The sequence below is a fragment of the Triticum urartu genome, chromosome 1 (genome assembly GCF_003073215.2).
Source record: "Triticum urartu cultivar G1812 chromosome 1, Tu2.1, whole genome shotgun sequence".
Taxonomy (NCBI): Eukaryota; Viridiplantae; Streptophyta; class Magnoliopsida; order Poales; family Poaceae; genus Triticum; species Triticum urartu.
Window position 1 is genome coordinate 563,190,070 of NC_053022.1, and position 71,248 is coordinate 563,261,317.

Below are 71,248 nucleotides of genomic sequence, written 5' to 3' on the forward strand. Positions count from 1 at the left end.
TGTACAGTTGTTCAGTGATGATTGTAGGAAAAGTTAAGGACTTGGTATAGAGTTGACCACACGCATTTCGGGATGAGATCGTGAGTGAGCCGACTGGAGCGGACTGCCTGGTGCATGTTTCCTTTTTCTTTTCTCATGCCGCATGTCTGCTGAGCTACCGACCAGACGAGCGGGGAGCGGCCGCATCTGAGGCGCATCGGATCCATTTTAATCACCGGATCACCTATGTGATTACCTGAAATATTTCAGTATATTGAATTTTTTTTGACACTGCTACGCGTCTGCCGGGTGATAAATCGATTAGATCAACCACCTCGACATCCATCGGATGTCACCTGAAACAGCTGTCCGATCCACCGTCCTAGCTAACTGAGGACCTTTGCAACAACTAGCTTGTTGCAATCAGGGCCTGCAAAGGTCCACCGAGACAGCACCGCCACCCCGCCATGGCCTGAGCGCCTCGGCCATGGAGCACCGCTGGCTGCCGGAGTTGCCGTGCCTCCTCCGACCCAGCACCCCGAGCAGCTGCCCCTACTCCAGCACGACGACGACGAGCTCACACTGGGCACTCCTCTGGCGATTTCTGCAACTAGAGCTATGTTTCTAAAACATGCATCGTGTTGCAATGCTTCACCCCGTATGCTCAAATACCAGGCCCTCCTTCGACGCTTTCTACAACTGGGGATATGGTTTTGAAACAAGAGCCCAGTTGTAGAAGAAAAAATCTTCACCGTAGAACCGGTTTTTTCTCTCTGAAACAAGACATCTGTTGCAGAAACTTTCTGAAATTAGATCCTGTTATTGATAAAAACTTCACCATCATCTTTTTTTTTCTGAAACAAAACCTCTGTTGCAGAAACCATCTGAAATAATATGCTTGTTGCAAAAAAAAATAGCTACATGAGATTGATAGTCAGCATGAGCGCTCGATCAAAGTCGATCTAACGGCTACGCGGGCGACAGACATTGCGCACGCATCATCCGGCTGAAGAATAGCGTTTTTCTTTTTTTAAAACTGTATATTGGATTTACTTATAGTAATTCATTTTCCAACTTTTGTTGGGATTTTTTGCGGGAAAGATGTTTCACCTAAGTGTTTTTTTTATATATAGTGGCATCTCCAACGCCCTTGTATGGGACGCAGGGATTACATATACAAAGAAGACCTTCTTTTCGAGCTCCTTCCCCGCTCCCTCGCGTCGCCCTCTCTAGGGCGACTCGGGGGCGACCAACCTCCCCGTCTGCCTCCCCCCTCCCTCTCGATCCCTTCCCTCGCCGCCGTCGGAGATGGGCGCCGGGTCCCCCGCGCGGCCGCCGATGAGGGTGGCGGCGAGGCCCTCGGTCGCGACTCTGCTCGGGCTCGGGCCTAGGGTTTGAGGCGACGGCCTCTGCTGGTGAAGGCGGCGTCGTCCTGGCGGCGGGTGGCGCTCGCCGGTGTTGTTGGCCGCCTCTTCTCGGCCGCGTGGGCGGCCAGTCGAGTCGGCGGTGGATGCGGTCGCCGCGTGGAGGGATCCCCTGCTGCTCTCCTTCGCCAGATCTGAAGACGGCGCCCCCATGCCGCTGCTTCCTCCTTGTCAGTCCGGCCGGATCTGGTGACTGACTGCGCGGATGTGGGGTTGGGAGCTCTGGATCGGAGTAATTTCTTGGCCGGCTGCGGCGGCCACAACGTCGGCGCGGCGCTCCAGGCGTTGTTTCCTTCTTGAAGGCGGCTTCGAGATCCAGCTTCCTCCCCCTCGTCCTCCCCCTGCACCTAGGTGAAAACCCACAACTTTGGTTGGGCGGCGGTGGTGCCCGGATCCGTCACCTTCTTGAAGGCACCGCTTTGGGTCCGCGGGGAGGTGGGACAGCTGCAGTGCGTTCTTGGCGTTCTTGATGGTGGCGGTTCTCTCTTCAGTGGTGTCGCTTCGCCATGGTCGGTCGGCCTCCTCTTCAAGACATCGTGCCCTCCTCGCCGCATTGTCCGGTTTGTCTGGCGGGTCGACGCCCTCGGCCTGGGGCGAGAGGGGATAGTGGTCCCCTCTACGGCGACTTGGACGCGTCGGCGGCTGAGGGATGGTGTCCTTGGCAAGGTCCGGCTCTCGTGGTGACTGCGGTGCTCAACTCTTCGCCGTGTCTTCCTGGGGCGCTCCCGTTCAGAGGCTAGTGTCTTCGGCGTGCTTCTTGCTGTAGGCTGCGGCTTGTGTTTCCGGTAGCTTGCTTGGACTGGTGGTCGCGCTCGGTGCCTCTTTCTTCTTGCTTGCTCTAGAGGGAGCAAGCCCCGTTTGCTGTGGCGCGACCCCATCAAGCCCTCTGTTAGGCCCCCAAGTTGTAGCCTTTCTTCTTTGGCCGTAGCATTTTAGTCTTCCTTCTGCGACATGTATCTGCTGCTTTGTTTATGTTTGTTGTACCTTGTTGTAATCCTAGCCGATTAATGGCTTTGTTAATTCAAAGCCGGGCAAGGTTCAAGCCTTTTCTCAGGCTCGGCCATTACCTTTCCTCTAAAAAAACATATACAAAGAAAAAAGAACTAGGGAACTAATATATTGAAACTCGACTAAAATAGAAGAGAAATCGACGTCGATAATCATGAAGTTATCCGGGAGACAAATGCGAACAATCACATCAGCACAAGGCAAAACTACGGAAACACAAATAGCTAGACCAACGGTACGTACTCCCTCCGTTCCGGATGCATCTAATACTAAAACGTGATTTGATACATCCATATTTAGACAAATTTAAGACAAGAATTTTGGAACGGAGGGAGTACTTAATTATGTGTACCGACTCTTTCCAACACGTTAACCCAAAAATCAAATAGATGAGAAAAATGTGCTCCTCCAATCTTCCAACGTCGTTCAAAGTCAATGGAATGCCTTGTGAAACCGAGCCTGACAGCTCACTTAAACTACTCCATTGTAGATGCGTTTTAGACAAATTCAAGTCAAAACGGGACGGCCATGTGAACTTGAGCCTAGAGCCGCGTGTACAGTTGTGTGCATGATACTCTACTTGGCTACTTGCTATGATACTACGACTTGGATACTACGAGGATCTCTAACCTTCTTCTCAAATTTCCCGGCTCTCAAAAAACTGGAAATATAGAGTTAGGGATACCCTTCTCAAAATACTTAACTCCTTCTACCTTGAGGAGACGGCCCCAAAAACTTGTCTCTTTACATGAACATCTGGCTTAAAGGCATGTGAGATTTAGGAATCTGCAAAAAACACTATAAGAACATCTCTAGCAAATAACAAAAAACTCCCTCTTTAAGTGGTTATTGGGGCTTTCCCTAGATTTTTTAAAATATTGTGTGGATTGCTTTTGTAGTTTCCCAATATACATCATACATGTGAAGTTTACATGTCGTTGGGTCATCTTTTATTTCTTTTCATTTTTCCTCCCACATCTCCCTCCCCCCTCATCTCTCTTCGATTGGGGCAGAGCAGTGGCGGTGGGGTTCGAGGCGGGTGGTAGGAGGTTGAGGCCAACCGGCGACACCCGACCTCAGTTGGGGGAGGAGCTCTGGGGACGGTGCGCAGCATCTTGAGATTTTATGAAGTCAACATAGATGCCTTGCAGTCGGCTGGAACGTCTCCATCCACTAAACGAACATCGCCGAAAGTCTGAAATAAATACAGTAATAATGCATGCACAAATGCAAGTTTAGAAGTTGAACTCTGGTAGGCTTAAGATACCACAATCGTTCTAACAATCCAACCACAAGTTGGTTTGATCGGAGTTGTTTTTTCTAATAATATCATAAAAGAAAGTTATTGGAAAAAGAATCGCTGGACCCTACAAAACACATGTCTCTACAAACAAACCAACGCGGAGCAGCATACCAAAAAGACCACAAATCACTCGCGCGAGCACGTCTATCTCAATTCTCAACGCGTCCCCATCCCCCTTTTCCCTCCGGTACAGCCTCCAAAATCGCCGCCTCCGACCGCCGAAATTTGGCCGCTCCGCCGCCAATTAACGCCGGGAACCAACCTTCCCGTCCACCGCCTGCGCGTGTGTCGGGTCGGCGGAGCTGCAAGTGGCTTGACGGTCGTGTGGTCCACGCTATCCGGTGACGGTGCCGCCCTGCCGTGATGGTTCTCGCGTGTGGCCGCCGGTGCCGCCAAGGATCGTCGGGCGAGATCCATTAGGACACGGCGTTCAGCGTGCCGACCACTCCTCCTCTTCTCCGGCGAGGAGACTGGCCTGGGCGCCTGGTTGCCGCGCAAGTCGTGGTCACCGCCTCCTTCCTGGATCTAGTGGCTGCAATTAGCGGTACTGTCCACGGCCATCGCGGTCGCGGCACCCAGCGACCAAGCACCGAAGCACGCTTGGCAACACCCGCGTATCTTCGTCGCCGTCGAGCGGCATCCAGGTACGGCGACGTCCTGCTTGTCTGCTTTTGCCGATGTTCATTTTTTGTTACAGTGTGCGTGGTGACATCGTGAGCTGGAGGCGTTGACGTGCAAGCTAGTCCTCTGCTTCTCTGTTCCCTTTGGTATTGATGAAGCGGATTTAATTCTATTTTGACTTGCTTGCAAAAATACACAGGAGCTATATGCCTATATGGTTGTTTCTCCATTTCAGAAACCCCATTCTGTTTTGTGGAGTATGGACCTATGTGTGAGCCAATTATTAAGCGGTTCCTCTCCCAAAGTCAGCATACCCAGCCGAAAGTATTCTTGAGCCTTAACTACGAATATAATATTTTAATTACAAATGATAAGGAGATCTCAGATCTGTCTCAACCGATCGCTGCTGATAATTGGTTTGGTGCTACTGTACAAGATGTCTAGTTCAGCGCAGTAGAAGACAATTGGTATTTTGTTGCATAGTGGAACACATGCAAGTGCTAACCCATAGAGATTCAAAGCTTTTTTTGATTTTGTTTTTATTTTTTGCAGTGGTCAGATTCAGAGTTGTTGTCTGTGTTATATACTCCCTGATGGGATTTGCGATTCAACTACTGATGGATTGATGATTCAAAGTCATTATTCTTTTACATTGTACAACTGCTTTTACATGCTGCTGGACTAGTTTTAAGAGAGTAGTAGTTGGTCCAGATTGTTTGTTTGGAGCCACACTAAATGAGGTGCTACTAGTACCTCTCTGTACAAATGTTATGCTTTGCAAATGGATAAAAACTTGCTTCAAATATACTTTTATCACAAGTTGCCATAATATTTACCATAGGAGTTTGTAGTTTTTTCGGTAACTGGCATCCAATAATAACCTATGTAATTAGCCTTGCTGGTAGAATGGAGCCGCCATTAGTCAACCTTGGTCCTTTTCCAGTGACTTGTGTAATTACAGGATTTATCTATTGACTCTTATATTACTTGGTGTCCACAAACTTATACAATTAGCCTTACGTAGGAAGTGGAAAATTAACCTGAGCATCTTTGATTCTGCAAAGTTGTAGACTATTTTGAAGTGCAAAATATTGTCAGCTTGCCTGCTTACAGGCTTTCCATTCTCTTCTACATTTTTTGTTTTTGTATTTGCTAAAGGTAGGTAAACTTTTATATTGTTTCAACCGAGTAGAGCTAACCCACTTCTGTTCCATGCAGGATCTGCGGAACTCCCAGGAGACAGAGAGCCAGAAGAGGACAGAAAGATAGAAGAGAAAGAAATCTCTGCCGGTCCCACTCCTGACCGGTTGCTTTTCTACTCTCCTTTTCTCCTGTCTCCCGGTGCTCACACTAGTATACAAGAAGAAAACAAACTCTAGAGACCTTCAGAGAACATACAATGTCCAACTTTGCGCTTGGGTTGACCAAGACGGCAGTGGAGGGGACATTGAGCAGGGTCCAGTTAGCGATCGATGAAGAGAACAAGCTGAGGGAGACGGCAAAGCAAGACCTGCGGTATATCACAGCTGAATTTCAGATGATGCAATCCTTTCTAAAGGTTGCTAACAAGGAGCGTGCTAGTAATGAAGTGGTGAAGACCTGGGTGAAGCAGCTCCGAGACCTTGCTTTTGATGTCGAAGACTGCGTTGAGTTTGTTGTTAACTGTGCTGTCTATTGTCTTGTAGTTTTGTTACTTGTGCTGATGCTTTCCACTCAAACCAATATACTGTTGTGTCATGACACAGAAACGGTATTGAAACAGATCGACATAAAATGTATCATGAAGATACGAGTATAGAAACCTTTCGTGTTTACCGGCAGCCTGGGCGGTTGCGGCGAGCGCAGGACTCCCCGATCGTTACAAGCATGGAATGGGGCATCTCCCTCTTTAGATTGTGGACCTGACGGAAAATGCCTTTATTCCGTCCGAGAGGAGCTATTGAACACGAAAGATGGAACAGAATCAAGGATGGTGACAAGATTTATCATCCACCTCTCACCCTTAGTCTTTAATTAGTGATGCAGCTGAGATGAAGACTTTCCATGAAAGCAACCACCTCTGTCTTTAGTCTTTATTCCTTAATTAGTGGAGGGAAAGAGCATCTATGATGGAAGAGGATAACTAGCATGGAACCGGGTACCTCTGTCTTTAATTTGTGGACCTGATGGAAAATGCATGGTTCCATCGGTGAAAGAAGGCTAGCCACCACGGAAGAAGTTCCCTCAGGTGGATGCAGCTTTGTTTCCTGTTGTGTTGAACACGAAAGATGGAAAAGAATCATGAATGAGGACTAGCCGCTTAGCAACCGCCTCCCCCTTTATTCTTTGCTTAGTGATGCAGCTGAAAATGTGCTGGACCTTAATACATCATCAGTTTTAATGACACACTGGACAAACCTCTCAGAGCTCTTGTGCGCCTTGATGGTACCACATGGCCATTAGCAACTCAGGATTGAAGAATAGAATTGTATAACCTCATGAGAACAAGAGACATGGACAAGGATCAAAAGGTAGAAGAGCTATACTTCCTTCAGTAGTGAGTTTCTATTAAACTCAAAGAAAAAAAAGTAGCTATAGCAAAAAGAGCATCTTGTATAAGTTTGTACCACATAATTTTGAATATCTATAAAGAGCAATTGAAAAACGAATATGAACAAAATTAAGTATTGAAAATATAAATATTGTGTAATACATCTAGCCGTGAAAGTGCGTGAGCCACCCCACTAGTTTCTTTCTCTTGTGATGGTTGCTCCTTCGCCACGAAAGTTGATGGTTGCAGATCTGTACCATAGAGGTAAGGCATCAAGCAAAGGTGATCTAATGCAGATGGTTATCAGCTTTGCAGCGCACCGGATACTATCCAAAATATCCGGCTTGCTCAACGAATAGATGCTTTCTCTGGATATGGTTTTCTTCCGTCTTCTCTCCCTCTTTATAAACCATCTGCATATTAGCAGGTCACCTGCGCTGCCTTGTACCCATACTAGTACACAAGAAGGGAACAAACTCCAGAGACCTTGAGAGAACAAACAATGGCGGACTTCGCGCTTGGGTTGACCAAGACGGCGGTGGAGGGGACGCTGAGCAGAGTCCAGTTGGCGATCGATGAAGAGAACAAGCTGAGGGTGACGGCAAAGCAAGACCTACGGTACATCACAGGCGAGTTCCAGATGATGCAGTCCTTCCTTAAGGTCGCCAACAAGGAGCGCGCCAATAATGAAGTGGTGAAGACCTGGGTGAGGCAGCTCCGAGACCTTGCCTTTGATGTCGAAGACTCTGTTGAGTTTGTTGTCCACCTGGACAACAACTCGGCCTTGATCTGGTTGTGGCGCCTGGTCCCGTCCTGCATGGCACCGTCTCGGACTCGGGACCTCGACAGGGCGGTTGCTGAGTTAAAGCAACTGAAGGCGAGGGTTGAGGAGGTAAGCCAGAGGAACACACGCTACAACCTCATCAGTGACTCTGGCTCCCATGCCAAGACCGCCACACCGACCAAGCAGCTGGCTGCCCTTACCACCACCAACCCATCAGCATTCCACATGCTAACTGAGGTCTGGGAGGCTGCTGGGAGGCGACGCGGCATGAGCGACCTACAGAAGTTGATCCTAGGTGAAGGCAGTGACCTTCAAATGATCTCCGTATGGGAAAGTACGGCAGCTGATCTTGGGACAACATCCATTTTCAGCATGCTGTATAGTGTCCCAGATATTTGCCGAGCATTCAGAAGACGTGCATGGGTGAAGTTGATGCATCCTTTTAAACCTGACGAGTTCCTCAAGAGTTTGCTGACTCAGTTCTACGTGAGATCTCACCAAGAAAACATAGATGTAGATCATCTCACGAAGGCTGAGCTCATGCAACAAGTGAAGGTGCACAGGTATCTCATCATTCTAGAAGTATCTGATGTGGTTGACTGGGATGCCGTCCGAGAGTACCTGCCGGACAATGAGAATGGCAGCCGAATCATCGTGTCCACAAAGCAATTAAGGAATGCACTCTTGTGCACAGGGGGCGGGGAGTACCAAGTTTCAGAGCTCAGGAGATTCTCTGATGATCAATCTCTTTGTGCCTTCTCCAAGAAGGTAATTAACCCAGAACAACATCTTCTACTTCCAAACTATACTCCATTCCAAGTACTTGAAGATTTTGACTTTTCAAGGACTCCACTGTGTATTTTGACCTTTAGTTTCTATACAAATATGTAACAAATTAATACAAAAAGTGATAAATCTGATGGCACTATTTTCATCTAATCAATCACAGCAATTACATACTTTCTAAAACATAAATCATAATTATATAAAATAGTTGGCAAAGATAAAGAAAATTTATACCATACTTTGTGAAGTGCTAAATATCTTAGAACAGATGGGGTACTAGGCTAATCATAGGTTTGTGGTCTATTTCTTACTCGGTATCTCCATCAACGACGCTGTAAAGTTAGGTTCTCATCTTCTCAAAAGGAATACCAAACAATGGATGTAACTTAATTGACCATTGTTAGTTGGCTGTAGACATAATAGCTAGTACTCCTATATTGTTTGCAGCATTTATACAAATCATGTTGTTTTAGGTTTTGGCACATTGTTCCATGCACAGATATTCTATGTACCTTAATATAAGACGTTTTTTTGAACTGCAAAAACGTCTTATATTAAGGTACAGAAGGTAGTATATATAATTGTGATACTATGAATCTACTTTTGATGGCAAATATATGGTACCATTTCCATTGAATCAACCTAAATATCTTGTTATGTATATGAATGGTCAGACTAGAGAAGTTCACCCGCTCATTGTAGGAAATCTTCTTTCCAAAGGGATGGATTATTAATATCTATGGTTTATTCTTTGTCCATCCGTTTCCAAAGCATCCAGAGTTCTAAATATCTGGATGTCGAAATGGTTAAAATACATATGTAACAAATACATGTGGTTTATTATTTAAAAATGATGCATTCTAATTGGCTTGGACTTCGTACTCACAACGAACTAACAGCACATCGTATTTGGATTTAAGTGGTTGATTTCCATTATATTAAATGTACTATACTGAATCCAAAAGAAATATAGGCTATATTGGTAGATTATTGCAAATTTGATATACTTATAATTATCTATATGTATCTTATGTTTATCTGGCTGTCGTTTTTATCATCTGATGGTGTTGTGTGAAATGTGGGACATCTTAAAAAAAATTCTAGAAAACAATCAAAACACTTGCACTAGTAGGAAATAGGATTTCTTACCACCATTCAGTTTTTAAAATAAAATCCAATGTAATTTTCCTAAAGAATCAAGAAGTAGACTAGGTTTAAATAATGACCTCGATATATAATCAAATTGAATTTGGTCACGTACTAATTCCTAGTCAAACCCAGGTGCACCCTGACACAGGTACTGAATAGTAGTAAAACAGAATGCATGAAGACTAACTGCTGCAATACGGGGTATCTAGTTTCAGAATTTGGTAGGATAAGTTAATCCTAGTAATAATAGGTAGAATATGTTAACTACATTATTATCAAAACTGTAATAATCCTGTAAGAACCCCCACCCCCACCCCCCCTCACCCACCAACCCACACACCAAGAAAGTCCCAACCCTGAACCAAGAAAAGCGTGTACTTTGTGCAAGGGGGAAAAAGAGCACTTCAAGTAGAAGCTTATAATTGAATGCGCAGTTGGATTAATGGGAATTTGAAGCTTAAAGTCCTGCCCTTCTAGTTTAACAGTTATGGCCCTTACTTGCAGGCAGGGCGTCACAGTGGTATGCACGATCTTATTTGGCAAATAAGGTGCCGTGGTGTGATTTCACTATGGGGGATTAGCTATGCCAAATCATCACTCATCAATAAAATTTACACCAGCATAGTGTATAAGAGTAAACAATTCGACGTTGTTGAATTTCAACGACACAGCTGGGTCGATGTACCTGTTCCTTTCAATTTGGAGGTCTTCTCTAGGTGCTTACTTGTAAGCTTTCGTTCAGAAGATCTCCAAGCCGAAGAAATTGCAGTAGTTGGTATGATGGGAGGGCCAGGCTTAACTCAAGAGTGTTGCAAGTTTCTGCGTGAAAACGATTGCCTCGTTGTTATTAATGATCTGCAGTCCACACATGACTGGGACTTGATAAAAACTGCCTTCTTGTCCGAGCCTGTTAAAGGATGTATTCTTATCATTACAAATGAATCAAGTGTTGCCACACATTGCGTAGAGGAGGAAGATGGGGTTCTCAACATCGAAGATTTGAAAGCCCACACTATGCTTCACCCCTTGATAAAGGTACGCATGCTTCCAAATCTCAACCTAAATTGAGCCCAATTCTCTTTGTCATTGACCATCTCATTGATGGGCAAAAATCATATTGATGGAGGTCGATCGGACCACCGGAGGGTCTTCCCAGCAGCATGTCGAACTCTTGCACCTATCGTTTTAATTATTATGTATCTTTACTTGTAGGATTGTCAAAACTATGGAATTAGAGGGAAGGAGGCTACTCACAGGGGTCGCCTTTTCTCCATCAGATTGGGGGAGACGCGTGAATGGTTCACAAAATTTGGACACATGTATCGGGAAGAAGTGAGGGACCTTTGGTTTCTTTTAGACAATCCTGGTGTGAGCTCGTTGTGGGGACCTGCTGGTGCTGGGTTATCAACTCTTGTTAGAATCTTGTACTACAAGGTAATGCTTAGGTCTGATGCTTCTTGGGAGTGGGAATATCAAGAGAGGCCAGTTAACTGGGAAGAGAAAATTACAATGTTTAGCTGGGTTGATGTGCCCCATCCTTTCAATTTAAAAGACTTCTGTTGGCGCTTGTTACTGGATTTTCGTTCAGATGATCTTCGAGCCAAGAAAATTGCTGCAGTTGGTATAATGGAAGGCCAAGACCCAATTCAACAGTGTTCTAAGATTCTGCGTGAAGACGAATGTGTCGTCGTTATTGATGGTCTACGGTCCACCGATGATTGGGATTTGATAAAATCTGCCATATTACCTGACCCAATTACCAGCCATATTATTGTCATTGCAAATGCTGCAAGTGTTGCCACACATTGCGTAGATAAGGAAGATCGAGTGATCAAGATAAATTGTCTAGAAGCTGATATGGCCATTGGTCCCCCGATAAAGGTGTGTTAATTTCCTATAAATAGAGCTAATTCTCTACTGTGCCAATAATCTATGGATTAATTTCCTTCACATATCTATATATTTAGAAGAACTTCCATTTTATGGTGCAAATGGAGTCTGGGACTTTACTCTCCAAATTTAGTGCCTAAACTTTCTAAACCTACTCATTTAGATCGTATATATGCTTGATGATCACTTATTCAAACTAGAAATCAGAACAATGGATTATTTTTCCCGTAATGTTTGCCTAAAATTCCTACAGATCGGGGGCAACGTCGCTACTCACACTCCAGGAAAGAATAAAACAGAACACCCGCCGCCACTCCAAGCGAGCCCCTGCGCCGCCCATCCCTCACTCGCCGTCGCCGGAGGAAGGCTAAGGGCAAAGCCCGACGGCTGACGGCAGCGGCGAGGACACGCACGGCCCATGCCCACGCCTCTCCTCGATCCCTTTCATTCCTCCCCAGCCAGATCTAGATCCACTCCCGCCGCGGCCCTGAGCGCCGTGCCTCTCCCGCTCATCACCAACCTCCGGTCGGCTCCCGAGTGCGTCCCATGACCCTTCCTCGCCTCGCTGGGCTCGCTCCCTTCCCTGGCTGCACGGGACGGCTCAAGCTTGCTCCCTCCTCGTCGCAACATCCAGCTCCTCGAGAAATTGGATCTTTTGCCCCACTTTACTTCTCCATTTGATCATTTGCGCCCCTCCCCCCACCACACACACACCCTGAGAGGCTGCCGGGTGGGGTGCTAGAAGACTCAGAGCTCAGCAATGTCCACGGGCGGAGCATTGACAGCGAGCAGGTCCAAGGGCGGAGGAGCTGGGTGGGGGGGGTAAGGAGCTGGACATTGCCGAGCTCTGGGTCTGCTACCACCCCACCCACTCCCCTCAGATCCAATTTCTCAAGTGCCCCACTACCTTTGCTCCTGATCTGTCGGCTGCGCATTCGTCGTTTTGCTCCTGCTGCTTCGCTGTCTGCTGGTCGGTGGGAGTGGGGTCATTCGGTAGGTGTGGAGGCCGGAGAAATCCTTGCCGGTGGTCGCCAGCCGACAACGTTGATGTCTGCGGGCGCCGCATCCACCTTGGTGGCGTTGTCTTGCCTCCATCACACATACGTTTGGCCTGGAGACTGAATCCCTGCCGGCTCCTCTGCTCTGCCTCCCATCGTCCTGCCTCCTGCTCCCTTCGTGTTGATGTGTCCTTCTCGGCAAGCCCGCAATCTCCACTTCTCACCGTGAGAGCTTCCTGCAACACTATGTCCGGCCATTGCTTGGATCCTTTGTTCTCATCAACTGGTGGTCGTGTGTGTGTCCTCCATCTACCCTCCGCCATGCACCATCTGCCTTGGTTGAGATATTTTCTTTTGAGGCCTCTCTGTGAGCTTCGTTGAGATATCCCTTCCGGTGGTGAATTTAACGCTCTCTCGGTGCATGCTCGCTGAGCCGGCATCTCCCCCTCCATCCTCACCTCTCTGGGCACCCCCACCTTAATGTTGGGTGTGCGATGGCTAGGGGTTGGCAATGGTGCTGCTCCCTGGTGGTGGAACCCTGCGTTATCTTAGGTCTGTGGTTTTGATGTTGCTGTTGCTCATGTGCTCTTGCGGCGACCTCCGAGCTTGCCGCCTTGTTGTCTTGCTAGTGCTACCTCGTAAATGGTTCGGCATAATCTGAGCTGCTTCTCCCAACCACCTATCTCTTCTGGTAGCTAGTTGGCCTTTGTGTTGTGTTGTATCTATGTATGGGGTGTTTTGTGTTTATCTGTTCTTTTGCCCCTCTGGCTGTATGTTTTTTGGGTCCGGTTTTCCTTATAAACTAGATCAATGTTTTTGATCCGGTCTTTCTCATAAACTGGGTCACGGTTTTCGACTTGGTTTCCCTTATAAACCGGTTCATTTTCTTTGAATAGAGATCATATTCAGGTAAGGATCCCCCCCCCCCCCCCCCCCCCCCCCCCCCCCGCGGTGACATGTTCAAAAAAAATCCTATATAGATGATGATTTCCAAATATTTCAGCCTATTTTGGCTGTTGTAGCGAATAAATCTTTTTTAGTTTGAAATACAGCAATTTGAATTTCAGACGAAATTTCTTGAGTTATTTTTCCAATCAATCATACACTCTTTAATTGACCTGGATTAGATAGATGACAAGGTCTCGAATTCAGGTTACAGTTAATGTTCTCGTTTGTAAAGGACTCACCATACCCGTTAGTTTAAAATAAAGTATTATTTTTCCATAAATTTTTTGTATGAAACACACAAACTGTTTTGTTGTGCTAGTGTTATTTTCACTTCTCTTGTATGTCCATTTAAGCAAATACTTTGTACCACCTGTTCATGAGTTCGTTTTGATTCCCTGTCATTTTAACTTAAATTTATGCGCATGGCACATCTATTATGGAGAATTATTACATACTGGGGGTTTTCAAGGACTTCCGGATGGGCAAAATTCCTTATCTTATTCAGATATAATAGAGAGAAAACTTTTGTGTGACTCCAGCCAAGCGATCTTATGTTCGTATGAAAAAAGTGGAAAATAGCTAAAAGTATTTGTCAGTTGACCCAAGAAGAAAAGTAAATTTTGTATGCATCTATGTGGTCTATGCGTAGCTTGAACGGCTACAAATACAATGTCTATCTATTTGTTCTGATTGAAGATGCACTACCTCCATTCCCTTATACAAGACCACTATGAAAAATACATTTTGCATCTAAACAAGGCCACTACAGTAATTGAGATAGAATTTAATGATGTTTTCTCATACTTGCAACTTGTTTAATACTTGCATGCATGTAGTCGTAATGACACTGTGCTACTTCCTTCCCATTCCTTCCTAAACCACAACCGGCGGGCATGGCTTGTGCTAATTTAACAGTTCTGCATGTAACTTGCAGGGTTGTGCTTCTCGTGTATTCTCCAACAGGAGAGCAGAGGCACGTGCCTTGCTCAACACATTTACACTTCTTGGGCATCAGAATCGATCAGCTGCTATGCTTCGCCGCAGTTTAGATTCCTCGGGTCCTAGTGTGTCCTCGTTGTGGGGAATTGCTGGTGTGGGGAAGTCAGCCGTGGTCAGAAGTCTGTACAGCCACCTGTTGCTTGGACTGGATCAATATTTCAAGTTTGGCAGCGGACACAACCTCACTGATCCCCGAACGGAATTTACAATGTGCAGTTGGGCAGACGTGCGTCATCCATTTAATTTGACTGACTTGGCTTGGCATTTGCTCCTGGATTTTCATTCAGATGATTTTCAAGCTAAGGAAAAGGCAGCAATTGGTATCATTGAAGGGCAAGATCCGGTTCAAGAGTGTCGTAGAATTCTGTCTGAGTACAGAAGTCTCGTTGTTATCGATGGCTTACGGTCTAGAGAGGATTGGGACTTGATAAAAGCCGCCTTCGTACCCGATTCTACGAATGCATGTATCATTGTAATTACAAATGAAGCAAGCGTCGCTACACATTGTGTAGATAAGGAAGATCGAGCGATCAATGTCAAAGGTCTTGAAGCTGACATGGCGCTCGTTCTCTTCAAACAGGTGTGTGTGCTCTCAACCATTTATTTATTAATCTTCATTGAATCAAGGTATACAAAGTTTAAAATCCCATACCGGGATAGGCATAGCGCAATGCGAATAAGTGGGCAGCATCATTGAAAAAGCACCCATGCTTTTGAGATTATTGTGTATATTTAAAACATCAACAACGAAAATGATTTGATTTAACATGGTCCCTCCCTCATACCTACTCTTTTTACATGAGAGAAAAGAGTACATAATAGATCTGAACCGTTGATCTTATTAATTAGTGATCGATTAAGTTTTATCTTTTTATCTCACATGTAAAAAGAGGAGATAAGAGGGAGCGTGCTAAAATTTGCCATGAAAAGAAGAAAATCTTGTTGACCTAGCGAAGGAATGATGTTGTAGTGGACCTGTAGAGGCAGAGCAGCTCGTGGCGGACCAGTATAGTGGCCACACTGCAGTCCACAGAGCACAACAGTGGGAAAGTAACTGGTATACTCCGCTGGTAGCGACAGCGTGAGTAGGACTTTTGCTTCTTGTTCACACTCTAGTACTAGTTCGTAATGCACATACTATGCAGTCCATAGTCGGTTCATTTGTCATATAAAAGGATTTGTAATCTCTCCTTTATAATCAAGCCATTCCTCGAGAGAAAACTTTCAGCTTCAAATCTTAGTACTACTTGTGCAAGTGTACCTGTGTGTGAGTGAATATACTCAGCTTTGGGCACCCCTAGCACTCATAGAATATGACCCTACCGTACCACTCATAGTGTAGGACCCCTAGCACTCACAAAACAGGCCCTAACACTCCAAATCAGGACTCCTACCACTCGTAAGGTAGAACCCCTAGCACCTATAGTACACACCTTCCATAGTAGTTTGGGCTAACAATTGGCATAAGAGATTCGTTCAAGTGGCCATGTCAGGTGACACAAAGAAGCCCTCCGCCTCGGGTGGTTCCAAGATGCTGCTAGAGACGCAACTGCGGACCGCGAGCGGGCGGCTCCAAGTCACCGCCTCCACAAGGGGAGCGCCATTGCTCGGTGAGTTGAGGCTGCAGTCTGGTACGGCGTGGCAACCGCAGTGACATCGTGGTAAGGGAGATTGTGTGCGAGATCATTGGAGGTTGTAGCGGCACGAATATCTCCTTCCTGATGCTCACTCGCTCGAACTACAACGAGTGGGCGCTGATCATGGAGTGCAAACTATAGGCGGCAAACTTATGGTTCCCCATGGAGGACGACACCGTCTCCAGGAGGGAGGACATGCATATGGTGGCTGCGCTGATCAGCTCTACCCCAGAGGAGATAAATGGCATGCTCGCGACGAAGACGAGCGCCAAGGAGGCATGGACGTCCATCAGGACCCAGCGCCTCAGCAATTACCGCATGCACGAGGCGAGCATGCAGAGGCTGCGGGTGTACTCCGAGAACATCATCTTCAAGGATGGAGAGCGTGTCGATGACTTCTTTATGTGGATCGACAACCTCGCGACACAGCTCCGCTTGCTCGGTGACACTGTCGACGATGAGAGAATTGTGTAGAAGTTCCTGCAAATTGTCCCCTCTCGCTTTGCTTAGGTAGCAACTGCTATCGATACTCTGCTTGACCTATGCACGCTCTCCATCGAGGAGCTCACGGTCTGGTTGAGAGTGGCCGAGGACCACCTCGATGGTTGTCGCGAGAATTCTGGTGACAGACGACTCCTTCACACATAAAGGGAATGGGAGGTGAAGAAGCGGCAGGGTGGCGGCGGTGGCGCCTCAGGAAGCCAGGGTAACCCCGGTAGAGGCGGAGGCCGGGCTCAACGTGTCGGTGAAAGCCAGGGTAGCCCCAACAACAGAGTAGGCTAGCACGCGGTCCTGGCAACAATGACCACCAGGACAAGTCCCGGTACTGCGGCATAAAGGGCCACTGGGTCCGCGATTGCTGCAAGAGGATAACTGACGAGGCTATCACGGCCGTGGCGAACCTCATCCAATTTGATGTAGACGGTGGGCCAAAAAGGATGTTGGCTTGCGCCCAAACCGTGCAGGAGGGCACAACGCCTCCCACGAGCACGGTCTCAGCAATTGTCGAGTCCGTGCATGCGACACGGAGCCCATCAGCAGACTCCATCCCTATAGTGTTGGGAACTTACCCGACACCATCATTCTCGGGGCCTATTGACTGGGAGGCGATGAAGGCACATGCATGGGAAAGCCACACCCCAACAACCAATTCCCCAGCGACGCTGGTTCTTGTCTCGGCAACCACGGCCCATACAACGTCGGGTCCTGCAAAGTCCGTGCAAGAGTGCACGACGACTCAGGTCACGGCTCGACCATGATGTTGACGACCATCAAGTCTGTGCAGGAGTGCACGATGACTCGGGTCGGCCATACCTTGACAACCAAGTGTCGGGTTCCACCACGTTGGTAGGAGATGGCACCCCAAAAACTGAGGTGTGTGTGGCTACATCGTCCTCAACGAGGAGAGAGCTGTGACCACACCCGTGCTTGTTGGAGACAAGCGCTACGAGGTTTGGTTCCTCGATACCGACGCCATGAACCACATGACTGTTACGGTCGACGTGTTCGCGGAGCTGGACCGCTCGATCACTAGGAAGGTGCGGTTCATGGACGGCTCGATGGACGACATCCACAGGCATGGGACCATCATCTTCGCCAACAAATGGGGTGACCATAGGGCGTCCATGGATGCCTTCTTCATCAAGGCACTCAAGAGTAGCGTCGTGAGCATCGGCCAGTTCGACGAGAGGTGGTACGACATCACCATCCACCGCAGAGTGCTCTCCGTGCAAGACGAGCGCAGGCGGTTGCTCATCGAGGAAACCAAGGATCAAATCTCCTATACAAGTTTTTCATTCACCCCGTGCATCTTGTGTGCCTCACCGTGGGCCATGTTTCCGACGCTAGGCGTTGGCATGCTTAGCTCGGATACCAGCACTTTGACAGATTGCAAGATGGCTCGTGGCGGCCTTGTGCATGGGCTGCCGCACATCATGCACATCAACGAGCTGTGTGATGCATGTCTTGTCGGGAAGCGCCGGCGTCTGCCTTTCCCAAGAAGGCAAGGTACCGGGCAAAGAAGCCCCTAGAATTGGTCCACGGGGAGCTTTGTGGCCTGATCACCCAGCAAAGCCAGGCGGGTGTCGCTACATCATGTTGCTCATTGATGACTACAACAGGTGCATGTGGACGATACTTCCTCGCCTCCAAGGATGAGGCGGAGCAAGCCATCGTAAAGCACCAAGCTGCTGCAGAACTGGAGTACAACCACAAGCTGCGAGTGCTGCGTACGGTTCGTGGCGGCGAGTTCACATCGGCCAGCTTCTACAAACACTGCGATGACAAAGGGGTACAACGACATCTCACGGCCCTATACTTCCGCAGCAGAACGACATCGTCGAGCGAAGGAAGCAGACGATGCTCAGGATGGCACGCCGCAGGTTCAAGGTAAAGTAGGTGCCAAGCACGTACTGGGAGGAGACCATGCTCACGTTTGTCTTCATCCTCAACCGCTCCTTCGGGAGGCTTGGTACGGGAGGGAGCCGGACGTCTGCTTCCTCTGCACTTTCGGATGCGTTGGGCACTTGACGCCCACAACTGAAGAAGCTTGATGACAGGAGCACTTCAATGGTGTTCATAGGCTAGGAGACAAGGTCCAATTAAGGCGTGCAATATGCATGACCCAGTCGTGAAGCATGTACACGTCTTCCGGGATGTTGTCTTTGCTAGGACACATACTGGTGCTGGGAGGCACCGGGGGAGACTGCAGCAAGAAACTCCTTCACCATTGAGTTGAGTACCCGGTGTACTTCGGCTCCTGGGGAAGGAGTGTCCCGGGAAGGGCAATGTCAGGCAGAGTGATCCTGGGAACTGCAACCCCGGGAGTTGGGAGCCCGGGAAGTGTTTTGTTGGGAACGCAGACCCCGAGAACATTGTCCCTGGGTACAACAACTCAAGGTGGATCCGGGGAAATTTGTGTCCCCAACGACAAGGTCGGACATGTTCGACGCCAACGACAACGTCGCCGCTCCAGATAGGTAGTGCCTTATCGGGGATCTTCTCGAGGAGACTGCGGGACAACAGTACCTTTCTGAGAATGAGGATGATGACGACGATGATGGCGTTCTGCATCTGATGGCCAACGAGGTGCCGACCTCGTTCGTGGAGGTCAAGCAAGAAGATTGTTGGCGCCGAGCAATGTTGGACGAGCTATTGTCAATCAACAACTCCACTTGGACATTCACCATGCTGCCTGCAGGGCATCGAGCTATCGGGCTCAACTGGGTGTTCAAGGTGAAGAAGGACGAGCACGGCGCCATTGTCAATCATAAGGCACACCTCGTCGCAAAAGGTAACACACATCGCGTAGGAGTGAACTTCGAGTAAGTCTTCGCACCTGTGGCAAGGCTCGAGTCTGTTCGGCTGATCCTTGCCATGTCGGCACATCGAGGCTGGTCCGTACCCCACTTGGACGTCAAGTTGGCATTCCTTAACGGTGATCTCGAGGAGGACGTCTACATCTCCCAGCCACCGGGCTTCATCGCCGAAGGACACGAGCAGGGCGTGTAAATGCTACACAAGACCTTGTGCAGTCTCCGACAAGCCCCGAGGGCGTGGAACGCCAAGTTGGATGTGAGACTCGCATCACTTGGGTTCTCCCACAGCGCTTCTGAGCATGGCATGTACCCGCGTGGCACCGTGAACATGCTGCTCATTGTCGGCATCTACGTCGATGACATGGTCATCGCCAGGGTAGAGCCCGACATGGTCCAATGCTTCAAGGGAGAGATGCAACGTCTCTTCAGCATGAGCGACCTCGGGTTGCTCCAATACTTCCTCGGGTTGGAGGTAAACTAGGAGCGTGGTTGCATGATGATCACGCAGGTGACCTACGCCGCCAAGATGCTGGAGCGAGCCAGCATGTCTGATGCCACACCATGCAAGCTCTGATGGAGGCACGACTCAAGCTTAGCAAGGAGAGCCCCGAAAAGCCGGTGGACGCAACGTTCTACCGCAGCATTATCGGGAGCCTCAGGTATCCCGTGCATACCCGATCGGACATTTCGTTCGCTGTCAATTTCCTGAGCAGGTTCATGGAAGCCCCGAGAAGCTATCATCTCGCTACCGTCAAATACTTGCTATGGTACATCTCAGGCACGATCATGCACGAATGCGTGTATCAACGTGGCGATGGCGAGAACCAGGTCGGCTACAGCAACTCCGACCATGTTGGTGACCTGGACTCTAGGAAGAGCACCTCTGGCATACTTTTCTTCGTCGGAAGCAGTCCGGTCAGCTGGCAATCAATGAGGCAGAAGGTTGTCGCAACTTCTTCATGCGAGGCAGAGTAATCGCGACAGCTACAAGGCATGTTAGGGAATCTGGTTGGCTCGCCTTCGCAGCGAAATGCTAAATCCAGACACTGCCCATGCGCTCATCTTCGTCGACAACAATGAGCGCACTATCAAATCAATCCTTAGGAATTTTTCATAAGGATTCCATTCGTGTGAATCAAATGCCCTATGTAGGAAGAATCCAAATCCTCCAAATATTATATCAATTCCATTGAATCAAACCACTCGTGAATCTAGAACCCTGACAAGCTGATCTCCAACAATTCCAGTTGTCTTTAACACTACTAGCTAATATGCCAATAGACTCAAGTCCCAGCCGGCATATAACACCACTTGAAACCATAGTGCACAACATTAGTGTTGCCTATTTTCCTGCAAAAAAAAGGTTTAGTGTTGCTATTTGATAGTGAATCTGGATTTTTATTTTTTGATATTGAGGAAAATTAGGTTCGGTCATGTAAGGCATAGAAAATAAATGCAATATTTGATTTTATTTTTCAATGTTTAATTTAAAAACTATTACTTATTTGATAGGAAAATCTGTATTTTTTTTATGTTGGTACTGAATAACTTATGGTAACTACTATTTGCAAAATAGAGATTTTACACTATTTTTAGAAGCTAATGTATTTCTGGATTATAGATCACAAAGGATGGGATAGAATTGACTCCTGACGAGATGGAGCTCTCCAAAGTTACCGTAGGCAGATGTGGTGGGATTCCTAAAGTTATTGCTACTATAGGCCAACTCTTCACCAAAGAGAATGCCGCTAGAAGGCACTGGTCTGTATCGGCCACAGATTTGTTGAAGGAGATAAATGATGACTTTATGCACAAGTTGGAGACCGATCAAGAATTTCACAGTTTAAGGGATCTATTCACTTGGATGCAGTCCTACTTTGATGGTTGCTCAGATTCCCTCAAGCCATGTATCTTCTATCTGTCAATCTTCCCTCGAGAGCACAAGTTTAGGCAGAGACATTTGTTGAGACGATGGATTGCTGAGGGTTATTGCAGGGACACACATAGTGCTACTGCAGAGGAGAATGGGAAGATGTTGTTCATGGAACTCGTCAGATTGAGCATAATCCAACAATGTCAGAAGGCAGGGAAGTACCTATACCAAGTCAATGGTTTCTTTCATGAATACATCATTTCACGGCGAATGGAAGACAACCTCGTCTTTGCACTAGAGGGGAATTGCAGCCCGAACTCGCAACATGCAGGTCAACACCTCACCATAAGGGAGGACTGGGACAGGGACATCACAGTGTTTAAGACCATTGATTTCTCACGTCTACGGTCCTTGACTGTGTTTGGGAAGTGGATCTCATTCTTCCTCTCCTCTGACATGAGTCTACTTCGGGTGTTAGATATGGCGGACACATCAGGTATACTAGATGCTGACCTTGAGCAGATCGTGAAGGTGCTACCTCGTCTTAAGTTTCTCTCTCTGCGAGGATGCAAAGAGATAAGCCATCTACCAGAATCATTTGGTGGCCTGAGGCAGCTGGAAACTTTGGATGTCAGAGACACCTCAATTGCCATGCTACCATCGTGTGTCATCAAGCTACAGAAGTTGCAATACATTCGTGGTGGCACCATCATATCATCAGATGAAGGTGATGAATCTGTTGCAAGTGTACCAACAACAAACGTAGAACAAACATCATTGCCACCGGAGGGCAGTGATGACATGGTCACAACACTACCGGAAACAACAGCTGAGGTTCAGATATCAACACCACCTGAAGGTAGTGATGACGTGGTCACAACTCTGCCGGAAACTACAGAGGAGATTCAGACATCAACACTACCAGAAACGAGAACAGAGGTTCAGACATCAACATCACCTGAGGGCAATGATGACATGGTCACAGCACTACCGGAAATAACAGATTTTCAGACATCAACACGGTTGTCATGGAGCTACCGGCCATGTAGTTTGGTGTCTAGCTGGTTATCCAAGTTGCGCAGACGCCGACTTGATAATGATGGTGTTGAGGTTCCTGCAGGGATTGGGAGCATGACAGCCTTGCATACTATTGGTGTTGTGAATGTCAATATTCCTAATGGAAAGGCAATCCTAAAGGAGCTTCAGAACCTTACACAACTGCGCAAGCTCCGCGTTTCTGGCATAAACAGGCAGAACATACAAGAATTGTGTAATTTCATCTCCGGCCACAAGCATCTGGAGTCCTTGTCAGTGCGACTCGATAAGGATAAGGATAAGGAGGGGTCATTTGCTTCTTTCGGTGACATGATTTCCCAGCCACCCAAGACCCTAAAGAGCGTTAAGCTGTACGGACATGTAAACAAACTGCCAATTTGGATCAAACAGCTTCATAATCTCAAGAAGTTTTATCTTGAGTTGACTATACTAGTGCCGGAGGACATGCACTTCTTTGGTGAATTGCCAGATATATATTGCTTACATCGCCTTTGTGTCAAGCCGATTCAAGATGGTGAACTCCATTTTAGCACCCTGGGAGATGTTATCTTTTGGAGATTACGGGTCCTAGAGATCAATTGCACCTCCAAGTTACTGGTAACTTTTGTAGAGCCGGTGATTTGGGAAACTGTGGTGCTGAAGATTCATTGCTCTGGTGGGGCGTCCTTGCAGATTTCTGGAGTAGAGCATCTACTTAGTCTCAAAGAACTGTGGCTGAAGGGTTCCTACAGCGACGAACTGAAACGAGAGTTACAAGAACAAGTTTCCAAGCATGAAAATAAACCTGTCTTGAAGCTAGTGCAGCGACACTCGCCCTAATAGGCTCTCTCTATTCGTGTGTTGTTATTTCTGTACTTGTAAGCTGTAACAAATCCTGTAGGAAGGAGTATGTTCTGCATTGGTATCGACTTTGCACTCATATATATGAACTTCTGACAAAAAAATGTTCTTATGTTGTCTGTATTTGTTTGTGCTCTGGCACTTATGCCGATTCTAGAATTGGACCCTTACATTTGCTACATGTGATTATTTCATTGTCATTCCGTAACATATGTAGTGGAGTTTTTGAAATCTATATATGGTTTGTGAGCGGAAGACCAGAAAACTCGAAGCGGAGATAGATTTAGTTGGGTATCCATGCATTGTGTGGAGACGATCAGACTTGAAGAAACAAATGTCTGGTCAGATTGCCAGTTTATCTTGTGACTCGCTTCTTACTTCGAGTGTTTTGCTCTAGTGAAATTGCTTGCTTGTGTTTATGTGATGGTAGGGGAGATCCTGAAGCGAGATTGACTCGATTTTATCATGGGACCGTGGCCTTCCTAGGTTGCTCATAGATTATCCTGATTGACTTATCATATGTTTTGGCCTTATGATTATTGCTCATGCTAATTCTCGGGCATGATCATCCGATGAACACGTCAAACAAAAGATAGAATTATTATTTGCAGATAGATACCCTGTGCTATTGATTCACAATTGATTCAGTAACCAAGTTCCATCTTCAGCATTTACATCAGAATGCAGCAAATACAACTTCAGCACGCCTCCATGAACGCCACACTGATATCATTATCTGATGAAATGACATATTTGAACCTCCAATAACAAAGTAAGCAGATCGGCGGCATGACAGCCAAGACCAGGCTTGATCAAAGCAGTTCAACATCAGGAGCATTGGACCATTTATGCTGCAAACAGAACTTGATCAAAGTAAACAGATTGCCAGTTTATCTGGCTGGTGCTCCACTTCCTGTTTGGAATGTTCTGCTTCAGTGAACTTGCTTGCGTGTGTTTATGTGATGGTAGGGAGATCCTGGAGAGAGATTAGTTAACCTGTTCCGAGGAAGTGCTTGGCACACCAGATGGAGCAATACCGATACTCAGACACATCAATTCGCGTGGCTTCCTAAAATCAGCTTAACAGATAACATCGCACTTGACGTTCAGAAGCCACACAGGTCTGTATTTTCTCATAAAATAAGTGTACATCGTCACAAGCTGGTTTCAACAGAACTAACAGCTTAAATAGCATATTTAAGTGTCACTAGATTCCAGGATAATACAAACTTAAAAAAATTACAAACATGAGAACTAAACTTTTTTAGGACAAAGCATGAAATTGGTACGGATAACTCCTTTCAAAGGGATCAGCTAGATCCAAATCACGGACACAGAAATCCGTAAAACTGCCATGAAAATGATCCGTTGTAAAATGAAGCCGAGCACCTCCTGAGGCCTTCTTATCCAGTTGAAGCTTCTCACGTTGCCGTGTAAAAAACTCCTCTTTGAAATTACTATGATAAACCTGAAGAATCATTAACTCTAGCACTCTCGCGTTTAGTAAAAAGAATGTGGCAAAGTCAACATCTGACTTGGTGCCCACATAATATCGCCAGTCAATTGTCTTCAGACGGATGTCAAGAGATCTTATTAGATTCTGGTGTTTACGGAGCCACAAATTCTTTTTCCCTGGCTTAATTGACTAACAAAACATAACCAAATGAAAAACGCCCAGTTCAGAACAATAAGCAGATCACATGAGAAATGAACACTATGAACCATTAAGGAAGAATTGTTACCTCAATGTACAGCCTTTCCAAGCAAGGAAAGCATCTCATCAAGTCAATAACAACATCCAAACTAAGAGCAATCATACGAACAGATAAAATCTTGACAGTGCGCACCGTCTCCGTCAAGCTATGAACACGCAATCCCTTCATGAAGCATGGAAGATGACATTATAAACCATCTATAAGTGCAGAAATTACATAATTCATCACCATAAGTGCAGAAATTGATCGAGAAGGAAAGTGGCACCTGAATAACTGTCGAGTATAGCGTGAGTGTGGTACTAAAATCATGTTGACTAAAATCAGATAAATGGGAAGATAGGCAGCCTAGGGTCTGCAATTTAGGTGCGGAGATTACCGATATATGCCGGGATTCAGCTGAGCCAAATAGGAGCAACTTTTCAAGACAAGGGGCATTCTCGATGATGACTTCCTCTAATCTGAGGTCTTCCCAATAAGCTTCCACACCTATGCCTCTAAGGCTGATGGAGTTGATTCGGACACAACGGAAGCCAGAGCCGCGGCGAATCAGCAAGCACTCTAGAGCGGGGCAACCATCAATCATGGTTTGTAGTGAGGATTCGGATATGGTGACATTTTCAAGCCCGAGCCTGTTAAGCTTAGGGAAGAAAAGCGCTTGGGCCATGCTGTCAGGGATGTGGCACTCTCCGATGGTGGCAACACCGAGGGTGTCAGAGAAGCAGAAGGCAGCTTCAGGCAGCGGCGCCGGCTGCGGTATTCCCCGTGGATATGGTAAGCTGTACTTGTACTTGAAGCTGCAGAGCTCAAGCTCGTGGAGGTTGTCGAGGGCGGGGGATCTGAGCCAGGCGTCGGCTCGGTCGACGGGCGCGCAGAAGCGGCGGCCGGGGCCCCGGTGGGCGGCGAGAAGGCGCGATATGGTGGCATCAAGGCCCTCCTGGCCGAACAGGAAGGGATGGTAGCCAAGGTTGAGCGGGGCGGAGCGCCAGAGGTGGCGCCACTGGGAGGCGAGGATCTGCGTCCGCGCGCCTTCCCTGGTGGGGAGGATCCAGACGATGTCCCCGAGGACGCCGTCGGGGAGGCCGCTGATGCGGTCGCCGGCCCCGCCACCTTCCGCTGCGTCCAGCGGCGGACCCGCCGTAGCTTCCGGGCCGCGCCCTTCTTCGAGCACGGGCCGCCCGCCTCCACCTCCATCGCTGGCGTGGTAGGGTAGGGTTCGCCTCTGAGCGGAGGTACGTGGTGCGGCCGTTTGGAGAGGGAAAAAAGAAAGGGGAAGCGCCAGGCATCAGACTAGAGATGATCTCTTGACATCAGACTAGCTAGTCCTAGACCATCCGATCCAACTTATACCCAACGCTCCATCTGTTAGCAAACCCCGTGCATCATTTGCTGGATTGAAGCCTCAATTGGCTGGTTCCTCATAACTGCTACGTGCGCATGCATGGCCTGGTGGTCGTTCCTTTTTTTACGGGATGGGCCCGGTGGTACTTCTTTCAAACAAATTGTTTGCTTCCTACTTATAGGCTCCGTACAATTAGTTTGCTTCAAAGATTGATGCATCATTTCATTTCATCTAAAAAAAGGATTGATGCATCATGTTGTCCACCTGATTTATTTCTTTATTTTAGGTATTCTATTTTGAGCCAACCATATTTGCTTCCATCAACTTAATAATATGCGTCATGAGCGTACAACCAAATTTGTTTCGATTTAATGAAAAATGTGTGATTATAAATGTTTATTTTGCTTCCAACCGAGCACCAATTTATTTCTATCGACTCATCGATTTGTTTCCGCTGCAACTCATAATATATTTGCTTCCACTCAAAAATAAATTGGTTTCCACTGTAGCTATACTTGTTTCCACAAAAAACAAAAATTTGCTTCCAAAGAAAAGGGAATCTCTGCTTCCATGAAACCAAAGTATAAATACAATCACAACACATTACAACAAAATATGATACAATATTCAGGCCTAATATATCTGCCGGGAATCCCTGGATATTGTCTTGGGCTGCACCATGAAACTTGCTTCGATCTACATTTTGTGGATGTTAGGGCATGTACAATGGTTGATAAGACAGTCTTATCTTAAATCTTGCATGTAATTTAGAGATGACAAAAAGCAATGTCTACAATGGTTCATCTCTTAGCCTTATCTTCAATAACTAGTCATTCCTAAAAATATGGTGAGACAAATTATGCTAAGAGATTATCTCTTGTCTTCTCTTAAATAAGAGAAGGCAATCCTTTTCTTATGAGTTCTCTCTCTTCCACCTCATCATTCATCCTAGGTGGCACTCCTAAGATAGCCCCATTGTACATGCCCTTATAGAAACTTGCTTCCATCTCGGAATTGTGGATATTATACAAATATTTTGCTTCCACGGTGAAACTTGCTTCCATCTACAGTGAATTCGCCTCCATGGCAAACAAACATGTTGTTATTTTACAGATTTTACTAAAAGAAATTTGTACTTATGTGATGGTATGCTTACTTTAAAAACATTAAAATGTCGCTTCCATCGACTAGATAATTCTCTTTAACCAAATAAGACATTCCTTTAGGAATGAACCATAATCATGAGTATACATGCTTCAAAGACATGAATGTGTTTCCTGTTTGCTTAAAGATGCACAAAATTATTCATCCATAATGCTGGTGCCTCTGCCAGCAGCCGGTGTCGACAGACCTCCCCCCAACGTCGCCACCTCGCCGCCACCGCCCATTTGTCGGTGCCTCTGCTAGCAGCCGGTGCCGACAGACCTCCCCCCAACGTCGTCACCTTGCCGTCGGGGCATCGAAACTTCTCACCCCCACCTCCCGATGCCGCCACGAGCAGGAAGCCATCTCGCCGCCCCGGCCAGCTCCTTCGTCCTGATGTCGGCACGCTCGTCAGCCACGGGCATGCCAGCCACCTGGTCCAAGGGAGGCACGCGTCTCTTCGCCGGCCAACTCCTTCGTCGACGCCCGCAAGCTGTTTGACAGTTTGCCAAGGTACAAACTGGACTCCGCTGATGAGTTCTTTTTCCACAGTTTCCTTTGCGACTCCGACGATTCCTCGTCCGATGATGATGAGGAGATCTTGGCTGCCGTGTTGGTCCATCACCACCTTAGTAGCCAGCGGCCATTGTTCCGTGGCTCGATCCCGGGGCACCTTCCGGCCGTTGGTTACCAATTTGTCTAGTGATCTTCTGAGATTTCGTTGCTGAGTAGAGTTACCCTGGATAGTGAGTGTTAGGTTCACCTGATTGATCTTTGGTCACAGAGGAGGGCACCAGGGCAATAGGCTGTCTCTCGTCGTCTGCTGCTCTGGTTGCCGATACTTTCACGGTTTCACCTGATTAGCCTAATTTTTTTTTGAACTATGAGTATTGCTTGGAGTATCTAAGACATCCTGTTAGAACCATTTGTTTCAACTGTCGCGTAGTGGACTGCATGATAATAGACTAATTTAAGTTAACACTCATGTGCATTAATAATATCCTCATAATATACTGAATGACCGTCGTGTTGGAAATATGCCCTAGAGGCAATAATAAAAACATTATTATTATATTTCCTTGTTCATGATAATTGTCTTTATTCATGCTATAATTGTGTTATCCGGAAATCGTAATACATGAGTGAATAATAGACACCAACATGTCCCTAGTAAGCCTCTAGTTGACTAGCTCGTTGATCAACAGATAGTCATGGTTTCCTGACTATGGACATTGGATGTCATTGATAACGAGATCAGTATAGTTCGTTTGCTAGAGTTTTTCCAATGCCAAGTATCCTTTCCTTAGACCATGATATCGTGTAACTCCCGGATACCGTAGGAGTGCTTTGGTTGTACCAAACGTCACAACGTTAACTGGGTGACTATAAAGGTATACTACGGGTATCTCCGAAAGTGTCTGTTGGGTTGACACGGATCAAGACTGGGATTTGTCACTCCGTATGACGGAGAGGTATCACTGGGCCCACTCAGTAATGCATCATCATAATGAGCTCAAAGTGACCAAGTGTCTGGTCACGGGATCATGCATTACGGTACGAGTAAAGTGACTTGCCGGTAACGAGATTGAACAAGGTATTGGGATACCGACGATCAGATCTCGGGCAAGTAACATACCGATTGACAAAGGGAATTCTATACGGGGTTGCTTGAATCCTCGACATCGTGGTTCATCCGATGAGATCATCGAGGAGCATGTGGGAGCCTACATGGGTATCCAGATCCCGCTGTTGGTTATTGACCGGAGAGTCGTCTCGGTCATGTCTACATGTCTCCCGAACCCGTAGGGTCTACACACTTAAGGTTCGGTGACGCTAGGGTTGTAGGGATATGTATATGCAGTAACCCGAATGTTGTTCGGAGTCCCGGATGAGATCCCGGACGTCACGAGGAGTTCCCGAATGGTCCGGAGGTAAAGAATTATATATAGGAAGTGCTATTTCGGGCATCGGGATAAGTTTCGGGGTCACCGGTATTGTACCGGGACCACCGGAAGGGTCCCGGGGGTCCACCGGGTGGTGCCACCTGTCCCGGGGGGCCACATGGGCTGTAGGGGGTGCGCCTTGGCCTACATGGGCCAAGGGCACCAGCTCCAAGAGGCCCATGCACCTAGGGTTTCAAGGAGGGAAGAGTCCCAAAGGGGGAAGGCACCCCTAGGTGCCTTGGGGAGGAGGGATTCCTCCCCTTGGCCGCACCCCCCTAGGAGATTAGATCTCCTAGGGCCGGCCCCCCCCTTGGCCCTCCTATATATAGTGGGGAGATGGAGGACTTCCTACCCCTGATCTTTGGTGCCTCCCTCTCCCTCTCCAACACATCCTCCTCCTCCATAGTGCTTGGCGAAGCCCTGCCGGAGTACTGCAGCTCCACCTCCACCACGCCGTCGTGCTGCTGCTGGAGCCATCTTCCTCAACCTCTCCTTCCCCCTTGCTGGATCAAGAAGAAGGAGACGTTACGCTGACCGTACGTGTGTTGAACGCGGAGGTGCCGTCCGTTCGGCGCTAGGATCTCCGGTGATTTGGATCACGTCGAGTACGCCTTCCTCATCCCCGTTCTTTGAACGCTTCCGCGCGTAATCTACAAAGGTATGTAGATGCAATCCGATCACTCGTTGCTAGATGAACTCCTAGATGGATCTTGGTGAAATCGTAGGAAAATTTTTGTTTTCTACAACGTTCCCCAACAGTGGCATCATGAGCTAGGTCTATGCGTAGTTCTCTTGCACGAGTAGAACACAATTTGTTGTGGGCGTTGATGTTGTCAACTTTCTTGCCGCTACTAGTCTTATCTTGCTTCAACGGTATTGTGGGATGAAGCGGCCCGGACCAACCTTACACGTACGCTTACGTGAGACCGGTTCCACCGACTAACATGCACAAGTTGCATAAGGTGGCTGGCGGGTGTCTGTCTCTCCTACTTTAGTTGGAGCGGATTCGATGAAAAGGGTCCTTATGAAGGGTAAATATAAGTTAACAAATCACGTTGTGGCTTTCACGTAGGTAAGAAAACGTTCTTTCTAGAACCCTACTTCAACCACGTAAAACTTGCAACAACAATTAGAGGACGTCTAACTTGTTTTTGCAGCAAGTGCTTTGTGATATGATATGGCCAAAGTTGTGATAAATGATGAATGATATATATGTGATGTATGAGATGTTCATGCTATTGTAATAGGAATCGCGACTTGCATGTCGATGAGTATGACAACCGGCAGGAGCCATAGGAGTTGTCTTTATTTTTTGTATGACCTGCGTGTCATTGAGAAACTCCATGTAAATTACTTTACTTTATTGCTAAACGCATTAGCCATAGTAGTAGAAGTAATAGTTGGCGAGCAACTTCATGGAGACACGATGATGGAGATCATGATGATGGAGATCATGGTGTCATGCCGGTGACAAGATGATCATGGAGCCCCAAGATGGAGATCAAAGGAGCTTTGTGATATTGGCCATATCATGTCACTATTATTATTTGATTGCATGTGATGTTTATCATGTTTTTCATCTTGTTTGCTTAGAACGACGGTAGTAAATAAGATGATCCCTCATAATAATTTCAAGAAAGTGTTCCCCCTAACTGTGCACCGTTGCGACAGTTCGTTGTTTCGAAGCACCACGTGATGATCGGGTGTGATAGATTCTAACGTTCACATACAACGGGTGTAAGACAGATTTACACATGCAAAACACTTAGGTTGACTTGACGAGCCTAGCATGTACAGACATGGCCTCAGAACACAGAAGACCGAAAGGTCGAGCATGAGTCGTATAGAAGATACGATCAACATGAAGATGTTCACCGACGTTGACTAGTCCGTCTCACGTGATGATCGGACACGGCCTAGTTAACTCGGATCATGTTATACTTAGATGACTGGAGGGATGTCTATCTAAGTGGGAGTTCATTGAATAATTTGATTAGATGAACTTAATTATCATGAACTTAGTCTAAAATCTTTACAATATGTCTTGTAGATCAAATGGCCAACGTAGTCCTCAACTTCAACGCGTTCCTAGAGAAAACCAAGCTGAAAGACGATGGCAGCAACTACACGGACTGGGTCCGGAACCTGAGGACCATCCTCATAGCCGCTAAGAAAGATTATGTCCTACAAGCACCGCTGGGTGATGCACCTGTTCTCCCTGCAGAACAAGACGTTATGAACGCTTGGCAGGCACGTACCGATGACTACTCCCTTGTTCAGTGCGGCATGCTTTACAGCCTAGAGCCGGGGCTCCAAAAGCGTTTTGAGAGACACGGAGCATATGAGATGTTCGAAGAGCTGAAAATGGTTTTCCAAGCTCATGCCCGGGTCGAGAGATATGAAGTCTCTGAAAAATTCTTCAGCTGTAAGATGGAGGAAAATAGTTCTGTCAGTGAGCACATACTCACAATGTCTGGGTTACATAACCGCTTGACTCAGCTGGGAGTTAATCTCCCGGATGACGCGGTCATTGACAGAATCCTTCAGTCGCTTCCACCGAGCTACAAGAGCTTTGTGATGAACTTCAATATGCAGGGGATGGAAAAGACCATTCCTGAAGTATTTGCAATGCTGAAATCAGCAGAGGTAGAAGTCAAAAAGGAACATCAAGTGTTGATGGTGAATAAAACCACTAAGTTCAAGAAAGGCAAGGGTAAGAAAACCTTCAAGAAAGACGACAAGGGAGTTGCCGCGCCCGGCAAGCAAGCTGCCGGGAAGAAGCCAAAGAATGGACCCAAGCCCGAGACTCAGTGCTTTTATTGCAAGGAAAGTGGTCACTGGAAGCGGAACTGCCCCAAATACTTAGCGGACAAGAAGGCCGACAAAACGAAAGGTATATGTGATATACATGTAATTGATGTGTACCTTACCAGTACTCGTAGTAGCTCCTGGGTATTTGATACCGGTGCGGTTGCTCACATTTGTAACTCAAAAGAGGAGCTGCGGAATAAGCGGAGACTGGCGAAGGACGAGGTGACGATGCGCGTCGGGAATGGTTCCAAGGTCGATGTGATCGCCGTCGACACGCTGCCTCTTCATTTACCTACAGGATTAGTTTTAAACCTCAATAATTGTTATTTAGTTCCAAGTTTGAGCATGAACATTGTATCAGGATCTCGTTTAATTCGAGATGGCTACTCATTTAAATCCAAGAATAATGGTTGTTCTATTTATATGAGAGATATGTTTTATGGTCATGCTCCGATGGTGAATGGTTTATTCTTAATGAATCTCGAGCGTAATGCTACACATGTTCATAGTGTGAGTACCAAAAGATGTAAGATTGATAATGATAGTCCCACATACTTGTGGCACTGCCGCCTTGGTCACATAGGTGTCAAACGCATGAAGAAGCTCCATGCTGATGGACTTTTAGAGTCTCTTGATTATGAATCATTTGACACGTGCGAACCATGCCTCATGGGTAAAATGACCAAGACTCCGTTCTCAGGAACAATGGAGCGAGCAACCAACTTATTGGAAATCATACATACTGATGTGTGCGGTCCAATGAGTGTTGAGGCTCGCGGTGGCTATCGTTATGTTCTCACCCTCACTGATGACTTGAGTAGATATGGGTATGTCTACTTAATGAAACACAAGTCTGAGACCTTTGAAAAGTTCAAAGAATTTCATAGTGAGGTTGAGAATCAACATGACAGGAAAATCAAGTTCCTGCGATCAGATCGTGGAGGAGAATACTTGAGTCACAAGTTTGGCACACACTTAAGAAAATGTGGAATAGTTTCACAACTCACGCCGCCTGGAACACCTCAGCGTAATGGTGTGTCCGAACGTCATAATCGCACTCTATTAGATATGGTGCGATCTATGATGTCTCTTGCCGATTTACCGCTATCTTTTTGGGGGTATGCTTTAGAGACTGCCGCATTCACTTTAAATAGGGCTCCGTCAAAATCCGTTGAGACGACACCGTTTGAATTATGGTTTGGGAAGAAACCTAAGCTGTCGTTTATAAAAGTTTGGGGATGCGATGCTTATGTCAGGAAACTTCAACCTGAAAAGCTCGAACCCAAGTCGGAAAAATGCATCTTCATAGGATACCCTAAAGAAACTATTGGGTATACCTTCTACCTCAGATCCGAAGGCAAGATCTTTGTTGCCAAGAATGGATCCTTTCTAGAGAAGGAGTTTCTCTCGAAAGAAGTAAGTGGGAGGAAAGTAGAACTTGATGAAGTATTACCTCTTGAACCAGAAAATGGCGCAACTCAAGAAAATGTTCCTGAGGTGCCTGCACCGACTAGAGAGGAAGTTAATGATGATGATCAATATACTTCTGATCAAGCTCCTACTGAAATTCGAAGGTCCACAAGGACACGTTCCGCACCAGAGTGGTACGGCAACCTTGTCTTGGAAATCATGTTGTTAGACAACGGTGAACCTTCGAACTATGAAGAAGCGATGGCGGGCCCGGATTCCGACAAATGGCTAGAAGCCATGAAATCCGAGATAGGATCCTGTATGAAAACGAAGTATGGACTTTGACTGACTTGCCCGTTGAGCGGCGAGCCATAGAAATAAATGGATCTTTAAGAAGAAGACAGACGCGGATGGTAATGTGACCATCTATAAAGCTCGGCTTGTCGCTAAGGGTTATCGACAAGTTCAAGGGGTTGACTACGATGAGACTTTCTCACCGGTAGCGAAGCTGAAGTCCGTCCGAATCATGTTAGCGATTGCCGCATTCTATGATTATGAAATATGGCAAATGGACGTCAAAACGGCATTCCTTAATGGTTTCCTTAAGGAAGAATTGTATATGATGCAGCCGGAAGGTTTTGTCGATCCTAAGAATGCTGACAAGGTGTGCAAGATCCAACGCTCGATTTATGGGCTGGTGCAAGCATCTCGGAGTTGGAACATTCGCTTTGATGAGATGATCAAAGTGTTTGGGTTTACGCAGACTTATGGAGAAGCCTGTGTTTACAAGAAAGTGAGTGGGAGCTCTGTAGCATTTCCCATATTATATGTAGATGACATACTTTTGATGGGAAATGATATAGAACTCTTGGACAGCATTAAGGCCTACTTGAATAAGAGTTTTTCAATGAAGGAATCTTGGAGAAGCTGCTTACATATTAGGCATCAAGATCTATAGAGATAGATCGAGACACCTCATTCGTCTTTCACAGAGTACGTACCTTGACAAGATATTGAATAATTTCAATATGGATCAGTCAAAGAAGGGGTTCTTGCCTGTATTGCAAGGTACGAGATTGAGCACGGCTCATTGCCCGACCACGGCAGAAGATATAGAAGAGATGAGTGTCATCCCCTATGCCTCAGCCATAGGTTCTATTATGTATGCCATGCTGTGTACCAGACCTGATGTAAACCTTGCCGTAAGTTTGGTAGGAAGGTACCAAAGTAATCCCGGCAAGGAACACTGGACAGCGGTCAAGAATATCCTGAAGTACCTGAAAAGGACTAAGGAAATGTTTCTCGTTTATGGAGGTGACGAAGAGCTCGTCGTAAAGGGTTACGTCGACGCTAGCTTCGACACAGATCTGGATGACTCTAAGTCACAAACCGGATACGTGTATATTTTGAATGGTGGGGCAGTAAGCTGGTGCAGTTGCAAGCAGAGCGTCGTGGCGGGATCTACATGTGAAGCGGAGTACATGGCAGCCTCGGAGGCAGCATGAAGCAATTTGGGTGAAGGAGTTCATCACCGACCTAGGAGTCATACCCAATGCGTCGGGGCCGATCAAGCTCTTCTGTGACAACACTGGAGCTATTGCACTTGCCAAGGAGCCCAGGTTTCACAAGAAGACAAGGCACATCAAGCGTCGCTTCAACTCCATTCGTGAAAATGTTCAAGATGGAGACATAGATATTTGTAAAGTGCACACGGACCTGAATGTAGCAGATCCGTTGACTAAACCTCTCCCTAGAGCAAAACATGATCAACACCAGAATTCCATGGGTGTTCGATTCATCACAATGTAACTAGATTATTGACTCTAGTGCAAGTGGGAGACTGTTGAAATATGCCCTAGAGGCAATAATAAAAACATTATTATTATATTTCCTTGTTCATGATAATTGTCTTTATTCATGCTATAATTGTGTTATCCGGAAATCGTAATACATGAGTGAATAATAGACACCAACATGTCCCTAGTAAGCCTCTAGTTGACTAGCTCGTTGATCAACAGATAGTCATGGTTTCCTGACTATGGACATTGGATGTCATTGATAACGAGATCACATCATTAGGAGAATGATGTGATGGACAAGACCCAATCCTAAACATAGCACAAGATCGTATAGTTCGTTTGCTAGAGTTTTCCAATGTCAAGTATCCTTTCCTTAGACCATGAGATCGTGTAACTCCCGGATACCGTAGGAGTGCTTTGGGTATACCAAACGTCACAACATAACTGGGTGACTATAAAGGTATACTACGGGTATCTCCGAAAGTGTCTGTTGGGTTGACACGGATCAAGACTGGGATTTGTCACTCCGTATGACGGAGAGGTATCACTGGGCCCACTCAGTAATGCATCATCATAATGAGCTCAAAGTGACCAAGTGTCTGGTCACGGGATCATGCATTACGGTACGAGTAAAGTGACTTGCCGGTAACGAGATTGAACAAGGTATTGGGATACCGACGATCAGATCTCGGGCAAGTAACATACCGATTGACAAAGGGAATTCTATACGGGGTTGCTTGAATCCTCGACATCGTGGTTCATCCGATGAGATCATCGAGGAGCATGTGGGAGCCTACATGGGTATCCAGATCCCGCTGTTGGTTATTGACCGGAGAGTCGTCTCGGTCATGTCTACATGTCTCCCGAACCCGTAGGGTCTACACACTTAAGGTTCGGTGACGCTAGGGTTGTAGGGACATGTATATGTAGTAACCCGAATGTTGTTCGGAGTCCAGGATGAGATCCCGGACGTCACGAGGAGTTCCCAAATGGTCCGGAGGTAAAGAATTATATATAGGAAGTGCTATTTCGGGCATCGGGACAAGTTTCGGGGTCACCGGTATTGTACCGGGACCACCGGAAGGGTCCCGGGGGTCCACCGGGTGGTGCCACCTGTCCCGGGGGGCCACATGGGCTGTAGGGGGTGCGCCTTGGCCTACATGGGCCAAGGGCACCAGCCCCAAGAGGCCCATGCACCTAGGGTTTCAAGGAGGGAAGAGTCCCAAAGGGGGAAGGCACCCCTAGGTGCCTTGGGGAGGAGGGATTCCTCCCCTTGGCCGCACCCCCCTAGGAGATTAGATCTCCTAGGGCCGGCGCCCCCCCCCTTGGCCCTCCTATATATAGTGGGGAGATGGAGGACTTCCTACCCCTGATCTTTGGTGCCTCCCTCTCCCTCTCCAACACATCCTCCTCCTCCATAGTGCTTGGCGAAGCCCTGCCGGAGTACTGCAGCTCCACCTCCACCACGCCGTCGTGCTGCTGCTGGAGCCATCTTCCTCAACCTCTCCTTCCCCCTTGCTGGATCAAGAAGAAGGAGACGTTACGCTGACCGTACGTGTGTTGAACGCGGAGGTGCCGTCCGTTCGGCGCTAGGATCTCCGGTGATTTGGATCACGTCGAGTACGCCTTCCTCATCCCCGTTCTTTGAACGCTTCCGCGCGTAATCTACAAAGGTATGTAGATGCAATCCGATCACTCGTTGCTAGATGAACTCCTAGATGGATCTTGGTGAAATCGTAGGAAATTTTTTGTTTTCTGCAACGTTCCCCAACACGGCGCATGCTGGGCTGCCCCATTATCCGATATAATTTTGCCTCTGACGGTGTTTCTTGATGCTCGGCGAAAAAATCAGACTGAGCAATGAACTTAATTTCACCTTCACTTTAGGTTGCTCAGAAGCTACTAATGGTGCTCCACAAGGTGCAAAGGAGCAGGAAGACATAAGAGGGGAAGCGACTGTCCCGACCTCTGAACCTGCGAGGGAGGAGCTGGTTCAGAGCGCCGTTACTTTTCTGAGACACCCGAAAGTTGTGGCCTCTTCTGATGTCCAGAGGCGTTCCTTCCTGGAAAATAAAGGGCTCACCATGGACGAAATCAAACAAATTCGACGTTTACTCGTTGAGTTACGCTTCGGTACAACCCCGCTACACAAGACGTATAAGGGTAGTATCGTCTTTCGAGAGGAATGTATACCCACCTCCATATGGTCTCCTACTGGACATACACACACTTTTTTTTTGAGAATTGTACACATACTCGTTTACAACAACTGATCGCCTTCCCCTCTGGTGTGGGCCAGCCCATTTTACACTTTTTTGTGCACACTTTTTTTGCTAGGCCCAACATGTTGCATGGACGCGAAAGTCTTCTACCCTCTAGGTTAGGGTTTATCGCCTCTGGCGGCGTCCGCACCGCCACCTAGAGCTTTTTCTCTGGCAGATCGCCGGGCGCCTCTCTTCGCATCTTGGATCGCGAGTGGGAAGCATGGCGATAGGAGCAGGATCGTCCTCGGAGGGTTGGTCAGGGAAGAACTTGGAGGAGATGCTGCAACACTTGGACCTCAAAGACGGCTAACTAGACGACGTGATCGTGGGGGTGGAGGAATCTAAGAAGTATGCAGCAGATGCGAGATGGTTGGCGATCGCGAAGGTAAACATGACCCGGATCTTCAGCGCATCCGCTATGTTTGAGACCATGAAATCGATCTAGAGTCTAGCACATGTGCCGCAGTACAGGGAGGCAGGGGAAAACCTATTTATTTTTCAGATGTTTTGCCTGGGAGATTGGAAGAAAGTTGTCCATGGAGGTCCATGGCTGTTCAGGGGGTGGGGATGCTGATTGAAGATTATGATGGTAAGCAAGATCCGGAATCCGTCAATTTCGATGGCCTGTTTGTCTGGGCACAAATACACAATATACCGGATCTCTACCGGAAACTTGAAGTTGTTGATCAGCTAGCTAGACGTATTGGACAGGTGAAGGAAACACAACTATCTCCAAGGCTTTTCTATGAAGGTAACTACGTCGGAATCCGGGCTAGGGTTCTGGTGGATAAACCGCTCACGAGGGTTATTCCGTTGAACGTGGTGGGTGAGGGCAGGAAACTCCTCCCTGTCAAGTACGAGAAGATACCGTACTTCTGTCAAATTTGTGGACTCATGGGTCATAATCATGAGGAGTGTGGAGATGGAGTTTGGGAGGCCAAGGACAAGCAATGGGGAAGCTGGATGCTAGCACAGAGATGGGAGACAGTATAGGAGCAGCAAGGAGGAGGCCGAGTGTAACACCCCCAATGTCATGCTACAGTAACCCTCCGTGATTAAGCTAATCATTTTTCCAAACAGTGCTTAATCACCTTTGTTCTATATCCCATTTGAAATTCCAGTCAATTCAAATTCAAGTGAAGTTTGAAGTTGATCAAAAATTGCTGGCAAAATGTTCATCATTTGTCAAAAATTCCATAACAATTTTTTTAAGGAACACAACATCACTTTTGTGCAGATATGAGCTTTAGCAATAATAATAGCACCAATTCAGCATTTTTAATGCTATCCTATTTATGAAAAATGAAAATGAATTCTTCTGGTCTCCAAAATATTTATGGCACCGTCTAAGATCACCAGGGAATAAAAAGGGCACTTCCCATATTTTTCCTAAGTAGATAGCATGCCCAATATTTTTACCCATCTTTGTTTATTAAATAAAAAAACAGAAGCAAAAAAGAGAGAAGGCTGAGGGGCACTGTGCACTTAGGCATGTCAGCCCAGTGCACCGGCCCAGCCCGACCTCACCTCCCTCCCTTCCGCCTGCTTATCCATGGCGCGCTGGCTGCACACACACCGGCCGTGGCCGCGGATGGCCACGCGCCGGCCATCCGGCGGCTCCCCGACGACCTACAAGGATGCCCGCGCCCTCCCTTAACCCTAGACACCCACAGTTCCCCCTCTCGCCCCTCTGGCCCCAGATCCCCTTTCCCCGCGCACCTCTGACACCACTACCGCCATGGCCGCCGTCGCCCTCGCGACCACCGTCATCCCCATGTCTGCCCGTTAGCTTTGTCGTGGACCTCCACTTCGCCTACAACCGGCACCTCGAGCTCGGAGCAGCCACATCGCCGGATCCCCGTCTTTTTCTTCCTTTGATAGCCGCCGCTTCTCCGTCGATTCCGGCTACCTCGCGCCCTCCTCGAGCCCGCTGCCCTCCCCTACAGGCGCCCAGTGAGCTCCGCCTCCCTCTCCCTCTCTCCCCGTGCTCTTCCCCGCGCCGTAGCTAGCTCGCCCGCAAGCCGAGCTCCGCCGTCCGCCATTGCCGTTGTAGGGCTCGCCACCGAGCTCCTCCGCTCGAGCTAGTAGCTCCGACGAGCTCCTGGAGTGTCATAGACCTCGCCTAGCCCTTTACTTCGCTCGCACGCGCTCTGTAGTGCCGATCCCGAACTCCGTCTGAACGCGCCGCCCGCCGCCGTCGATGTAGAGCTCCACTCCGGCCGAGTTAGCCCACGGGACCGCCGTAGATCGATGCGGCGTCGAACGCCCGATCGAACGCACTCGGCCACACCCCCTCTCGCGCCCTGCGCGCGAATTCCGGCCAACTCCGGCGCGGATCCGCCGCGGATGGCCTCGCCGGCGTTGCTCCGGCGCCGGCGCTGCTCCGGCGCCGGCGCTGACCTGGCACCAGCGGGGCCCGCCTCTGGGTCACTGTCCGTGGCCCCCTGGCCCCAGTTGACCATGTTGACCGTGGTCAACTGTGCTGACTCGGCACACAGTGTCACTGACACACGGGCCCCAACGCATATTATGTTAAATAAACGTTTTTCTAAATAAAACTGATTAGTTAAGTTAATTAGTCACTGACATGTGGGGCCCAGCCGTTAATTAACCTCTTTTTAGTTAGTTTAATGTTCTGTTAATCCACTGCCTATGACAGGTGGGACCCACTGATCAGTTTGACCAGTCAGCGGGTTTGTTGACCTGCTAATGTCATGCTGACACTCTGCTGACATCATAATTCCTTTTCTGTTAATATTAATAATTCCAAAAAATGCTTTAATCTTTGAATTCATAGAAAATAAACCATGCCTCGGATGAAAATGTTTTCTATATGAAAGTTGCTCAGAAAAACCCAACGAATCCGAATACGTGGTTCGTTCATCTGTCACATGCCCCTAGCATGCTGAACTTGGAACTTTCCCCCTCTTTTCCTTTGTCCGGAATCCGCCTAATGCCGGGAATTCATCCTCGGATGTTTCCCCCTTTCGTCTGCAACGTGTAGTACCGCGTTAGAGCACGCCTAGCGCTACGTATCGTCATGTCATGCTTAGTGATACCTCTGTTTGCTATGTATTTACTGTTTCTTCCCCCTCTTCTCTCCGGTAGACCCCGAGGCCGATGATGCCCCGGTGATCGACTTTGTCGACGACGACCCCTCCTTGCCAGAGCAACCAGGCAAGCCCCCCCCTTTGATCAACCCGATATCGCCCATTCCATTCTCTCATGCTTGCATTAGATTTTTCTACTGTTATTGTTTGCTCCTATTCTGCTGCATAGCCTGTTTATTGTAACCTGCTATTGTTACCTACCTGCTTATCCTAAAATGCTTAGTATAGGTTGGTTAGAGACCCATGAGTGACCCCCCACCTTGTCCTTGTTGCCCCCGCTTCATCATCGAAGACCCGATCAACGGGATCGAAGACCAGGCCCCGGCACCGCACATCACTTCCCCTTAGTTGCTCGACACTACTGGGTTACTATCGAGTACCGAGGGTGAACCTCTTCAGCACTTCTGATGTTAACCCTGTAGTGTAGTCATTCGGTCGTGGTCATCGAGGGTGATTTCCTCCTTAACCACTTCCGGTACGACTCTGTCGTGCAACCCCTCAAGTGTGAACCTCGAGGGTGATTCCTCTTACGTTCACCTTGATGATTACAACTAGTGGAATTCATCGGGGGTGATTCCTCGGGTTTTCCCCTTGATGTTTGGACACACAGATACTTGGACTTTACCACTGTTACTTGGAAAGACGGGTCGACCCTGAGGGGTACCCGCGTGAACTTAATTGCGAGTGATGTGGAGTCGGGCGGACCTGGAAGGTGCCTGCGAGATAATTACGAGGCGTGGCCGGGCATTCCTAGCCCTTGCCGCAAGTCCTCGAGACGGGGCAATGGGGTCACATCTTTCATGAGTCTTTGCTTGTTACCGCGCGTTCCTAATCCACTACGATTTGGATATTTGATCCGAGGGGCCTCTGGCCTGATAGCACTAACCATCACGTGGGCATAGTATGGGCGTTCTGCGTCGTGTACATCAGCCGAAGTTTAATAGACGTCAGTGACTGAGCGGCGCGCGTCGGGTTGGACTGCGTAAGCGCCTGCCTTGTTGAAGGAGGTAGCTAGGTCTGCTCACTGGCCGCGTTCGCAACGTGCAGGAGTTCTCGGGGAGATGGCCCATGACCCCTGGGGGCATAGGTTTAGTCCGGCATGTTGGCCTCTCTATTAAGCCTAGGTCGGGTTGCGGTGTATTGTTTGGCCGAGGCCGGGCATGACCCAGGAAAGTGTGTCCGGCCGGAGTTAATCGAGCGTGGTGGGTAAGTTGGTGCACCCCTGCAGGGAAGAAAACATCTATCGATAGCCTGTCCTACGGTAACGGACACTTGGAGTTGTATCCCGATCGATACAACTAGAACTGGATACTTGTGATGAGAACTGGATGGTGATGAGAATTGGATTGTGATGATAACTAGATTGTATGGCTCTGGGATGCCTTTCTCGTAGGGAGTCGAGAAAGGATCTCCGGCCGAGGTTGATAACACTACTACTAATTTACTTTATGCTACTCTACTCCCCCTGTTGCTGCAAGATGGTGGTTTCCAGAAGATACTAGTCTTCGATAGGACTAGGCCTTCTCTCTATTCTGGCATTTCTGCAGCCCAGTCCACATATATAGCCTTCCTTTGATAATGTTGCATATGTAGTGTAGATCCTTGCTTGCGAGTACTTTGGATGAGTACTCACGGTTGCTTTGCTCCCCCTCCCCCCCTTTCTTCTTCTTTCTGGTTGATGCAACCAGATGTTGGAGCCCAGAAGTCAGATGCCACCGCCGATGTCTACTACTACGTGGAGACCATCGACGACCAGGAGTAGTTAGGAGGCTCCCAGGCAGGAGGCCTTGCCTTTTCGATCGTTGTTGCTTTTGTGCTAGCCTTCTTAAGGCAAACTTGTCTAACTTATGTCTGTACTTAGATATTGTTGCTTCCGCTGACTCTTGTGTATTCGAGCTTATGTATTCGAGCCCTCGAGGCCCCTGGCTTGTAACATAAAGCTTGTATTATTTTAATTTGTGTCTAGAGTTGTGTTGTGATATCTTCCCGTGAGTCCTTGATCTTGATCGTACACATTTGCGTGTATGATTAGTGTACGATTGAATCAAGGGCGTCACACCGAGCCTCGCGGGGTGGTCGCTTTGGAGGCCGTGGAAGAGGAAGATCAGGAAGGGGTGCACCACCGCCTCGACAAACTTCACCTTCTCGTAAACGCTCGTCTCAGGAGGCTGGGCTGGATTCGGGAGCAGAAGATGGAGAGGAAGATGATGTGACTAGTCCGCTGAAATCGTCTGCTACAAAGGGGAAGGATCATGAAGGAGGACAGGGGGCTCACAGAAATCTGAGTTTCGCTTCGGTTGGAAACAATCCGGATGAACACCAGCAGAAACAGGGCGCGACTGGGAACTCTGACACCGGCCGTGGGGTAGTTTCGGGCCTAGACCTAGCACTTACGGCAGTACCACCACCACCTCCAGCATATGTGTCCCCCCGAGATGCCAAGAAAGCGAAGAAATCAGCATCACCATTGAAGCAAAACTCAGACAAGATGGCGTTATTGGAGGGCTCCGACTCGGGGCGCCGCCAGGCCCAATGAAAATTTTAAGCTGGAACTGTCGTGGGATAGGCGATCCCGCGACAGTTCGTGAGTTACGTGATCTCGTGGAGATCAGTTCGCCATCTATCTTGTGCTTAGTTGAAACCCAATTACAGAAGAGTCGTGTTGAAGGTTTGCGTACGTCGTTAGGGTATGATTTCAGCTTTGGTGTCGGTAGTAGTGGTCATAGTGGTGGTCTTTGTATTATTTGGAAAAACTCTTTGGATGTTTCAATAAAGAATTTTAGGATGTATCACGTGGATGCCTGGGTCACTGAACCGGGCAAGGAGCAATGGAGATTGACATGTTTCTATGGTGAAGCTACCAGGAGCCTTCGGTATAAAACATGGGACACCATGAAGCGTTTGAGGGGAGAGAGCACACTCCCATGGATGTGTATTGGGGACTGTAATGAGATATTGGGGCCCGAAGAGCAGCATGGACCAAATGAGCGCGACAGCTCGCAGATTGATGCATTCAGAGAAGCCATCTATAGTTGCGGCTTAGCTGACCTGGGGTATCGGGGCTTGGACTGGACGTGGGAGAAGAAGGTTGCTGGAGGGAGCTACTGCCGCGTTCGCTTGGATAGAGCTCTGGCTTCACCGTGTTGGTCTGCCTTGTTTCCCTTCGCCTATGTTGAGCACCTTACAGCTGCAAAATTGGATCATAGTCCAATTCTTCTGGAGACTGAGTTGATTAACACAAGTATTCGGGCAAAACAAAAACAGTTCCGCTATGAATGCATGTGGGAAAGAGACCCAAGTTTTGGAGAAGTGTTACTCGATGCCTGGACTAATGCGGGGCGGGCTCAAAGTGTTTCTGCGCTCTCTCATAAGCTGACTGCGGTGGCCGGGAAACTACAGAGTTGGGGCCGGGCATCTTTTGGTGCGGTGCGATCCGAACTGCATCACCTCCGCACACAACTGGAGGAGTTGCGCTCGCTACCCAGCCGCGTGGGGCCATCGGCTGAGGAAGATCGGGTCGAAGCCCGTATGGTCGAGCTTTGTCTACGGGAGGAAATCATGTGGCGTCAGAGGGTGCGTATTCAGTGGCTAGCGGAAGGAGACAGTAACACGAAATTTTTTCATCGTAAAGCTAGCGCCCGGAAGGCAAAGAACCGGATAGTGGAGTTGTAGCGACCTGATGGAACCATGTGTAAGGAGGAGCAGGAGATGGCTGGTATGGCTACTTCTTTTTACAGCAATCTCTACGCCTCTGAATGTACGGTGGGCATTGAGGAGGTCCTCTCCCATATACTGACCAGGGTAGATGCACCCATGAACATATCTCTGGATGCACAATACAGTAAGACCGAGGTGAAAGCGGCCTTGTTCCAGATGTTTCCGACAAAGGCCCCAGGGCCAGACGGTTTCCCGGCACATTTCTTTCAGAGGCACTGGGAGCTCTGTGGTGATGAGGTTACTGAGATGGTGCTTCGAGTTCTTAATGGAGAAGATTCTCCGGAGGAGATAAACAAGACGTTCATTGTTTTAATTCCCAAGATTGCTAGCCCAAAAAATTTAGCAAAGTTTCGACCGATAAGCCTCTGCAATGTGATCTTTAAGATTGCATCAAAGGTGTTGGCTAATCGGCTCAAGCTTATTCTCCCCGATATCATCTCCGAGGAACAGTCAGCATTTGTTCCAGGGCGTCTCATTACTGACAATTTCATATCTGCCTATGAGTGTCTGCACTATATGAAATCTAGGAAGCTCAAGAGTAACAGGTTCTGTGCTTTGAAGCTTGATATGATGAAAGCCTACGATCGGCTCGAGTGGAATTATCTGGAGAAGGTTATGCTCAAGTTGGGGATCAGCCCACAGTTTACACAAATAGTAATGAGGTGTGTATCATCGGTTTCCTTCTCTGTTATCTTTAATGGTGGTAAGCAAGAGGAGTTCAGGCCCTCTCGTGGACTCAGGCAGGGTGATCCCATATCGCCATATCTCTTCCTATTGGCCGCCGAAGGCCTCTCTTGCTTACTGAAATCGACAACGCCAGGTGAGAGCATCAATGGTATAAAAGTGGCACCGGGAGCCCCTCAGGTAAACCACCTCCTTTTTGCAGATGATAGCCCTCTATTCTTTGATGCCACATCTGATATGGCCAACAGAGTTGAGAGTCTCTTGCAAAGGTATTGCCTAGCTTCCAGACAGCGCAACAATAAGGAGAAGTCCTCGATATTCTTTAGTAAAGGTTGTTCGGAAGGAGTGAGGCAGGAAATCAAAGAAATCCTCTCATTCCAGAATGATAAATTGTCTGAAAAATACCTTGGCCTCCCGGCGGATGTTGGCAGATCAAAGGAAGGGTCCTTTAAGTATCTTAAAGATAGGATATGGAAGAAAGTGCAGGGCTGGATGGAGAAGGCACTTTCTGTGGGAGGGAAAGAGGTGCTTATCAAGTCAGTTGCCCAAGCAATCCCGACGTACTCAATGGCGTGTTTCAAGTTACCACGAGGCCTGTGTCAACACATCAATGGCCTCTTGAGGAAATTCTGGTGGGGATCCAAAAAGGGCGAGAGGAAGACCGCGTGGGTTTCTTGGGATGTGATGACACAGCCGAAGTTTATGGGAGGTATGGGGTTTCGTGATATCGAGCTTTTTAACCTTGCTTTGCTAGCCAGACAAGCCTGACGGCTACTCCAGGAACCAAACTCTCTCAGTGCACGCATCCTCAAGGCTGTGTACTACCCTTCGGCTTCGATCCTTGAAGCTGAGCTGGGGAAGAATCCGTCACAGGTCTGGCGCTCTTTGGTCGAAGGCAGAGACACGCTCAAGCTCGGGCTGATTAAGCGGATTGGATCCGACGAGGACACTAATATTTGGGCTGATAACTGTGTTGGAAATATGCCCGAGAGGCAATAATAAAATGGTTATTATTATATTTCTTTGTTCATGATAATTGTCTATTATTCATGCTATAACTGTGTTATCCGGAAATCGTAATACACGTGTGAATACATAGACCACAACAAGTCCCTAGTGAGCCTCTAGTAGACTAGCTCGTTGTTCAACAGATAGTCATGGTTTCCTGACTATGGGCATTGGATGTCATTGATAACGGGATCACATCATTAGGAGAATGATGTGATGGACAAGACCCAATTCTAAGCATAGCTCAAAGATCGTGTAGTTCGTTTAGCTAGAGCTTTTCCAATTGTCGAGTATCATTTCCTTAGACCATGAGATTGTGCAACTCCCGGATACCGTAGGAGTGCTTTGGGTGTGCCAAACGTCACAACGTAACTGGGTGACTATAAAGGTTCACTACGGGTATCTCCGAAAGTGTCTGTTGGGTTGGCACGAATCGAGACTGAGATTTGTCACTCAGTATGACGGAGAGGTATCTCTGGGCCCACTCGGTAATGCACCATCATAATGAGCTCAATGTGACCAAGTGTCTGGTCACGGGATCATGCATTACGGTACGAGTAAAGTGACTTGCCGGTAACGAGACTAAACGAGGTATTGGGATACCGACGATCGAGTCTCGGGCAAGTAACGTACCGATTGACAAAGGGAATTGAATACGGGGTTAATTGAATCCTCGACATCATGGTTCATCCGATGAGATCATCGAGGAGTATGTGGGAGCCAACATGGGTATCCAGATCCCGCTGTTGGTTATTGACCGGAGAGGCGTCTCAGTCATGTCTGCCTATCTCCCGAACCCGTAGGGTCTACACACTTAAGGTTCGGTGACGCTAGTGTTGTAGAGATATTAGTATGCAGCAAACCGAAAGTTGTTCGGAGTCCCGGACGTCACGAGGAGTTCCGGAATGGTCCGGAGGTGAAGAATTATATATAGGAAGTGATGTTTCGGCCATCAGGAGAATTTCGGGGGTCACCGGTATTGTACCGGGACCACCGGAAGGGTCCCGGGGGTCCACCGGGTGGGGCCACCTATCCCGGAGGGCCCCGTGGGCTGAAGTGGGAAGGGGACCATCCCCTGGTGGGCTGGTGCGCCCCCCTGCGCCTAGAGTTAGGAACCCTAGGGGAGGGGGCGCCTCCACTTGCCTTGGGGGGCAAGGCTCCCCCCTTGGCCGCCGCCCCCCTAGGAGATCCCATATCCTAGGGCTAGCGCCCCCCTGAGGACCCTATATAAAGAGGGGGGAGGGAGGGCAACCGCACCCTTGCCCCTGGCGCCTCCCTTCCCCCTTGCTACACCTCCTCCTCCCGCAGACGCTTGGCGAAGCCCTTCCGGATCCCTCCTGCATCCACCACCACGCCGTCGTGCTGCTGGATCTTCATCAACCTCTCCTTCCCCCTTGCTGGATCAAGAAGGAGGAGACGTCACGCTGACCGTATGTGTGTTGAACGCGGAGGTGCCATCCGTTCGGCGCTAGGATCTCCGGTGATTTGGATCACGACGTGTACGACTCCCTCAACCCCGTTCTCTTGAACGCGTCCGCTCGCGATCTACAAGGGTATATAGATGCACTCCTCTCTCTCATTGCTAGATGAACTCATAGATTGATCTTGGTGAACGTAGGAAAATTTTTATTTTATGCAACGTTCCCCAACAGTGGCATCATGAGCTAGGTCTATGCGTAGTTCTCTTTGCACGAGTAGAACACAATTTGTTGTGGGCGTAGATGTTGTCAACTTTCTTGCCACTACTAGTATTATTTTGCTTCAGCGGTATTGTGGGATGAAGCGGCCCGGACCGACCTTACACGTACACTTATGTGAGACAGGTTCCATCGACTGACATGCACTAGTTGCATAAGGTGGCTAGCGAGTGTCTGTCTCTCCCACTTTAGTTGGAGCGGATTCGATGAAAAGGGTCCTTATGAAGGGTAAATAGAAGTTGGCGAATCACGTTGTGGCTTTAACGTAGGTAAGAAAATGTTCTTGCTAGATCACCTATGGAAGCCACGTAAAAACTAGCAACAACAATTAGAGGACGTCTAACTTGTTTTTGCAGCAAGTGTCTTGTGATGTGATATGGCCAAAGTTGTGATGAATGATGAATGATATATATGTGATGTATGAGATCATGTTCTTGTAATAGGAATCACGACTTGCATGTCGTTGAGTATGACAACCGGCAGGAGCCATAGGAGTTGTCTTTATTTTTGTATAACCTGTGTGTCATTGAAGAACGCCATGTAAATTACTTTACTTTATTGCTAAACGTGTTAGGTCGTTGGCGTGACAACTTCACGAAGACACGATGATGGAGATCATGGTGTCATGCTGGTGACGAAGATGATCATGGAGTCCCGAAGATGGAGATCAAAGGAGCTATATGATATTGGCCATATCATGTCACTATTATGATTGCATGTGATGTTTATCATGTTTTTCATATTGTTTACTTAGAATGACGGTACTAAGTAAGATGATCCCTCATAATAATTTCAAGAAAAGTGTTCTCCCTAACTGTGCACCGTTGCGAAGGTTCGTTGTTTCGAAGCACCACGTGATGATCGGGTGTGATAGATCCTAATGTTCGAATACAACGGGTGTAAGCCAGATTTACACACGCAATACACTTAGGTTAACTTGACGAGCCTAGCATGTACAGACATGGCCTCGGAACACGAAAGACCGAAAGGTCAAGCATGAGTCGTATAGAAGATACGATCAACATGAAGATGTTCACCGATGTTAACTAGTCCGTCTCACGTGATGATCGGACACGGCCTAGTTGAACTCGGATCATGTTTCACTTAGATGACTAGAGGGATGTCTGTCTAAGTGGGAGTTCATTAAATAATTTGATTAAGATGAACTTAATTATCATGAACTTAGTCTAAAATCTTTACAATATGTCTTGTAGATCAAATGGCCAACGCTCATGTCCACCTGAACTTCAATGCGTTCCTAGAGAAAACCAAGCTGAAAGACGATGGCAGCAACTATACGGACTGGGTCCGAAACCTGAGGATCATCCTCATAGTAGCCAAGAAAGATTATGTTCTAGAAGCGCCGCTAGGTGAAGCACCAATCCCAGAGAACCAAGACGTTATGAACGCTTGGCAGTCTCGTGCTGATGATTACTCCCTCGTTCAGTGCGGCATGCTTTACAGCTTAGAACCGGGGCTCCAAAAGCGTTTTGAGCAACACGGAGCATATGAGATGTTCGAGGAGCTGAAAATGGTTTTCCAAGCTCATGCCCGGGTCGAGAGATATGAAGTCTCCGACAAGTTCTTCAGCTGTAAGATGGAGGAAAATAGTTCTGTTAGTGAGCACATACTCAAGATGTCTGGGTTGCACAACCGCTTGACTCAGCTGGGAGTTAATCTCCCGGATGACGCGGTCATTGACAGAATCCTCCAGTCGCTCCCACCAAGCTACAAGAGCTTTGTGATGAACTTCAATATGCAGGAGATGGAAAAGACCATTCCTGAGGTATATTCAATGCTGAAATCAGCAGAGGTAGAGATCAAAAAGGAACATCAAGTGTTGATGGTGAATAAAACCACTAAGTTCAAGAAAGGCAAGGGAAAGAAGAACTTCAAGAAGGACGACAAGGAAGTTGCCGCACCTGGTAAGCCAGTTGCCAGGAAGAAGTCAAGCAATGGACCCAAGCCTGAGACTGAGTGCTTTTATTGCAAGGGAAGTGGTCACTGGAAGCGGAACTGCTCCAAGTACTTAGCGGACAAGAAGGCCGGCAAAACCAAAGGTATATGTGATATACACGTAATTGATGTGTACCTTACCAGTGCTCGTAGTAGCTCCTGGGTATTTGATACCGGTGCGGTTGCTCATATTTGTAACTCAAAGCAGGAGCTGCGGAATAAGCGGAGACTGGCGAAGGACGAGGTGATGATGCACGTCGGGAATGGTTCCAAGGTCGATGTGATCGCCGTCAGCACGCTACCTCTACATTTACCTACGGGATTAGTTTTGAACCTCAATAATTGTTATTTAGTACCAGCTTTGAGCATGAACATTGTATCAGGATCTCGTTTAATTCGAGATGGCTACTCATTTAAATCCGAGAATAATGGTTGTTCTATTTATATGAGTGATATGTTTTATGGTCATGCCCCGCTGGTGAATGGTTTATTCTTAATGAATCTCGAGCGTAATGTTACATATTCATAGTGTGAATACCAAAAGATGTAAAGTTGATAACGATAGTCCCACATACTTGTGGCACTGCCGCCTTGGTCACATTGGTGTCAAGCGCATGAAGAAGCTCCATGCTGATGGACTTTTAGAGTCTCTAGATTATGAATCGTTTGACACATGCGAACCATGCCTCATGGGCAAGATGACCAAGACTCCGTTCTCCGGAACAATGGAGCGAGCAACCAACTTATTGGAAATCATACATACTGATGTGTGCGGTCCAATGAGCGTTGAGGCTCGCGGAGGATATCGTTATGTTCTCACTCTCACTGATGACTTGAGTAGATATGGGTATGTCTACTTGATGAAACACAAGTCTGAGACCTTTGAAAAGTTCAAGGAATTTTAGAATGAGGTAGAGAATCAACGTGACCGAAAGATAAAGTTCCTATGATCAGATCGTGGGGGAGAATATTTAAGTCACGAATTTGGTACGCACTTAAGAAAATGTGGAATCGTTTCACAACTCACGCCGCCTGGAACACCTCAGCGAAATGGTGTGTCCGAACATCGTAATCGCACTCAATTGGATATGGTGCGATCTATGATGTCACTTACTGATTTACCGCTATCATTTTGGGGATACGCTCTAGAGATAGCAACATTCACTTTAAATAGGGCACCGTCTAAATCCGTTGAGATGACACCATATGAATTATGGTTTGGGAAGAAACCTAAGCTGTCGTTTCTAAAAGTTTGGGGATGCGATGCTTATGTCAAGAAACTTCAACCTGAGAAGCTCGAACCCAAGTCAGAAAAATGTGTATTCATAGGATACCCTAAGGAAACCATAGGGTATACTTTCTACTTAAGATCCGAAGGCAAGATCTTTGTTGCCAAGAATGGGTCCTTTCTGGAGAAAGAGTTTCTCTCAAAAGAATTAAGTGGGAGGAAAGTAGAGCTTGATGAAGTACTACCTCTTGAAACGGTGAGTAGCGCAACTCAGGAAAATGTTCCTGTGGTGCCAGCACCATAGAGAGAGGAAGTTAATGATGATGATCAAGATACTTCGGATCAAGCTCCTACTGAACTTCAAAGGTCCACAAGGACACGTTCCGCACCAGAGTGGTACGGCAATCCTGTCTTGGAAATCATGTTGTTGGACAACGGTGAACCTTCGAATTATGAAGAAGCGATGTCGGGCCCAGATTCCAACAAATGGCTTGAAGCCATGCAATCCGAGATAGGATCCATGTATGAAAACAAAGTGTGGACTTTGACAGACTTGCCCGATGATCGGCGAGCGATAGAAAACAAATGGATCTTTAAGAAGAAGACGGACGCGGATGGTAATGTTACCATATATAAAGCTCGACTTGTCGCTAAGGGTTATCGACAAGTTCAAGGCATTGACTACGATGAGACGTTCTCTCCCGTAGCGAAGCTGAAGTCCGTCCGAATCATGTTAGCAATTGCCGCATACTATGATTATGAGATATGGCAAATGGACGTCAAAACGGCATTCCTTAACGGTCACCTTAAGGAAGAACTGTATATGATGCAGCCGGAAGGTTTTGTCGACCCTGAGAATGCTAACAAGGTATGCAAGCTCCAGCGATCCATTTATGGGCTGGTGCAAGCATCTCGGAGTTGGAACATTCATTTTAATGAGATGATTAAAGCGTTTGGGTTTATGCAGACTTATGGAGAAGCCTGCGTTTATAAGAAAGTGAGTGGGAGCTCTGTAGCATTTCTCATATTATATGTGGATGACATACTTTTGATGGGAAATGATATAGAACTTTTGGACAGCATAAAGGCCTACTTGAATAAGTGTTTTTCAATGAAGGACCTTGGAGAAGCTGCCTACATATTAGGCATCAAAATCTATAGAGATAGATCAAGACGCCTCATATGTCTTTCAGAAAGCACATACCTTGATAAGATATTGAAGAAGTTCAATATGGATCAGTCCAAGAAAGGGTTATTGCCTGTATTGCAAGGTGTGAGATTGAGCTCGGCTCAATGCCCGACCACGACAGAAGATAAAGAAGAGATGAGTGTCATCCCCTATGCCTCAGCCATAGGGTCTATCATGTATGCCATGACCTGTACCAGACCTGATATAAACCTTGCCGTAAGTTTGGTAGGAAGGTACCAAAGTAATCCCGGCAAGGAACACTGGACAGCGGTCAAGAACATCCTTAAGTACCTGAAAAGGACTAAGGACATGTTTCTCGTATATGGAGGTGACGAAGAGCTCGTCGTAAAGGGTTACGTCGACGCTAGCTTCGACACAGATCTGGATGACTCTAAGTCACAAACCGGATACGTGTATATTTTGAATGGTGGGGCAGTAAGCTGGTGCAGTTGCAAGCAGACCGTCGTGGCGGGATCTACATGTGAAGCGGAGTACATGGCAGCCTCGGAGGCAGCGCATGAAGCTATCTGGGTGAAGGAGTTCATCACCGACCTAGGAGTCATAACCAATGCGTCAGGGCCAATCGCACTCTTCTGTGACAACACTGGAGCTATTGCACTTGCCAAGGAGCCCAGGTTTCACAAGAAGACCAGGCACATCAAGCGTCGCTTCAACTCCATACGTGAAAATGTTCAAGATGGAGACATAGATATTTGTAAAGTACATACGGACCTGAATTTAGCAGATCCGTTGACTAAACCTCTCCCTAGGGAAAATCATGATCAACACCAGAATGCAATGGGTGTTCGATTCATCACAATGTAACTAGAATATTGACTCTAGTGCAAGTGGGAGACTGTTGGAAATATGCCCTAGAGGCAATAATAAAATGGTTATTATTATATTTCTTTGTTCATGATAATTGTCTATTATTCATGCTATAACTGTGTTATCCAGAAATCGTAATACACGTGTGAATACATAGACCACAACAAGTCCCTAGTGAGCCTCTAGTAGACTAGCTCGTTGATCAACAGATAGTCATGGTTTCCTGACTATGGGCATTGGATGTCATTGATAACGGGATCACATCATTAGGAGAATGATGTGATGGACAATACCCAATTCTAAGCATAGCTCAAAGATCGTGTAGTTCGTTTAGCTAGAGCTTTTCCAATTGTCGAGTATCATTTCCTTAGACCATGAGATTGTGCAACTCCCGGATACCGTAGGAGTGCTTTGGGTGTGCCAAACGTCACAACGTAACTGGGTGACTATAAAGGTTCACTACGGGTATCTCCGAAAGTGTCTGTTGGGTTGGCACGAATCGATACTGGGATTTGTCACTCCGTATGACGGAGAGGTATCACTGGGCCCACTCGGTAATGCATCATCATAATGAGCTCAATGTGATCAAGTGTCTGGTCACGCGATCATGCATTACGGTACGAGTAAAGTGACTTGCCGGTAACGAGACTAAACGAGGTATTGGGATACCGACGATCGAGTCTCGGGCAAGTAACGTACCGATTGACAAAGGGAATTGAATACGGGGTTAATTGAATCCTCGACATCGTGGTTCATCCGATGAGATCATCGAGGAGTATGTGGGAGCCAACATGGGTATCCAGATCCTGCTGTTGGTTATTGACCAGAGAGGCGTCTCGGTCATGTCTGCATATCTCCCGAACCCGTAGGGTCTACACACTTAAGGTTCGGTGACACTAGGGTTGTAGAGATATTAGTATGCAGCAAACCGAAAGTTGTTCAGAGTCCCGGATGAGAACCCGGACGTCACGAGGAGTTCCAGAATGGTCCGGAGGTGAAGAATTATATATAGGAAGTGCTGTTTCGGCCATCGGGAGAATTTTGGGGGTCACCGGTATTGTACCGGGACCACCGGAAGGGTCCCGGGGGCTGAAGTGGGGAGGGGACCAGCCCCTGGTGGGCTGGTGTGCCCCCCTTGGGCCCACCATGCGCCTAGGGTTGGGAACCCTAGGGGAGGGGGCGCCTCCACTTGCCTTGGGGGGCAAGGCTCCCCCCTTGGCCGCCGCCCCCCCTAGGAGATCCCATCTCCTAGGGCCGGCGCCCCCCTGAGGACCCTATATAAAGAGGGGGAGGGAGGGCAGCCGCACCCTTGCCCCTGGCGCCTCCCTTCCCCCTTGCTACACCTCCTCCTCCCGCAGACGCTTGGCGAAGCCCTGCCAGATCCCTGCTGCATCCACCACCACGCCGTCGTGCTGCTGGATCTTCATCAACCTCTCCTTCCCCCTTGCTGGATCAAGAAGGAGGAGACGTCACGCTGACCGTACGTGTGTTGAACGCGGAGGTGCCGTCCGTTCGGCGCTAGGATCTCCGGTGATTTGGATCACGACGTGTACGACTCCCTCAACCCCGTTCTCTTGAACGCTTCCGCTCGCGATCTACAAGGGTATGTAGATGCACTCCTCTCTCTCGTTGCTGGATGAACTCATAGATTGATCTTGGTGAACGTAGGAAATTTTTTATTTTATGCAATGTTCCCCAACAAACTGGATACCACGTGATTTTAAGCTGCGCCCGGTGTGCCCAAAAACTTTGAATCCCCCGCAGCTTGTCTTGGATCTCATTAACCCTGTCACTTTTGCATGGGATATGGAGGCTCTGGATGAACATTCGTACCCAATGGACAAGGAGGCAATTCTTAATATCCCGCTTAGTTCTCGAGTTCGCCATGATTTCTGGTCATGGCACTATGAACGAAGGGGTGTCTTCACAGTGCGTTCGGCTTACAAGCTTCTGTCCGCCACCAAGCAGCAACACACGGACTGGCTCGAGCACAATGATGGACACTCGCGGATTGAAGCAGATCGAGGATCCTGGGCGAAACTCTGGGGAGCGGCGGTCCCTTCGAAAGTTCGCGCCTTTGCTTGGAGATTGGCCAAATGCTCCATTCCCATAGGAGAAGTTCGAAAGCATAGAAGTATGGACGATTCGGCGGAGTGCTCGCTTTGTCACGCGATGGTGGATACGTGGCGCCATTCTCTCTTTGACTGCCGCATGGCACGTTGTGTTTGGGCTCTTGCTGATGAGGACCTCACAGATACAATCATCTCCAACAGAACGGAAGATCTGAAGCTCTGGATGCTATGGCTGGTAGATACCTTAAACACCGATGATCTGGCTCGTGTCCTTGTTACTATGTGGGCCATCTGGTGGGCACGGCACCGAGCCATACATGATGACCAGTTTCAGAGCCCTTTATCCACCCATATCTTCGTAAACAAGTTCTTGGCAGAGCTGGAGATGTTACCAAAAAAGAGTGCACGCCAAAAGGAGCGGAATGCAAATCCTAGGGACCTGCATGTGAATGTCAGGGACGTGCATGTAAATACAAGAGTGCGGGCGGAGCCGGCGGCACGGATCGGGTGGCTCCCGCCCGAGAGCCATGATTTCAAAATCAATGTCGACGGGGGCTTCTCCAAGATAGGAGACCGGACTGCCTCAGCTGCTATCTGCAGGGACAAGGGGGGCAATTACATTGGAGCCTCGGCGATCATCTACGACGGCCGTCTCGATCCGACAATCCTTGAAGCCGAAGCATGCAATGAAGCTCTCTCACTTGCTGTCGATCTTCAGCTCCGGTCTGTTTGTGCAGCAACTGATTGCCTCGAGGTTGTAACGAATTTACTGGAGGAAGTTCCATGCAGAAACTATCCTATCTTTCGGGACATAAAACATCAGAGTAGACTTTTTAGCGACCTTAGTTTTATTCATGAAAATAGAAAGTACAATGGAGAGGCCCATGCCTTGGCAAAGGCAGCTGCTTCTCTTAGTCCTGGGCGCCATGTGTGGCTTAGTATTATGCCCGATATCATCTATATCCCATTCTGTTTGAACGTTCAATAAAGGGTGCGGATTGCTAAAAAAGAACTTTTTTTTGCCATAGTTCAAAAAATGTGTACACACATGGTATTCGAACACACAACCTCAAGGTTGACAACGACTCGTGCTAACCAACTGGGAGACGTACGTTTCGAGATAACATGAACTTATCTATTTTCTTAATTCTTGTCCGCTGGTCGGTTTTTTATTTTACTTTGTTCGTTTTTCGGTTTTAGTTTCTTTTTTTCTTTTTTCTGTTTTAGTCAAATTCGTGAATTCACAAATCCGTGCACTATTTTCATTTTTCTTTTCAAATCTCTGCGAACTTTTTTATTACAAATTTAGTAATTTTTTCAAAATCTCTTTTTTTTTTAAATTCACGAGCTTTTTCAAATTCGATGACCATTATTTCACAATCGATGAACCTTTTTTCAAACTCAATGAACTTTTTTCAAATTTGTGATTTTTTTCAAATTGGTGAACTTCTTTTTTAAAAAATTGATGAACTGTTCCAAATTTTATGAACTTGTTTTCAGTATCGATGAACTTTTTTCCAAATCTATGACCTTTTCTTCGTTTTTGGTGAACTTTTTTGATTTCTTGCGACCTTACCTTATTTCCTGATTTTTTTTCAACAGTACTAAAAAACCAGAGGGTTTTCCCTACCAGACCAACAGAAACTCGTGCGTGCTGTTTTTGACAAGTTTTCTAATTTTTTGGAGTTTTCTTGAGAAAAGGTCGATAAATGACCGAACGCGTCGCAACATGCAAACGGACTCCAAATTCGATTGAACCAGGCATAGATGCCTTCCATGGGCATGCACCCTTGGCGAAAAAGGTTGGGGTCATTCCTCACATGTCCAAAAAAAAGCATGTTAGACAGAGGGTGTTCGGGTAGGCCAAAAGGATCTGTTTGTGAACACCTAGTTTTTGACATCCGTCAAATGGTCCTAATTTTTTCCATCACCCGGTATCACCAATTCATGCCGTCATGCCAAGTTGTTTTTGTTTTTCACAAGTTTTGTATTTTTTGGAGTTGTCTTGGTGAAAAAAGGTTGATAAATGGCCGGACGTGTCGCAACATGCAAACGTGTCCAAATTCATTCAAACCAGGCATGAACGAATACCATGGGCACACACGCTTGATGGAAAAATTTGGGGTCACTCCAACAAAATCCCATGTTAGACAGAGGGTGTTCGGGAGGCCAAGGGTCCGTTTGTGAACACCTGGTCTTTTACATCCGTCAAATGGCCCCAATTTTTTCCCATCACCTTGTATCATCAATTCATGCTACCATGCAAAGTCATTTTTGTTTTGACAAGTTTTGTATTTTTCTGGAGTTTTCTCGGTGAAAAAAAGGCCGGTAAATGGCCAGATGTGTCGCAACGTGCAAACGGTGTCCATGGTATGGACGCCTACTATGGGCACGCACCCTTGGTGACAAAATTTACGATCATTTCTCACATGTGCAACAAAAATCCATGTTAGACAGAGGGTATTCGGGTAGGCCAGAAGGGTCCGTTTGTGAACACCTGGTATTTTACATCCATCAAATGGCCTTAATTTATTTGCATCACCAATTCATGCCATCATGCCAGTTTGTTTTTGTTTTCGACAAATTTAGTATTTTCTGAAAAAAATTCGGTGAAAAAAGGTCAATAAATGGCTGGACGTGTTGCAACGTGCAAACGTTGCCCAAATTCATTCAAACTAGACATGGGTACCTACCATGCACACACACCCTTGGTGGCAAAAGTTGAGATCATTCCTCACATGTACAAAAAAACATGTTAGACACAGGGTGTTCGGGTCTATTTGAAAACACTTTCTTTTTCGACGTCTTCAAATGCACTATTTTTTTTTCGTCACCTTGTATCGCCATTTCAAGCCACCATGCCAACTGGTACTCTCATAGGACAAGTTTTTGATATTTTTGAATTATTTCGGTCAATAACAGCTTATATAATGCCCACACGTGCGTGTAAGTCGTTCGAATCAGCCATGGATGCCTATTGTCCATGCCAGGCTCAAAAAAATTGTCCATGCTAGGCTACTGTAAAAAGTTAGGGTCATTTATCCATAGTGCAAAAAAACACCAGTTAAGAGTAGGGTGCCGGAGTAGCCTAGACGGCTGCATCCGTAAACACGTAGTTTTCTTAAATTCAATGCTTCTGTTATTTCAAATATGAAATTTTCATAATTACGAATTAACATGATCATATTTTTGATGTCATAAAAATTTATTTTAAATTTATCAACAATTTTGGAATTTCAAATTATTTATGAAAAATTTAACATATTAACAATTTTATAAAAATTGCTAATAAATTCACAACAGTTGCTGGAAATTGTGAACGAAAAAATAACTAAACTCAAGAAAGAAAAAAAACAGATAAAAAATGCGGCAGCCATGGCCCGACACACCGTCAGGTGCCTGTTGGGCCAGCCCGACACACCGTCAGGTGCCTGTTGGGCCGGCCCAACCATGCCACACCGTTGTGTAGAAGAGGAAGAAAAACGGAATTTAGACACGAGAGGTAAGCTGTCCTGCTTGGTTACTACTGTGACTGTTTAGGGGGGTTGTACCGAAGCGGAAGTGTTACTTGTAACTTCTTTTTTTCTTTCACCATCTACTTGTCCCTGGTTACTCTCAACTTGCTCTTTACATAAACGTCACTTTTGTAATTTGCAGATCCCACCTTCAAACTCAACAGGTTCAAAAACATGTGAATCTCAAGGTATACAGTAACAGTCAGTTTCCTAGTGATTCTAAGGCCTCCGAGTTTAGTTATAATTTGATGTCACCGTGGATCCTGTCAAGGTTATTGATTGTTTTTTCGGTTTGTTCTTCTGTATAAGTAAATGGTGATGCCATATCAACTTCCGTTTTCAGTTGTATCTTCGGTTCAGCGCTCCTCTAAATGGCTTCATCAACACATTCCTTTTTTCTTTTGACATTCCTACTTTACTTTTGTAGGAAGTCCTGACCCTGAAACTGTAACCCCTGTGGTGCCCCAGCACCCAAAATCATATATGGAGGTTCTCTATCTTGAGCATCCTTTTTTTTTCTGTCACGAACTCATGCTAGGATATTAGCAACTTAGTTCAGTCTGAATATTTTGATATTGAACCAGAAGTTGTCTCTAAACTGTCATGTTGGACTTAACACTTAACAGGTCATGGAAATGATGCAGAGGGGAGAGCGGCCAGATGATATCCAGGTATTCTAAATTTCTATTTGTCTCTTAGTATTATTGCTGCAACAAGAGGACTCTGTAACGCTATTGTTCTGTGATATAGGATATTAATGATGAGCCACCAAACCCTGATCAGCCAATCTCGAAACCCAGTATGGCACCCAAGCCCAAGGTTTGCACTTGAAACTACTGGCTAATAAATGTTTCACGATATGCATTTGCCTTTTCTTTAGTCTCGCCGTCTTGGAGACAACGATGATGAATATAGAGTTTTACTTAGTATGTTCATGATGCCATCAGGCTTGCTTGAGAACTATGGTTGGCTCACATTTCTACTACCATGGGAAAAGCAAGTCAAACAAAGTTCCGGGCGGGATCTGAAAGTTCACCCAAGCAACTCCATCAAATCGACGTCGGGGGTTCGAATTGATAGCACCAGCCTGGCCGTGGGATCAAATGACAAGTTTGATCATGGTGACTTGCTGCTGACGACAGAGCCGGCTATGGGCTCTGAAGCTCCTGTGGATGATGATGCCACCTCGACGAAGCAGTAACTGCAGAAACACATGCACGATGGCTGGATCAGGACAAGATGTGAAGTGGAGGAGAAGATTCGGATCTCAAGACCATAGGCTTTTTTTCTAGAATGAGAGTTTCATTCTTTGCAGCATAAAGGTTTATATAGGAAATGCAAGGTAAAACTACTGCTCCAATATTACCACAGATTCATTTCATTTTCCAAACAGGCACTCTTCTTACTTGGAATCATTTATGGGTGAATATATGCTCTGTAGTAGTTTGTATCATCGGTTCATCAACAAGTATAATGTTCCATCTCCAGCATTTATGTCAGCAGAAAGCAAATTGCCAAATAGATTATACTCGATCTTCACTTCCTGACAGAGAATCAAACTCTTTCATCAGCAGGCCAAATAGAAGTTTGATCTTGAGTTGACAATATACTATTGCAACTGCAAGAGGACATGCACTCCCTTCGTGAATGACCAAATAGAAGTTGCTTACATCGCCTTTGTGTGAAGCCGATTCAAGATGGTGAACTCCCTTTTAGCACCCTGGGAGATGCTAACTTTTGGAGATTACAGGTCCTAGAGATCGATTGCGCCTCCAAGTTACAGGTAACTTCTGCAAGTAATGTCTGGACGAGAGTTGAGGTGCTGAAGATTCACTGCTCTGGTGGGGCGCCTTTGCGAATTTCTGGACTAGAGTATCTAGATGGTCTGGACGAAGTGTGGCTGAAGGGTTCCTATGGCGACGAGCTCAAGCAAGTGTTGCAACAGCAACTTTCTGAGCACAAACAAAAACCTGTCCTGCTAGCGCGGCGCCGCCCGTCCTGATAGGCTCTCTGATCATGTGTTATTTCTGTACTTGTAAATTTGTAACAAGCCCTATAGGAGTATGAACTTCTAACAAATAAATTGATTGCCCTTATGGTGTCTGTGCTTGTGCTCTGGCCACATATATTTGCTATTTGTGGTTATTTCACTATCCATTTTAACATAGTGGAGTTTTGAGAAATTGATTTAGCTGGGCATCCATGCGATGTGCAGAGACAAACAAAGTGCAAGTATGTGTACCCCAGTGCAACTGCCTCTGAAGAAACAAATTTTTGGTCAGCTTGCCAGTTTATCTGGTTGCTGATCCTCTTCCTGCTTGGAATGTTCTGCTTCAGTGAACTTGCTTGCGTGTGTTTATGTGATGGTAGGGAGATCCTGGAGAGAGATTAGTTAACCTGTTTTTGTCAATGGCACCACCGCATTGGCCTTCCTAGGTTGCTGGTAGATTAACCTGATTGATTTACCGCATGTTTGGGGTCTACCACTATTGCTTACGGTAATTCAGGACGTCGTGCAATGACCACAGAAAACAAAAACTAAATATTGTGTGTAGATAGATACCCTGTACTACTGATCCACTGACAAGTGCAATAATACATATGCACGATTGATACAATAACAGGTTCCATCTTCAGCAGTTACACCAGAATCCAACAAATTGCCAGACAGATTATGCGGTACAAGGAACTCTAGCAATGGATACAAAGGGGGCAAAGAAAACGGCGGCTCAACCCGGTCTTCTTGGCAAAGCATCAAGCCAAGAGTCAAAGCAGTTCAACATCAGAACCATTGGACCATTCATGTTGGAAACAGAAATAGTTCCTTGCCTTCACAGTGAAACCCCTTTCTTCTCTTCGTTCTGACTAACAAGCGGTAGATCCGCACACCAAACAGGCAAACAGCTGATGAAAACCGGAGACACCACATGATATTCTGAATGTAAAGCCAACTACAGCCCACACAAATCATGCTATTGTGCAAGGGGAAAAAACAAATTACCGATAGGACTTTTAGCACCACAGTTTTACCTTGATCTGAGGAAGTGCTTGGCACACCAGATGGAGCAATACCGATACTCAGACCCATCAATTCGCGTGGCTTCCTAAAATCAGCTTAACAGATAACATCGCACTTGACGTTCAGAAGCCACACAGGTCTGTATTTTCTCATAAAATAAGTGTACATCGTCACAAGCTGGTTTCAACAGAACTAACAGCTTAAATAGCATATTTAACCGTCACTAGATTCTAGGATAATACAAACTACAAACATGAGAACTAAACCTTTTTTAGGATAAAGCACGAAATTGGTACGGATAACTCCTTTCAAAGGGATCAGCTAGATCCAAATCACGGACACAGAAATCCGTAAAACTGCCATGAAAATGATCCGTTGTAAAATGAAGCCGAGCACTTCATGAGGCCTTCTTATCCAGTTGAACCTTCTCACGTTGCCGTGTAAAAAACTCCTCTTTGAAATCACTCGGTTTAACCTGAAGAGTCATTAACTCTAGCACTCTCGCGTTTAGTAAAAAGAATGTGGCAAAGTCAACATCTGACTTGGTGCCCACATAATATCGCCAGTCAATTGTCTTCAGACGGATGTCAAGAGATCTTATTAGATTCCGGTGTTTACGGCGCCACAAATTCTTTTTCCCTGGCTTAATTGACTAACAAAACATAACCAAATGAAAAACGCCCACTTCAGAACAATAAGAAGATCACATGAGAAATGAACACTATGAACCATTAAGAAAGAATTGTTACCTCAATGTACAACCTTTCCAAACAAGGAAAGCATCTCATCAAGCCAATAACAACATCCAGACTAAGAGCACCCATACGAACAGATAAAACCTTGACAGTGCACACCATCTTCGTCAGGCTATCAACACGCAATCCCTTCATGAAGGATGGAAGATGACATTATAGACCATCTATAAGTGCAGAAATTACATAGTGCAGAAAATTGATCGAGAAGGCAAATGGTACCTGTATAACTGTCGAGTAAAGCGTGAATGTGTTACTAGAATAGGAAGATAGGCAGCCTAGGGTCTCCAATTTAGGCGCGGAGATTACCGATATATGTGGTGATTCAGATGAATCAGGTAGGAGCAACCTTTCAAGACAAGGGGCATTCTCAATGAAGCTCTCCCCGATAAGCTTCCACGCGTATGCCTCTAAGGCTGATGGAGTTGATTCGGACACAACGGAAGCCAGAGCTGTGGTAAATCAGCAAGCATTTCAGAGCGGGGCAGCCATCAATCATGGTGTGCAGTGTGGATTCAGAGATGGTGATCTTTTCAAGCCCGAGCTTCTTAAGCTTAGGGAAGAAAAGACCTTGGGCCATGCTGTCAGGGATGTGGCACTCTCCTATGGTGGCAACGCCGAGGGTGTCGGAGAAGCGGAAGGCCGCTGCAGGCGGCGGAGCCGGCTGCAGTACTACCGGTTGATACGGGAAGGTGTGTTTGGAGCTGCAGAGCTCAAGCTCGTGGAGGTTGTCGAGGGCAGGGGATCGAAGCCAGGCGCCGGCTCGGTCGCGGTGGAGGTGGTAGACGGTGGCGCAGAAGCGGCGGCCGGGGCCGGGGTGGGTGGCGAGGATGCGCGACACGACGGAATCGAGCTGGTATTTCTTGTCGCAGAGCTCGTGATGGTCGAGGTTGAGCGGGGCGGAGCGTCAGAGGTGGCACCACCGGGAGGAGAGGATCTGCGTGCGCGCGCCTTCCCTTGTGGGGAGGAGCGAGACGATGTCCCCAAGGACGCCGTCGGGGAGGCCGCTGAGGCGGTCGCCGGCCCCGCCCCCTTCCGCTGCTTCCAGCGGCGGATCCGCCGTAGCTTCCGGGCCACGCCCTTCTGCATCCGCCGCCGCCGCCGCCGCGAGGATGAGGAGGATCTCCGCCGACTTCCTCTTCTTCGAGCACGGGCCGCCCGCCTCCACCTCCATCGCCGGCGGCCTGCGCGGCCGGCGGGGGATAGGGTTCGTCTCCGAGCGTCGCCGGAGTGGCCGTTTGGAGAGGGAGGGAGGGAAAAAAGAAATGTCTATGGCAGCCCAGTAAGAGCCCGGCCCATCCAAGACTAGAAGCGGGACCCGCACGTCAGTCACACGCACAAGTCCTCCCCAGTCCACCTCCTTCCCCTTCCCCCGATCTTATCCTCGGCGAAGCTGCTGCTCTAATGGCGGATCCGCCGTCGTCGTCCCTGGCCGACGAGGCGCGGGATCCAGGTCCGGTTCGCACACCACGTATCCGGCCCCCCCTCTCTCTCCATCTCTGTCTCGCTTGGTTCCGCCGCCGGTTGCTGCTGATGCTGGCATGCCGCTGCTAGGGTTACGAAAGCGCAAGCGAATTCGCACTGCTTGCTTGCTCAGCTCAGAAGCTGCTCATGGTAGTACTAATTCGTCCAGTGATCTTGCGAGTTCTCGTTGCTGCGGCGGTAGACCAGTGACGGGGCTACTATGGTAGTGTTAGGTTCGTACGATTGATCTGTGGCGACAGAGGAGGGGGCGCCATGGCTCATGCTCTCGGCTTCTGCTGGTCTCGTTGCCCATGCGTTCGCCTGATGATTAGTCTAATCGTTTTGAACTATTCAGTATTGTTCAGAACAATTCATGATTTCGTTCAGACATCCCTGTTCAAACTGGCGCGCAGACTAACTTAGGTTAGCATTCATTCTTGTGCGTAGATACCCTCGTAATATACCGAGTGACCGTCGTACACTGTGTGTGCTGCCACATTACCGTATACATTTTTGCCTCTGCCGGTGTTTCATCATGATCGGCGGAGAAATCAAGCTGAGTATTGAAACTAAGTTTGCCCTCACTTTAGGTAGCTCAGAAGCTGCTGCTCATGGGAGTACTACTTCGCAAGACACGAAAGAGCAGGAGGAGATGAAAGGAGAAGCGGCTGTTGTGACCTCTGAACCGGTGAGGGAGGAACTGGTCCAGAGTGCCATTAGTTTTCTGAGTCACCCCAAAGTCGTGGCATCTTCTGATGTCCAGAGGCGTTCCTTCCTGGAAAATAAAGGGCTCACCGTGGACGAAATTGAAGAAGCATTTCGTCGTTTACTTGTAAGTTTTTTTTCTTTCACCATCTACTTGTCCCTGGTTATTCTCAACTTGCTGTTTTCATTAACGTCACTTTTGTAATTTGCAGAGCCCACCTTCAAACTCCACAAACTCAAATATGTGTGAATCTCAAGGTATGTGAGAACAGTCAGTTTACTAGTGATTCTAAGGCCTCCGGGTTTAGTTCTAATTTGATGTCACCGTGGATCCTGTCAAGATTATTGATAGCTTTTCGGTTTGTTTTTCTGTATAAGTAAATGGGGGTTCCATATCAACTTCCCCTTTCAGTTGTATCTTCAGTTCAGCACTGCTCTAAATGGCTTCATCAAAACATTCTTTTTTCTGACATTCCTACTTTAATTTTGTAGGAAGTCCTGATCCTGAAACTGTAACCCCTGTGGTGCCCCGGCACCCAAAATCATATATGGAGGTTCGCTATCTTGAGCGTCAATTTTTTTCTTACAAACTCATGCTAGCATATGAGCAACTTAGTTCAGTCTGAATATGAACCGGAAGTTGTCTCTAAACTGTCATATTGGACTTAACACTTGACAGGTCATGGAAATGATACAGAGGGGAGAGCGGCCAGATGATATCCAGGTATTCTAAATTTCTATTTGTCTCCCTAGTATTATTGCTTCAGCAAGAGGACTCTGTAACCCTATTGTTTTGTGATATAGGATATTAATGATGAGCCACCAAACCCTGATCAGCCAATCTCGAAACCCAGTATGGCACCCAAGCCCAAGGTTTGCACTTGAAATTATAGGCTAATCAATTTGATGATGAGTATAACTTTTAGAGTGTCTTCATGATGCCCTCTGACTTGCTTCAGAACTATGGTTGGCTCACATTTCTGTTGCTTGTTGAACAGCCATGGGAGAAGCAAGGCCAACAAAGTTCCGGTTGGGACCTGAAAGTGCTCTCAAGCGACCCAAGCGAATTGTCGTCAGGAGTTCGAACCAATAGCACCAGCCAGGCCGCGGGATTAAACAATAGCTCCGGTTACGGGGACTTGATGCTGACGGCAGAGCCGGCTACAGGCTCCAAAGCCCCCGTGGATGACGTTGCCGCCTCGCCGAAGCAGTAACCCTGGAAACGCATAGACGAACGGCGGTGGGATCAGGGCATGATGTGAATCAGCGTCAGCCTGATGCTGCTTCAGATTCCAGCACCACATTGTTGCATCTCCCACTATTGTCAGAAACTAGTTTAGTTTAGGGGGTCAGCGGCATTTTTGGGAAGCTGGGATTGGATTCTTGCTGGAAATGAGCACCTACTATGTACTTATCATTGGCATTCTTCACTTGTTGACACATCCCTACTGCTGGGGTGTGCCTTACCTATAATGTTAATCCAAGAGCACAACCGGTTAGTGTGGTCATGAGATGGTGGGCAAAATGGTCATTTCTGCATGAAAAGATTTATACTAGAAAACAATGGAAAGCAGAAGTTAGAAAACGGATGAGGTGAAATACTAATCCCTTCATTTCTAAGTAGATGGTTCTCTTAAAGCATCTCGCCCTTGCCTTTTCCTTAATCCCCTAAATTTTCCCCAATTCTTCAACCCCTAAGATTTGAGAGACTAAACTTTTGTGCGCCTCATCCTTCCCCTAAAACTTAATCCCCTAAAAAAATCTTTTGTTATTTCTTCCAACCACATTTTAACACAATTTTTGACAAAATGATCATACTTCATCCAATCTAAGAAACAACCAAAACATAAACATACTAGTACGCTTGTACATGCACAGTGCGTGCAAAGTTCAATTCATAAGCTTTGAAGAGAAAAACCCAACAGTGGTCGCTTTAAAAGTCTAACGAATCAAATGTCTTATTTTGTTTGTATGTAAAGCTCCTGTGATAGTTATCGTAATTTTATTAATCAATACTACAATGGGTTCTGATGCGCATTGTTTAGCAACGCGTAAAGAAAGCGTGTAGCTACATTTGTTCCTAGAAGAGAACGCCTATATAGTTACTTTAAATATAAAAAGGTTGGACCCCGGCCTTTGCATCATTGTGACCCACAAAAAATTGTACTCATAGGAGACTTTTTTTTTTTGCAAACACTACATAGGAGAAAACATACACACCAAAAAATACATTTGAAGCTAATGTTACACTCTAATCACAAAGCGACTTAACATCATCGCGGTCCCAGTCTCAAAACTACTTGACCGTGGAGGTGCTCCCCTTAACCAGCTTTGTCCTCAACATCACCACGCTCTCTCCCTTAATTTGCCAATCTAATCGACTACTAAAATAGACAGAGATAGATGGGGAGGAAAGGAAGGTATGGCGCAGCGGCCGTCGCACGTCCGTGGCCGGACAATGTTGCCCTACGCAAGAACTTGCATGTACGGAATGCCTCGGGAAGGTCGGGAATTTTCCTGAATGAAGTGAGATGACACACTCGTACTATAGACGCGAACCCCTTCGACCTGAACCGTAGGATTGACCCTCATCAATGGCTCAAATTGCTTCTCAGGCTTAGGATTCAAAATTTCAAACCTGGTACACTATGTAGTAAGTATAATATAATATAATATGTTAATATAGATAAGTATAAAGTATATAAATATAGATTTGAGCCAAACGAGCCAAAAGACACCGAATGCAACAAGTTCAGTCAAAAAAATAATCACATAGCACATGATGGATGAAAAGCAATCATCAACCGAAAATGAATCATGCACTCGCACCATCACCATTGGCACCACCACTACCAATAATGTCACCACCATCACCACCTCTGCCACCACCAAATGACTTTGCCAAGATATCACCACGAGTGAGTTCCCAGTATTTTCTCTCCCTCTCGTGCATTTTCCTTGGGATCCATGAACATGATAGCACGCTCATGGGTCGCCTTCTTGTTCCCTTGTTCCTCAACCTCCAATTCAAGGCAGTGCTCCTCAACCTTCCTCTTGCTCATTTTCTCATCGGCCTTCATTGCAAGTCTTTGCTCCTTAATTGCTGTTGGAAATATGAGCAATTTACCGAATGATTTTATTAACAGAAATACTAGATAAAGCATGACTAGTATAGCAGTGATAAAACAAGCCATGCGATTTGACAAAGAGAAGGTAAATAATATCTGCATATATGAGCTAGAACCGATCATCTCTAGAGAAGATAGTAGAACAAGATGCATATCTGAAGTAGAGCCTAACACGTCTAGGGAAAACACTAGAACAAGGAACTGTTGCAGGACTTCTAACAGGAAAGATACTAACACGTACGGGACAGCAGCAGGAGCAGAGGCACTGGACTTGGGGTCGGTGTCCTCCATGTCGTCGAGGAGGTTGTCGACGTCGGGGAAGTAGTCGTTGGAGTCCGGGGCGTCCGTGACGAAGAAGTTAGTAGTCGCGCAGAGCGCTCCCCAAAAACCTTATCACCCTTCTCCCGTACAGGACTCAAAAAGTGTGGTTTCGGAGGCCTACTGTCCTGACCTGCGGTGCACGCCGCAAGCCGGGATGGGGAAGATCGTAGCAGCAGCGCAGTGCTCAGGAACCGGTGGCGAGAGGAAGAAGAAGTTTTGGTGCGTTTCTCTGAGAGGAGCGACCTCCCTTTTATAGACGCAAGAGAAGGAGGCGAGAGGGCAAGGCTGCACCGTTCGCATTCAAACTCCACTATCGCAAAAATTTAGACATCGGCTCGTTCCCGCAACCCGCGGCGCGGCGCGGCGGGCGGCAGAGGAGGAGCGCGCGTGGATATCCCTCTTGTTCTCATGCTCATACAAGTGGGGAAGGAGCCTCCCTTATAAAGAGGTCCAACTCCCTCTAAACTAGCAATGTGAGACTAAACTTTAGTTCCACCTCTTGCCTTGCACGAATGGGCTGCGTGGGCCTCTAGGATTTATTAGGAATTTCTGAAACTGCTATTGGGCTAGGCCCAAATAGACAAAAATTCCAGCAATTGCAAGCCTTCTTTCTTTTGCTTGCACATTTCTTTCATTGGCCGTCGCCTTTGCCTTCCACCTCTTCTCCTCCATCATCTTGAGCTCGTAGAACTGAGTCATGTTCCCTTCCTCCCGTTTAGCCGCCAATGCCATCTTCATCTCCACCGTTCCAACGAACTCTTCTTTGTATGCTCCAACACTTCCATCCATCTTTCTCTCCTTTGCATTTGCTCCATCCGGAGCATTTGAGGACTAGAGGATTTCTCTAACAAGTCATGGTTGACTGGCGATATGCCAATTCTTGCCCTCATCAGTGTTGTTTCATAGTTCCTTTTTCCCACTTCTCATTTCCCACAAGATCCTTGTAACAATGATGTAAGTTGAATCCCTTGTTGCCACCCCTATTGTTCCTTTGCTTGTAAATCTTAGATGATGGGCTCACAATCGTTCATGGGCACTCCACTCGGTGGTGCTAGGTTCACTTGATCAATGCAACCGGACCACCGGTTGAATTGATCTTGGATGACACTCCAACAGTAAGTGGGAGAACTGGTTGTGCCGGTGGAGGTAATGGACACATGCATGGCTCACATAGTACTCCTCAATGCTTTTCCAAAATGTTTCCTTTATTTGATCAGGTTCGACTATGGCATCAAGAGAGATGTTCATCCAAGCATCGCACAAAGCAAGATCTTCAGTCTTGTAGGTGCACGACCTCAAAGCATTCATCTTCATTGTTTGGGCGTCCACCTCCTCGACCTCGGTAGTTGATGATGTGAAACATCGGGAGTGGTCGTTCGAAGGGGAGGCTGGCAGTAGGCCTGCCAGGGGGCTTGGAAGGCCCACCAAAGAGCTGGCAATATGAAGGAGCCCGAAGGATTGGATAAATATCTAGATACCATCTTGAACCCCAAATCTGCATGACTGGGACCAGGTTAGATATGCCTCCATGTAAAACCGTAAGGGGCTCTCATGCCCATTATTACTTCCGTAGAACTAGACTCTCCGTAGCAAACAGATCTCCCCCATTGTAATCTCTTGCACAAGGTATACTGATACGTCTCCAACGTATCTATAATTTATGAAGCATTCATGCTATTTTATTATCTGTTTTGAATGTTTATGGGCTTTATTATACACTTTTATATTACTTTTGGGACTAACCTACTAATCGGAGGCCCAGCCCATATTGTTGTTTTCTTGCCTATTTCAGTATTTCGAAGAAAAGGAATATCAAACGGAATCCAAATGGAATGAAACCTTCAGGAGCATGATTTTTGGAACGGATATGATCCAGGAGACTTGGAGTTGAAGTAAAGGAAGCTTCGAGGTGGCCACGAGGGTGGGGGCGCGCCCACCCCCCTGGGCGTGCCCCCTTGTCTCGTAGGCCCCTCGAGGCTCCCCCGACCGACTTCTTTCGCCTATATATTCCCATTTACCCTAAAAACATCGGAGGAAAAATAGATCGGGAGTTCCGCCGCCGCAAGCCTCTGTAGTGCTACGTCTTGAGCTTGCGTTGGTTTTCCTCGAAGAGGAGAGGGTGATGCAGCAAGTGTAGCGTAAGTATTTCCCTCAGTTTTGAGAACCAAGGTATCAATCCAGTAGGAGGCTCCTCAAAAGTCCCACGCACCTACACAAACAAACTGAGAACTCGCAACCAACGCAATAAAGGGGTTGTCAATCCCTTCACGGCCACTTGCGAAAGTGAGATCTAATAAAGATAGTATGATAAGATAAATATATTTTTGGTATTTTTATAATATAGATGCAAAAAGTAAAGATGCAAATAAAAGTAGATTGAAAGCAAATATGATAAGAGATAGACCCAGGGGCCATAGGTTTCACTAGAGGCTTCTCACAAGATAGCATAAGTATTACGGTGGGTGAACAAATTACTGTCGAGCAATTGATAGAAAAGCGCATAGTTATGAGATTATCTAGGCATGATCATGTATATAGGCATCACGTCCATAACAAGTAGACCGACTCCTACCTGCATCTACTACTATTACTCCACACATCGACCGACTCCTGCCTGCATCTAGAGTATTAAGTTCATAAGAACAGAGTAACGCATTAAGAAAGATGACATGATGTAGAGGGATAAACTCAAGCAATATGATATAAACCCCATCTTGTTATCCTCGATGGCAACAATACAATATGTGCCTTGCAACCCTTTCTGTCACTGGGTAAGGACACCGCAAGATTGAACCCAAAGCTAAGCACTTCTCCCATGACAAGAAAGATCAATCTAGTAGGCCAAACCAAACTGATAATTCGAAGAGACTTGCAAAGATAACTCGATCATACATAAAAGAATTCAGAGAAGATTCAAATATTATTCATAGATAAACTTGATCATAAACCCACAATTCATCGGATCTCGACAAACACACCGCAAAAAGAGTTTACATCGAATAGATCTCCACAAGAGAGGGGGAGAACATTGTATTGAGATCCAAAAAGAGAGAAGAAGCCATCTAGCTAATAACTATGGACCTGTAGGTCTGTGGTAAACTACTCACAACTCATCGGAGGGGCAAGGATGTTGATGTAGAGGCCCTTCGTGGTCGATTCCCCCTCCGGCAGAGTGCCGGCGAAGGCCCCAAGATGAGATCTCGCGGATACAGAAGGTTACGACGGTGGAAATTGTGTTTCGTGGTGCTCCTGGATGTTTTCAGGGTACGTAGGTATATATAGGAGGAAG

At 47.0% G+C, this 71,248-nt stretch overlaps 4 protein-coding genes, 1 long non-coding RNA gene and 1 pseudogene across 7 annotated transcripts; 3 read left to right on the forward strand and 3 right to left on the reverse strand.

Moving 5' to 3' along the window:
• Positions 1-3,814: 3,814 nt before the first annotated feature.
• On the forward strand, positions 3,815-6,147 carry LOC125530652. The gene is made up of 2 exons (XR_007292971.1): positions 3,815-4,358; positions 5,554-6,147. It is a non-coding gene; the product is annotated as an uncharacterized LOC125530652 (long non-coding RNA).
• Positions 6,148-7,293: 1,146 nt separating this feature from the next.
• Positions 7,294-23,254, forward strand: LOC125530642 (disease resistance protein Pik-2-like). The gene is made up of 5 exons (XM_048695034.1): positions 7,294-8,417; positions 10,089-10,619; positions 10,797-11,465; positions 14,355-14,999; positions 20,995-23,254. Exons 1-5 carry the CDS (start codon positions 7,368-7,370, stop codon positions 23,119-23,121), a joined length of 5,022 nt encoding a protein of 1,673 aa, XP_048550991.1. The 5' UTR covers positions 7,294-7,367; the 3' UTR covers positions 23,122-23,254.
• A 1,666-nt stretch (positions 23,255-24,920) lies between these two features.
• On the reverse strand, positions 24,921-26,088 carry LOC125533164 (F-box/LRR-repeat protein At3g26922-like; the record flags this gene model as incomplete). The annotated part of the gene is made up of 1 exon (XM_048696919.1): positions 24,921-26,088. A coding segment is annotated over one exon (1,086 nt), but the record flags the coding sequence as incomplete, so codon positions are not given.
• A 35,616-nt stretch (positions 26,089-61,704) lies between these two features.
• Positions 61,705-63,248, reverse strand: LOC125533165 (annotated as a pseudogene).
• LOC125530676 (MEIOTIC F-BOX protein MOF-like) lies at positions 63,237-63,629 on the reverse strand. Its single transcript, XM_048695074.1, has one exon. It carries the CDS (start codon positions 63,513-63,515, stop codon positions 63,249-63,251), a length of 267 nt encoding a protein of 88 aa, XP_048551031.1. The 5' UTR covers positions 63,516-63,629; the 3' UTR covers positions 63,237-63,248.
• An 8-nt stretch (positions 63,630-63,637) lies between these two features.
• Positions 63,638-66,018, forward strand: LOC125530659 (peroxisomal membrane protein PEX14-like). Of its 3 annotated transcripts, none has more exons than XM_048695060.1 (7): positions 63,638-63,794; positions 64,396-64,637; positions 64,723-64,768; positions 65,003-65,064; positions 65,190-65,234; positions 65,315-65,383; positions 65,509-66,018. In XM_048695060.1, the coding sequence occupies exons 1-7, from the start codon at positions 63,746-63,748 to the stop codon at positions 65,722-65,724; spliced, it is 729 nt and encodes a 242-aa protein (XP_048551017.1). In that variant the 5' UTR covers positions 63,638-63,745; the 3' UTR covers positions 65,725-66,018. The 3 variants fall into 3 exon arrangements, with proteins under 3 accessions (XP_048551017.1, XP_048551022.1, XP_048551007.1); XM_048695065.1 differs by having other exon boundaries at positions 63,652-63,794; positions 64,405-64,637; XM_048695050.1 differs by lacking the exon at positions 63,638-63,794 and adding an exon at positions 63,818-63,955.
• The last annotated feature ends 5,230 nt before the right edge of the window (positions 66,019-71,248 follow it).

What these genes read in the sequence shown, in the direction of transcription:
- LOC125530676 (XM_048695074.1), bottom strand. Translation starts at nt 63,515, where the DNA reads ATGGAGGTGGAGGCGGGCGGCCCGTGCTCGAAGAAGAGGAAGTCGGCG.
- LOC125530659 (XM_048695050.1), top strand. Translation starts at nt 63,883, where the DNA reads ATGCCGCTGCTAGGGTTACGAAAGCGCAAGCGAATTCGCACTGCTTGC. An exon ending in AAGCATTTCGTCGTTTACTT is followed by an intron (nt 64,638 to 64,722) that starts GTAAGTTTTTTT and finishes TGTAATTTGCAG; the next exon opens with AGCCCACCTTCAAACTCCAC. An exon ending in ACCCAAAATCATATATGGAG is followed by an intron (nt 65,065 to 65,189) that starts GTTCGCTATCTT and finishes AACACTTGACAG; the next exon opens with GTCATGGAAATGATACAGAG.
- LOC125530642 (XM_048695034.1), top strand. Translation starts at nt 7,368, where the DNA reads ATGGCGGACTTCGCGCTTGGGTTGACCAAGACGGCGGTGGAGGGGACG. An exon ending in TGCTTCACCCCTTGATAAAG is followed by an intron (nt 10,620 to 10,796) that starts GTACGCATGCTT and finishes CTTTACTTGTAG; the next exon opens with GATTGTCAAAACTATGGAAT. An exon ending in CGCTCGTTCTCTTCAAACAG is followed by an intron (nt 15,000 to 20,994) that starts GTGTGTGTGCTC and finishes TCTGGATTATAG; the next exon opens with ATCACAAAGGATGGGATAGA.